Source organism: Triticum aestivum, chromosome 5D (genome assembly GCF_018294505.1).
Source record: "Triticum aestivum cultivar Chinese Spring chromosome 5D, IWGSC CS RefSeq v2.1, whole genome shotgun sequence".
Lineage (NCBI taxonomy): Eukaryota > Viridiplantae > Streptophyta > Magnoliopsida > Poales > Poaceae > Triticum > Triticum aestivum.
This window is the reverse complement of record NC_057808.1, coordinates 36190150-36262238: the sequence shown is the minus strand read 5'-3', so window position 1 is coordinate 36262238 and position 72089 is coordinate 36190150. Positions and strand designations below refer to the sequence as shown.

Here is a 72089-nt window from a genome sequence, read left to right as displayed (position 1 = left end):
AACCCATCATCTACTTATTACTTCCCAATGCCTTCCTCTAGGCCCAAACAATGGTGAAGTGTCATGTAGTCGACGTTCACATAACACCACTAGAGGAAAGACAACATACATCTCATCAAAATATCGAACGAATACCAAATTCACATGACTACTTATAGCAAGACAAACGTAACTACTCACAAATCATATTCATGTTCATAATCAGAGGAGTATTAATATGCATAAAGGATTTGAACATATGATCTTCCACCAAGTAAACCAACTAGCATCAACTACAAGGAGTAATCAACACTACTAGCAACCCACAGGTATCAATCTGAGGCTTTGGGACAAAGATTGGATACAAGAGATGAACTACGGTTTTAGAAGAGATGGTGCTGGTGAAGATGTTGATGGAGATTGACCCCCTCCCGATGAGAGGATCGTTGGTGATGACGATGGCGACGATTTCCCCCTCCCGGAGGGAAGTTTCCCCGGCAGAACAGCTCCGCCGGAGCTCTAGATTGGTTCCGCCAAGGTTCCGCCTCGTGGCGGCGGAGTTTCTTGCCAAAAGCTTGATTATGATTTTTTCCAAGGTAAAAGACCTCATATAGCAGAAGATGGGCACCGGAGGCCTACCAGGGGGCCCACGAGGCAGGGGGCGCGCCCCCCACCCTCGTGGCCAGGGTGTGGGCCCCCTCTGGTAATTTCTTCGCTCAGTATTTTTTATTAATTCCAAAAACTGCTTCTGTGAAGTTTCAGGACTTTTGGAGTTGTGCAGAATAGGTCTCTAATATTTGCTCCTTTTCCAGCCCAGAATTCCAGCTGCCGGCATTCTCCCTCTTCATGTAAACCTTGTAAAATAAGAGAGAATAGGCATAAGTATTGTGACATAACGTGTAATAACAACCCATAATGCAATAAATACCGATATAAAAGCATGATGCAAAATGGACGTATCGAGCTCCCAGGTCTTGTTCTCACGGATTGCGACCAGCTCGGCGTCCATGGCGCGCATCCAGCACGCCTCCTCCAGCGCTTCATCGACGCCAGCGGGCTCTTCAGCAGCGATGAGACAGAGACCAACTTGGTCTTCTCTCGCCGCTTCCACCTCAGCCAGTACATGTGTCATCTTGCGGTAGCGCGTTGGCGCATGGTCGAGGTCATGCCGCTCCCAGTCGTCACTGGGCGGCGTAGCCCATCCGTCGTCATCAGGGGCTGGAGAGCGCGCTGGCGTTGTCGGCGTAGCTGGACAGCCCCTCGGTGTGGAGGAGCTCGATGAAGAGGATGCCGAGGACGACCCGTCTGAGCTCGACGAGGAAGACTGCACGTCGACGCTCTATTCGTCGCTGTAGACGACCACAAAGTGTTCGTCCGTGGGGGTCGCCGCAGCACCTGGGGCCGGCGTCCAGTCCCACTTCCTCCGTTCTTCAAAAACGACATCGCGCGTGACGTGCACCTGTTGGGGAACGTAGCAGAAATTCAAAATTTTCTACGCATCACCAAGATCAATCTATGGAGTCATCTAGCAACGACAGAGAGGAGGGGAGTGCATCTACATACCCTTGTAGATCGCGAGCGGAAGCGTTCAAGAGAACGGGGTTGATGGAGTCGTACTCGTCGTGATCCAAATCACCGATGATCCTAGCGCCGAACGGACGGCACCTCCGCGTTCAACACACGTACGGAGCAGCGACGTCTCCTTTTTCTTGATCCAGCAAGGGGGGAGGAGAGGTTGATGGAGATCCAGCAGCACGACGGCGTGGTGGTGGAAGTAGCGGGATCCCGGCAGGGCTTCGCCAAGCACTAACGGGAGGGAGAGGTGTCACGGGAGGGAGAGGGAGGCGCCAGGGGCTTGGATATTGCTGCCCTCCCTTCCCCCCACTATATATAGGGCCAAGGGAGAGGGGGGCGCAGCCTTGGCCCTTCCTCCAAGGAAGGGTGCGGCCAGGGAGGAGTCCTTCCCCCCCCCTCCCCCCAAGGCACCTCGGAGGTGCCTTCCCCCTTTAGGACTCTCCTTTTTTTTCTTATCTCTTGGCGCATGGGCCTCTTGGGGCTGGTGCCCTTGGCCCATATAGGCCAAGGCGCACCCCCTACAGCCCATGTGCCCCCCCGGGGCTGGTGGACCCCCTTGGTGGACCCCCGGACCCCTTTCGGCACTCCCGGTACAATACCGATAAAGTGCGAAACTTTTCCGGCGACCAAAATAAGACTTCCCATATATAAATCTTTACCTCCGGACCATTCCGGAACTCCTCGTGACGTCCAGGATCTCATCCGGGACTCCGAACAACTTTTGGGTTACCGCATACTAATATCTCTATAACCCTAGCGTCACCGAACCTTAAGTGTGTAGACCCTACGGGTTCGGGAACCATGCAGACATGACCGAGATGTTCTCCCACATGCTCCTCGATGATCTCATTGGATGAACCACGATGTCGAGGTTTCAATCAATCCCGTATACAATTCTCTTCGTCTATCGGTATGTTACTTGCCCGAGATTTGATCGTCGGTATCCCTATACCTTGTTCAATCTCGTTACCGGCAAGTCTCTTTACTCGTTCCATAACACATCATTCCGTGATCAACTCCTTGGTCACATTGTGCACATTATGATGATGTCCTACCGAGTGGGCCCAGAGATACCTCTCTGTTTACACGGAGTGACAAATCCCAGTCTCGATTCGTGCCAACCCAACAGACACTTTCGGAGATACCTGTAGTGCACCTTTATAGCCATCCAGTTACGTTGTGACGTTTGGTACACCCAAAGCATTCTTACGGTATCCGGGAGTTGCACAATCTCATGGTCTAAGGAAATGATACTTGACATTAGAAAAGCTCTGAGCAAACGAACTACACGATCTTGTGCTAGGCTTAGGATTGGGTCTTGTCCATCACATCATTCTCCTAATGATGTGATCCCGTTATCAACGACATCCAATGTCCATGGTCAGGAAACCATAACCATCTATTGATCAACGAGCTAGTCAACTAGAGGCTTACTAGGGACATGGTGTTGTCTATGTATCCACACATGTATCTGAGTTTCCTATCAATACAATTCTAGCATGGACAATAAACGATTATCATGAACAAGGAAATATAATAATAACCTATTTATTATTGCCTCTAGGGCATATTTCCAACAGCACCTTGTTCGTGGCCGGATCAAACACCCTGTACGCCTTGGCTCCTTCAGCATACCCGATGAAAATCATCGGCGTCGAGCGGTCGGCCACTTTATCGATGCCGGGGCCGATCCGCTTGACGTGAGCGACGCACCCAAAAGTGCGCAGGTGATGGACCGCCGGCTTCTTCTTGTGTCACGCTTCGTACGGCGTCTTCCCGTTGATGCTGCGCGTGGGGGATCGATTGAGCAGGTACACCGCGGTCATGACCGCGTCGCCCCAGAAAATGGCGGGCACGGCCATGCTCTTGAGCAGGCACCGCGCCATCTCCACCACAGTCTGGTTGCATGGGCCTCGGAGGTGCCTTCCCCCTTTAGGACTCTCCTTTTTTTTCTTATCTCTTGGCGCATGGGCCTCTTGGGGCTGGTGCCCTTGGCCCATATAGGCCAAGGCGCACCCCCTACAGCCCATGTGGCCCCCCGGGGCTGGTGGACCCCCTTGGTGGACCCCCGGACCCCTTTCGGCACTCCCGGTACAATACCGATAAAGTGCGAAACTTTTCCGGCGACCAAAATAAGACTTCCCATATATAAATCTTTACCTCCGGACCATTCCGGAACTCCTCGTGACATCCGGGATCTCATCCGGGACTCCGAACAACTTTCGGGTTACCGCATACTAATATCTCTATAACCCTAGCGTCACCGAACCTTAAGTGTGTAGACCCTACGGGTTCGGGAGACATGCAGACATGACCGAGACGATTCTCCGGTCAATAACCAACAACGGGATCTGGATACCCATGTTGGCTCCCACATGCTCCTCGATGATCTCATCGGATGAACCACGATGTCGAGGTTTCAATCAATCCCGTATACAATTCCCTTTGTCTATCGGTATGTTACTTGCCCGAGATTCGATCGTCGGTATCCCTATACCTTGTTCAATCTCGTTACCGGCAAGTCTCTTTACTCGTTCCGTAACACATCATCCCGTGATCAACTCCTTGGTCACATTGTGCACATTATGATGATGTCCTACCGAGTGGGCCCAGAGATACCTCTCCGTTTACACGGAGTGACAAATCCCAGTCTCGATTCGTGCCAACCCAACAGACACTTTCGGAGATACCTGTAGTGCACCTTTATAGCCATCCAGTTACGTTGTGACGTTTGGTACACCCAAAGCATTCTTACGGTATCCGGGAGTTGCACCATCTCATGGTCTAAGGAAATGATACTTGACATTAGAAAAGCTCTGAGCAAACGAACTACACGATCTTGTGCTAGGCTTAGGATTGGGTCTTGTCCATCACATCATTCTCCTAATGATGTGATCCCGTTATCAACGACATCCAATGTCCATGGTCAGGAAACCATAACCATCTATTGATCAACGAGCTAGTCAACTAGAGGCTTACTAGGGACATGGTGTTGTCTATGTATCCACACATGTATCTGAGTTTCCTATCAATACAATTCTAGCATGGACAATAAACGATTATCATGAACAAGGAAATATAATAATAACCTATTTATTATTGCCTCTAGGGCATATTTCCAACTGTCTCCCACTTGCACTAGAGTCAATAATCTAGTCCACATCTCCATGTGATTAACATTCATAGGTCGCATCACCATGTGACCAACACCCAAGAGTTTACTAGAGTCAACAATCTAGTTCACATCACCATGTGATTAACAGTCAATGAGTTCTGGTTTGATCATGTTATGCTTGTGAGAGAGGTTATTAGTCAACGGGTCTGAACCTTTCAGATCCGTGTGTGCTTTACGAATATCTATGTCATCTTGTGGATGCTACCACACGCTACTTGGAGCCATTTCAAGTATCTGCTCTACTATACGAATCCGGTTTACTACTCAGAGTCATCCAGATTAGTGTCAAAGTTCGCATCGACGTAACCCTTTACGACGAACTCCTTTTCACCTCCATAATCGAGAAAATTCCTTAGTCCACTAGATACTAAGGATAAGTTCGACCGCTGGCATGTGATCCATTCCCGGATCACTATTGTACCCCTTGACCAACTCATGGCAAGGCACACTTCATGTGCGGTACACAGCATAGCATACTGTAGAGCCTACGTCTAAAGCATAGGGGAGGACCTTCGTCCTTTCTCTCTCTTCTGCCGTGGTCAGGTCTTGAGTCTTACTCAATACTCACACCTTGTAACACAACCAAGAACTCCTTCTTTGCTGATCTATTTTGAACTCTTTCAAAATCATGTCAAGGTGTGCGTTCTTTGAAAGTATCATCAGGCGTCTTGATCTATCTCTATAGATCTTGATGCCCAATATGTAAGCAGCTTTATCCAGGTCTTCCTTTGAAAAACTCCTTTCAAACAACTCTTTATGCTTTCCAGAAATTTTACATCATTTCGGATCAACAATATGTCATTCACATATACTTATCAGAAATGTTGTAGCGCTCCCACTCACTTTATTGTAAATACAAGTTTCTAACAAACTTTGTATAAACCCAAAAACTTTGATCACTCCATCAAAGTGTATATTCTGACTCCGAGATGCTTGCTCTAGTCCATGGAAGGATCGCTGGAGCTAGCATACCTTTTAGCATCCTTAGGATCGACAAAACCTTTCTGATTGTATCACATACAACCTTTCCTTACGAAAACTGGTAAGGAAACTTGTTTTTGACATCCATCTGCCAGATTTCATAAATGCAGCTAATGCTAACATGATTCCGACGGACTTAAGCATCGCTACGGATGAGAAAATCTCATCGTATTCAACTCCTTGAACTTGTGAAAATACTCTTTGCCACAAGTCGAGCTTCATAGACGGTAACATTAGCGTCCACGTCCGTCTTCTTCTTAAATATCCATTTATCTCAATGGCTTGCCGATCATCGGGCAAGTTCACCAAAGTCCATGCTTTGTTCTGATATATGGATTCTATATCGGATTTCATGGCCTCGAGCCATTCGTCGGAATCCGAGCCCACCATCGCTTCTCCACAGCTCGTAGGTTCATTGTTGTCTAGCAACATGACTTCCAAGACAGGATCACGTACCACTCTGAAGTAGCACGCATCCTCGTCGTCCTACGAGGTTTGGTAGTGACTTGATTCGAAGTTTCATGATCACTATCATAAGCTTCCACTTCAATTGGTGTAGGTGCCACAGGAACAACTTCCTGTGCCCTGCTACACACTAGTTGAAGTGACGGTTCAATAACCTTATCAAGTCTCCACCATCCTCCCAGTCAATTCTTTCGAGAGAAACTTTTCCTCGAGAAAGGACGTATTTCTAGAAGCAATTACTTTTGCTTCCAGATCTGAAATAGGAGGTATACCCAACTGTTTTGGGTATTCTTATGAAGATGCATTTATCCGCTTTGGGTTCGAGCTTATCAGCCTGAAACTTTTTCACATAAGCATCGCAGCCCCAAACTTTTAAGAAACGACAACTTAGGTTTCTCTAAACGGTGTCGTCTCAACGGAATTGCGTGGTGCCCCTTTTAAAGTGAATGCGGTTGTCTCTAATGCCTAACCCATAAACGATAGTGGTAATTCGATAAGAGACATCATGGTATGCACCATATCCAATAGGGTGCAGTTATGATGTTCGGACACACCATCACACTATGGTGTTCCAGGCGGTATTAATTGTGAAACACTTTCCACAATGTCTTAATTGTGTGCCAAACTCGTAACTCAGATACTCATCTCTATGATCATATCACAGACATTTTATCCTCTTGTCACGACGATCTTCAACTTCACTCTGAAATTACTTGAACCTTTCAATAATCCAGACTTGTGTTTCATCAAGTAAATACACTCAGCATCTACTCAAATCATCTGTGAAGTAAGAACTTAACGATATCCACTGCATGCCTCAGCACTCATTGGACTGCACACATCAAAATGTATTACATCCAACAAGTTGCTCTCTTGTTCCATCTTACTGAAAACGAGGCCTTTCAGTCATCTTGCCCATGTGGTATGATTTGCATGTCTCAAGTGATTCAAAATCAAGTGAGTCCAAACGATCCATCTGCATGGAGTTTCTTCATGCATATATACCAATAGACATGGTTCGCATGTCTCAATCTTTTCAAAAATGAGTGAGTCCAAAGATCCTTCTACATGGAGCTTCTTCATGCGTTCTATACCAATATGACTCAAATGGCAGTGCCACAAGTATGTGGTACTATCATTACTATTTTATATCTTTTGGCACGAACATGTGTATCACTGCGATCGAGATTCATTTTAGGTGCAAGACCATTGACGGTATTATTCAAATTAACAGAGTAACCATTATTCTCCTTAAATGAATAACCGTATTGCGATAAACATAATCCAATCATGCTCAACGCAAACACCAAATCTCGATGGTAGTGGGAGCATGCGATGCTTGATCACATCAACCTTGGAAACACTTCCAACACATATCGTCATCTCACCTTTAGCTAGTCTCCGTTTATTCCGCAGCTTTTATTTTGAGTTACTAACACTTAGCAACCGAACCGGTATCTAATACCCTGGTGCTGCTAGGAGTACTAGTAAAGTACACATTCATATAATGTATATCCAATATACTTCTGTCGACCTTGCCTGCCTTCTCATCTACCACGTATCTAGGGTAGTACTGCTTCAGTGACCGTTCCTCTCATTACAGAAGCACTTAGTCTCGGGTTTGGGTTCAACCTTGGGATTCTTCACTAGAGCAGCAAACGACTTGCTGTTTCATGAAGTATCCCTTTCACCCTTGCCCTTCTTAAACTAGTGGTTTTACTAACCATCAACAATTGATGCTCCTTCTTGATTTCTACTCTCGCGGTGTCAAACATCGCGAATAGCTCAAGGATCATCATAACTATCCCTGATATGTTATAGTTCATCACGAAGCTCTACTAGCTTGGTGGCAGTGACTATGGAGAACTATCACTATCTCATTTGGGAGATTAACTCCCACTCGATTCAAGCGATTGTAGTACTCAGACAATCTGAGCACATGCTCAACGATTGAGCTTTTTCTCCCTTAGTATGCAGGCTTAAGAAACTTGTCAGAGGTCTCATACCTCTTGACGTGGGCACTAGTCTGAAATCCCAATTTCAGTCTTCGGAACATCTCATATGTTCTACGACGTTTCAAAAAAACCATCTTTGGTGCCACAATTCTAAACCGTTAGCATTACACACTGAACTATCACGTAGTTATCAAAACGTGTATGTCAGATGTTCCGCAACATCTACAGACGACGCTGAGGTTCAGCACACCGAGCGGTGCATTAAGGACATAAGCCTTCTGTGCAGCAATGAGGACAGTCCTCAGTTTACGGACCCAGTCCGCATAATTGCTACTACCAACTTTCAACTAAATTTTCTCTAGGAACATATCTTAAATAGTAGAACTAAAGCGTATGACATAATTTGCAAAGACCTTTTGACTATGTTCATGATCATGAAGTTCATCTGATTATTGAATGAACTCCCACTCAGATAGACATCCCTCTAGTCATCTAAGTGATACATGATCCGAGTCCAACTAGGCCGTGTCCGATCATCACGTGAGACGGACTAGTCATCATCGGTGAACATCTCCATGTTGATCGTATCTACTATACGACTCATGTTCGACCTTTCGGTCTCTTGTGTTCCGAGGCCATGTCTGTACATGCTAGGCTCGTCAAGTCAACCTAAGTGTTTCGCATGTGTTCCGAGGCCATGTCTGTACATGCTAGGCTCGTCAACACCCGTTGTATTCGAACGTTAGAATCTATCACACCCGATCATCACGTGGTGCTTCGAAACAACGAACCTTTGCAACGGTGCACAGTTAGGGGGAACACGTCTCTTGAAATTTTAGTGAGGGATCATCTTACTTACTACCGTCGTTCTAAGCAAATAAGATGTATAACATGATAAACATCACATGCAATCAAATAGTGACATGATATGGCCAATATCATTTTGCTCCTTTGATCTCCATCTTCGGGGCACCATGATCATCTTTGTCACCGGCATGACACCATGATCTCCATCATCATGATCTCCATCATTGTGTCTTCATGAAGTTGTCACGCCAACGATTACTTCTACTTCTATGGCTAACGCGCTTAGCAATAAAGTAAAGTAATTTACATGGCGTTATTCAATGACACGCAGGTCATACAAAAAATAAAGACAACTCCTATGGCTCCTGCCGGTTGTCATACTCATCGACATGCAAGTCGTGATTCCTATTACAAGAATATGATCAATCTCATACATCACATATATCATTCATCACATCTTCTGGCCATATCACATCACATAGCACATGCTGCAAAAACAAGTTAGACGTCCTCTAATTGTTGTTGCAAGTTTTTACGTGGCTTGTATAGGTTTCTAGCAAGAACGTTTCTTACCTACGTAAAACCACAAAGTGATATGCCAATTTCTATTTATCCTTCATAAGGACCCTTTTCATCGAATCCGTTCCGACTAAAGTGGGAGAGACAGACACCCGCTAGCCACCTTATGCAACTAGTGCATGTCAGTCGGTGGAACCTGTCTCACGTAAGTGTACGTGTAAGGTCGGTCCGGGCCGCTTCATCCCACAATGCCGCCGAAACAAGATAAGACTAGTAGCGGCAAGAAGAATTGACAATATCGACGCCCACAACTACTTTGTGTTCTACTCGTGCATAGAAACTACGCATAGACCTAGCTCTTGATGCCACTGTTGGGGAACGTAGCAGAAATTCAAAATTTTCTACGCATCACCAAGATCAATCTATGGAGTCATCTAGCAACGAGAGAGAGGAGGGGAGTGCATCTACATACCCTTGTAGATCGCGAGCGGAAGCGTTCAAGAGAATGGGGTTGATGGAGTCGTACTCGTCGTGATCCAAATCACCGATGATCCTAGCGCCGAACGGACGGCACCTCCGCGTTCAACACACGTACGGAGCAGCGACGTCTCCTTTTTCTTGATCCAGCAAGGGGGGAGGAGAGGTTGATGGAGATCCAGCAGCACGACGGCGTGGTGGTGGAAGTAGCGGGATCCCGGCAGGGCTTCGCCAAGCACTAACGGGAGGGAGAGGTGTCACGGGAGGGAGAGGGAGGCGCCAGGGGCTTGGATATTGCTGCCCTCCCTTCCCCCCACTATATATAGGGCCAAGGGAGAGGGGGGCGCAGCCTTGGCCCTTCCTCCAAGGAAGGGTGCGGCCAGGGAGGAGTCCTTCCCCCCCTCCCCCCAAGGCACCTCGGAGGTGCCTTCCCCCTTTAGGACTCTCCTTTTTTTTCTTATCTCTTGGCGCATGGGCCTCTTGGGGCTGGTGCCCTTGGCCCATATAGGCCAAGGCGCACCCCCTACAGCCCATGTGCCCCCCGGGGCTGGTGGACCCCCTTGGTGGACCCCCGGACCCTTTTCGGCACTCCCGGTACAATACCGATAAAGTGCGAAACTTTTCCGGCGACCAAAATAAGACTTCCCATATATAAATCTTTACCTCCGGACCATTCCGGAACTCCTCGTGACGTCCAGGATCTCATCCGGGACTCCGAACAACTTTTGGGTTACCGCATACTAATATCTCTATAACCCTAGCGTCACCGAACCTTAAGTGTGTAGACCCTACGGGTTCGGGAACCATGCAGACATGACCGAGATGTTCTCCCACATGCTCCTCGATGATCTCATCGGATGAACCACGATGTCGAGGTTTCAATCAATCCCGTATACAATTCTCTTCGTCTATCGGTATGTTACTTGCCCGAGATTTGATCGTCGGTATCCCTATACCTTGTTCAATCTCGTTACCGGCAAGTCTCTTTACTCGTTCCGTAACACATCATCCCGTGATCAACTCCTTGGTCACATTGTGCACATTATGATGATGTCCTACCGAGTGGGCCCAGAGATACCTCTCTGTTTACACGGAGTGACAAATCCCAGTCTCGATTCGTGCCAACCCAACAGACACTTTCGGAGATACCTGTAGTGCACCTTTATAGCCATCCAGTTACGTTGTGACGTTTGGTACACCCAAAGCATTCTTACGGTATCCGGGAGTTGCACAATCTCATGGTCTAAGGAAATGATACTTGACATTAGAAAAGCTCTGAGCAAACGAACTACACGATCTTGTGCTAGGCTTAGGATTGGGTCTTGTCCATCACATCATTCTCCTAATGATGTGATCCCGTTATCAACGACATCCAATGTCCATGGTCAGGAAACCATAACCATCTATTGATCAACGAGCTAGTCAACTAGAGGCTTACTAGGGACATGGTGTTGTCTATGTATCCACACATGTATCTGAGTTTCCTATCAATACAATTCTAGCATGGACAATAAACGATTATCATGAACAAGGAAATATAATAATAACCTATTTATTATTGCCTCTAGGGCATATTTCCAACAGCACCTTGTTCGTGGCCGGATCAAACACCCTGTACGCCTTGGCTCCTTCAGCATACCCGATGAAAATCATCGGCGTCGAGCGGTCGGCCAGTTTATCGATGCCGGGGCCGATCCGCTTGACGTGAGCGACGCACCCAAAAGTGCGCAGGTGATGGACCGCCGGCTTCTTCTTGTGTCACGCTTCGTACGGCGTCTTCCCGTTGATGCTGCGCGTGGGGGATCGATTGAGCAGGTACACCGCGGTCATGACCGCGTCGCCCCAGAAAATGGCGGGCACGGCCATGCTCTTGAGCAGGCACCGCGCCATCTCCACCACAGTCTGGTTGCGCCTCTCGACCATGCCGTTTTGTTGCGGCGTGTATGGCGCGGTGGTGCAGTGCTTGATCCCTCCATCCTCGCAGTACAGACGGAATTCTATGGAATTGAACTCGCCGCCCCAATCAGAGCGGAACGCCATGAGCTGGCGTCCAGATTCAGCCTCTGCAAGAGCCTTGATCTTCTTGAAACGTTGAAACGCCTCGTCTTTGGATTTGATCACCTCCAGCCACATGTAACGTGAGTGATCATCAACAACCAGTAGGAAATACCGATTACCTCCGGTCGTCGCCGGCTTGATCGGACCACAGAGGTCCGCGTGGACGAGCTCGAGCGCGTGCTGCGCGCGGTACGCCGAGGCCTGCGGGAACGGGAGCCGATGCTGCTTGCCCAGTGCGCATCCATCGCAGTACTGGTCGACGCGGTTGACGAGGGGGCGCCGTTCGCCATCTCCAAGCGCGCGAGATCGCATAGCGCCCTGAAGTTCAGATGACCATAGCGCGAGTGCCACAACCACGCCGTGTCGTCGCCACTCGCTAGCAGGCACACCGGCTTGGTCAGCGCCAGAGGAAGGACGTAGAGCCGCCCGGCGTTCCACGCCACGAGAGCGAGCATCCGCCCGTCCGGATTGCGGAGGCGAAGGACCCCGTCGTGGATCACCGTCTCGTAGCTGAGCTCATCCATCTGACTGATGCTCAAGATATTGCTGCACAAACGTGGTATGTAGTATACCTCAGAGAGCGTCAGATGTTCACCACATCGGCACTCGAAGAGGATCGTCCCTCTCCCCTCGATCTGCACACTGGACCCGTCACCGAGCTTCACAGTTCCCCGCACTCCCACGTCGAGCTCAGAGAAGATCTCACGGCGGCTGGACATGTGGTTGCTGGCCCCGGTGTCCAGGTACCAGGAGGTGTCGCAGGTGTCGCCCTCCTGGGCAGCGCACGCCTGGGAGCGTTCCTCATTGAGACGAACTCGCTCGACTGGGCGCTCGGTGGTGACAGTGAGCGCGGTGACCGTGGCGAGCAGAAGTGTCGCCTCATCGTCTTGGTTGCCCGCTACCGCAAGGTTCGCCTGGTCCTTGCGTTCACGGCGTGGCTCGGTGCAGTGCTTTGAAAAATGCCCAGGTTTATTGCAATTGTAGCACTTCACCTGAGACGTGTCGCATTCCCCGTTCGGCGCGCCGTCACGACCGCCGTTTCCGCCACCACCTTGGCCGCCGCCTCGACGTGGCTTGCCGCGGCGACGATTGGAGCCGCCGCCTTGTCTGCCGGACCCCCCTGGCACGCCGGAGGTAACCTGGCCATCGCCCTGGCCGCTGGCCTGGCCTTGGGCGCGCTGGTTCTTGCGCGCGTACCACTGCGCCTCCGTCATCAGCAGCTGGGCCCCGCCGCCTCCACCTTGTTCGTTGGTGAGGTAGCGCTCCTCCACGGAGCGCAGTCGGTCGACAGGCTCCTCAACTGAGAGCGTGTTGAGATCGAGCATCGTCTCGATGGCGAGGGCAATCTGCATGTAGCGAGGCGGGATGACGCGCAGAAATTTCTGAACCACTCTCACCTCATCGACGGTGTCGCCGAGCGAGCGGAGATGGTTGACGAGCGAGGTGATCCGCATCCCGAACGCGTCGAGGGTCTCGCCGTCGCGGAACGTGATCGCCTCGAACTCGGAGCGCAGTCGCTGTGCCGTGGCCTCGCGCACGCGCGCGACTCCCATGCGCATGGTCTTGATCGTATCCCATGCCTCCTTCGCGGTCTTCTTCACCACGATCGCACCCACCATCTCCGACGGTATGGATTGCAGAATCGCCGCCAGCGCTGACTTGTCGTTGGGGACGCTGGAAGGGTTTCCTTCCACCGCGTCCCACATCAAGTTTGCCTCCATGTTGATCTGCATCAGCATAGACCACTCGAAGTAGTTCGTCGGCGTGAGCATCGGCCACACCGTGGTGCCGCTCGGGACGAGACGCTCCTGGACCGTGCGCTCGTGGATGACGACCTCCTTGCCGTACCTGCGGGTGCGGCTGCGACCACGGCTACGACCGCGGTCGGGGGTCGGTGAGCACGCGCCACCACTGCCACTGTCGTCGCCCTGGTGGGCTGCAGTGCGCGCCGCTGCCGCGTTCGCCGGAGAGGTCGAGCCGGCCATGGTCACCGAGGAACAACGCGGCTCTGATACCACTTCTTGGAACCGAGGATACCTGCGAGGCCTAGATCGCTATCACGCGGAGGAAGAGAGGTAGACGAAGACACAAGAGATTTTTGTGCTGCGCACAGTTCTACAGCTTTTCTCATTGATCTTCAGCTTATTTGTACATCGACTAAGAAACGAAAAACCCTCCACGCCGCCGAGCCTACCGGACGTGCCATCCCACGTCGCCCGTCGTGCGCGAGGTGAGTGCGGGCCGAGTCCTACGCTGCATGCCATCCCATGAGCTTACAACGGCCGCACTAATCTAGCTAGTTACTAACTGAAAATGAAAACAGCTTCTGCGTGTACATGCACACGAGGCAGAGCCGGTTATTCAGCTAACTGAAAAAGCAAACTATCCTAACAGACAAAGGATTACAAGCTCAACAATGATCAGATACCAATCAGCAGCTGCAGAATAGCACTATATATAACAAGCCTTTAGATACCAATCGGCTAAATATATCCCGCTTGAGTTCTACGCTAGGTCGCAAAGGAAGATGCAGTGCGAGACAGGTGAACCCTCGAACAGAAAACAGAAATTTCCCGCAGATGATGGAGGTGAGAACCATTGTTTTCCAAATTTTTGCCACTCCTTCCTTTTTCTTTCCCTGCACAGCTTTATGTATAACCGCACTCGCCTTTGTGTTGTACAATGCTCCCTGAGCTGGACCAGGGGATTTGCATCTGGATCAACTCCATATTTCCGACCCCGATGAAGAGGGTGAACCTGGCAGCCCAAGTGAAGGGGTCTGGACCGTGCTCAGTGAGAGTCACCGCAATCTGGGACCAGAGTCTCGTGTCGATCACTTCGTTCGATGAGGGTGAGGGTGATTTGCTTACTTAACTTTGCTTGCTTAGTTGCTTTTACATACATCATGATTGCAAATTTTAAGGATTACCTACTTGTGTTTGTGCAGGTGGTTCCACACATTTTGAATGCACAGGCATAGTCATTGGCCACACCAAAACGACAGCAAATCTTCTGGCTTCATTAAACTTGTTTAGGTCTAGTGATGGTGGCAGAGAGACCACTGAAAAAATGGAGGTCGGTACCGCTAGATTTTCCATACAACCCCTTGCTTGCTCATTTCAGATTAAGGGCAATAATCATTCTGCTAACCGTGTTATGTATATATGTTTGTTGATGGCTCGCTGCTTCATCGTCATATTGCAGACTAAAGTGCGCCTTCCAAATAATAATGTTGTCAATGGATATTTGCTATTCCATGATTTAAGACACAATCTTGCTGTTGTCCGTGCCTGGCCAAAAGGTGGTGGCCTTCGTACACCGTGTCTAGATCATCAGCAGCAGCTTGAGTCTCACAGTCAAGTAATTGCTGTCCGGCGCTGCTTCAGCTGAGGAAAGTTATTGATGGCCACGACTGCGATGTCGGCTGGCGATCCAATGGGTGCTTATCCCGAACAGGTTGCCATCTCGATCAACATGTGAACCTTACTATGTTGATTTCTCTTTTACTTCTCATGGTCAACATAAATAATTGTGCCATGAGATGAGTGACTTAATAATTTACTACAATATGCACCAAATAATATATATTTTTGGCAGGAAAGGTTACTCTCCTTCAGTAATGGGAACCTTAGTCAACATCACTAGCTAATTTTTCTGCTTGACTGAGCACAACTTTATTTATTTTCTAGGCTGCTTCTGGAGGACTCCTCATCGATTTTCTTGGGAATTTTGTTGGGTTGAACTATTGTGACAAAGAAGGGAGTGCTCTCATATCAAGGAGTACAATTCTGGAAGTCGTGGCTGGGTTTCCGAAAACATATGCTACAAAGTATGCCCTCAGTACTCCCTGCACTTATATGAGCTACATATATAGTCTCTAAGTGTGCTTACACATGCTTAGAAAATTTTGTGATGATGGGAATTTCCATATAATCGTGCATTTGTATGACGTCATGCTGCGATTTGCATTTCCTCGTTTTCATTATCGGCATAGTACACATCACAACACATTTAGCATCTGACTCCAATCCCTCTTTCTTGCCTGCTTAGTCCATGTTTATCATTTCAGTATGTATAGTTTCATACTTGTGCGCACATATTATATATGATCTACTTTCCTGGACTTACTCTTATGTATAAGCTTACCAAATTCTGCAGCAAGCCTAGGATTCGGAAAAGAACAGCTGACCGTCGGAAAACTGTCCCATGGTGGGGGGTCCAACGCAGAGCAATCAATATGCCAGCACGGTTCCGGCCTCATATACCAAGTTTAGAAGGTGAGAAGAGCATACTCACTCCTTAAGCGTTTCATGCTAAATTATGAACTATCTGGAAATTCATCACCTTAGTGGTAAATTTGCAACCACATTTGTGTGAGATAGTATGCCACTTGTATTTTTCTTGATGCCAAAGGTCAGTATAAACATAGTACAAAGTATAGGCGGAGATAAACATAAAATCCCTTATTACAACGGAGAATAACACATCTTGTACATGGAACTAGTATATATCTCAAAGAATATGTAATTTCCATGCCAGTGGCCAAGATTTAACTAGTTTTATACTATATGGTTGCATCTTAGTTTATTAATACTAAATACATGGATATGCAATATGAAAATATAACCATGTCGTGTACTACATTGCACTTTTTCAGTGATTTTGAGTTCAGCTCAATCCTGTTTGTCTCATCTTTTCAACTTTAGGCAGCTCAAGGATTTCCGGGTGTCATTACTGTGATCCAGAAGGTCAAACAGGTGTACTTCCAATGTTAGTTATCTATCAACGGTAATATATACATAGTTATTAATTGCTTCACCTGGTGGCACCAGCACTCGGAGGCCGTTTCAAACGTTTTTCCTGTTATCATCCTCGTTGGCCGGATATTGGTGATAGCGGTAAGTCTCTGCTCTCAGTTTTCGTGATCGCTGTTAGTAACACATACATATGGATATGGGTGATGAGTCAGTCCACCATGTTGCACCAGTACACAAGGAGGCTGCTAAAAATGGGCTTAGGTCCAGAGGTTATCCCTTCCCAGCTTTCGAAGATCGTGAGTTATTTCTTTCTCTTTAGCTGATTACTTTATTTTGCCGCACTTGCTATCCACTGCTCCGTATATCCAGCACTTCCTCAACTGCTGTACCTTGTTTCTGCACCAGTTGGCATGCGTTTGCTTTGTACGTAATTTTGAAGAGGAATTAGGTGAAGCTATCTGGAGTAAACGCGGCAAAGAAGTTGCTTCGGAGATGTCTCAAAGTGTCGTCGCACTGGCTTCATTCAGTGGTACTGACCACATATATATAATAACCTCATCACCTTTTTGCCTGTATTCTTTCTCCTGTTCCATGGCTAACTATAATGATCTCAATTATCCTTTTGTAGGAAATACAAGGTTTTTTGCTTGCACAGGTGTATGTATAGGCTGCAATGAGTTCAGCACAAGAATTCTGACTTCAGCAACTTTGATTAGAAATCCTGATGATGAAGCTAAGATAGCTGATGACTTAAAGGTCGGCAATGCTAATGATAGTTTAACACAGTAATTTACAGGTTTTCAGCACAGCTGGTTAATCTTACTAGCTTTATCGTAGCAGATTGAAGTGTGCCTTCCAGATAATCAACATGCCACAGGCACGTTGCAGCATTACGATTTACATTACAATATTGCTGTCATCAGCATCGCGGGTTCTCGCTGCACTAGGACAGTGAAAATCTATGATGAGGCACAAACTGAACCTCATGGGGAAGTAGTAGCCATAGGGCGCGTCTACGAATTGGGCAAATTAATGGCCGCAGGTGGGACTTTGATTGACAAGCCAAGTGAACTCGACTGCAAAGAGCTTATGATGTCCACTTGTAAAATCACAAAGGTACACTACATGCGTTTGTTTTCTACGTTTTGAGATCCATTAAGGCTTACAATTATCATCTTTTTTTCTCTTACTTGCTATTTTGCTTTTGTGCTAGGCTGGGATTGGAGGGCCTCTTGTTGATTGTGCTGGGAATTTTATTGGCATGGACTTCTACAGCTTGAAAGAAACTCCGTACCTGCCCAGAAGTATAATCCTGGAAGTGTTGAAGAATTTTGATGCAAAGTATGTTAGTTCTATCTATACCCATGTAGATATGGTTTGCAGTTTCCTTTTGTGCACTAGAGTCATTTTCGTATGGATGAATTTGCCTTGGCAAGACTGACAACTTTTCTAGTGTTCCTAACTGAACTTTGGGTCATTACAACCTGAATTCAGAATGAAAAGAAAACCTGGGCAGTTTATCTTGGTTGTTCAGGTTACCTTCAAGTTCAAACTCATGCCGGTTCCTAAAGTCTTAACTCGTATTTACTTGAACCATTTGTCCCCTCTTGCCTAGACATATGACCGTTTTGTTGCATGATTATGATCTTGTCATTGTGTTTTTTTGGTAAATCCATTTGAAACATTATTGTATTTTAATGAAATTTATTTATGTTCCGTGTGTAGGCCTGTTGCTACTAATCTTTTCGACGGCCATAAGCCAAACAGGTATTACACCTCCGGTGACACAACTTTCATATATGTTTATATACAGTACTGTTATTGAACATCTTGTTTCAATTGTAATTCTTAACAGATGGCCTGTCCCTATGCCATGTTGGTGCTATCCGTCGTGGCACGAGTATCCCGACGAGTACCTGGGCAAAGTTCCAGATATGATTCCGTGCGGACCCCAGCCTATGTAACCCTGACAACATATCAAGTGCATGGATTCTCTTATATATAGGCAGCGGATGAGAATTGGCATCATGTACCATGTTTTAAGTTTCTTGTAGATGAGAATTAGCATTCTGTACTATATTTACATAACGCAACCAGTGTGCAATATGATTTTTTCAAGTTGTAGAAATAATAACAATACATGACTACCGCCATGTTTTTCAAGTTGTATCGCCATGTTTTTCAAGTTGTATCACTTTACACATGTCAAGCTGTGCCCGAGCACTGAAACTCCGCGTCCATGCATACGAAAATTGGTTTCTGAGCTCAGGCTCAGCTGCTCCCGCACTCATCATCGTCCGATCTCATGGGGATTTGTGCCACCCGATGTAATACTGCAGGGTATATTGGCTGTATTTCTACGTAAATGTGGGGTGCACGTGGCTCCATTAATTGCGACGGCAGCCAGCCCGATCGAGCGGAACACCTGGTTCCGCACGGCTCAGTTCTCTTTCCGTGCCTGGCTGAGCCGTTTCAAACTTGTTAGCAGTCGTCTTGGTCCTAACTGGTCCACGTCACCATGTGCTTACCTACACTCCAAGCTACCTAGTACTCCCTCCGGTCCTGAATATAAGTCTTTTTAGACATTTCAAATGGACTACAACATACGGATGTATGTAGACATATCTTACACTAGTAGAAAATATGCCTTTAGTCCCGGTTCGCAAAGGCCATTAATCCCGGCTGTGCAACCGGGACTAAATATGCGCGACTAAAGGCCCCCCCTTTAGTCGCGCCTCTTACGAACCGCGACTAAAGGCCCGTCCACGTGGGCGCCAGGAGTCCGTCGGGGCGGAGGACCTTTAGTCCCGGTTCTCGTGGCTAACCGGGACTAAAGGCCTCCTCCGCAGGTTTAGGGTTTTAGCCCCCCTAAACCTGGTTTCTTTTTAATTTGTAGTGTTTTATTTTTTTTATATTTTATTTTGTGTTTTATTTTAATTTTGATGAAGTTTCAGTACACATATTCTACGCTACTATATAAATGCATATGAAATTTCAAACAAGAAGAATTCAAGAGGAATATATAATATATATTCAATCTCGGGTGACCATATACAACTTCGAACAAGTTTCCATACACAATTAGGATGGATGACCATATACAACTTCGAACAAGTTTCAATCTCGGGTATGCATATAAATGTCTTCGTCCTCGGTATAGTGTTCTCCTTTAGGATTGATGACTTCCCTCATGAAAAATCCTGCTAATTCATCTTGAATTGGTCGGAAGCGAGCTTCTGGACTAAGCCTCCTCCGCAAGTTATCCGTCGCCTTCCGCACGCTATCCGATGCCTTCCGCTCAGAGGTTTGTCTCCGGATGTTCTCACAAACATAGTATCCACATAGATTGGTCCCCGGTGGCTGCTTATCCACATTAACTAACCTTCTAAAATCTAGCTCATGTTTGAATTCACCGACAATTTCTTCTGAGAACCGTCTCCAAACCCTACAGGGCAAAGAAAATTAAATGAACAAGGGAGTTATTAGTTACTTGATATTAGGAAATGAACAAAAGAGACCGATCGATATAGAGCTCAAATGATTGAAAATAATTACTTTTGCAGCATTTTTCTCATGTCGGCCCAACGCTTTGGATCCGAATCCATAGAGTCCATGATTAGAACTCTGGAGGTGTGAAGTTCAATATTTAGCAGAATCCAGTGGAACCTGCGGACACGTTACATGCACAGTCATGCATAACTCATCGATTAGACATACCATGCGTGGAGTAAACAAAAGAGAATGGGCACAAGAGAGAAACACTCACCCAAAATGGTAAGGAAATAGAATATGACTTTTGAGTTGATGCTTTCTAAGAAACTTGTACAAGTCTTTCTCCACGTCTTCGGGGTGATATTGTAACACATGTCCATTAACGATATGTGGGTCAATGAACCCAACATCATGGATGTTTCTTATTTTGCATTCCCAAATCTTCAATCTGCATAATAGCGTACGCAACAATATAGTTAGGACAATATATATATATATAGTGCAGGCAATGAAGAACGAGATGAGGTAGAAATAAATCACTTACAGAACGTAGCAACTCATGATAGATTTGTCGAGCTCGCGCAGATTGAACAGCTGGAACAATTCACTCATATGAACTTGTACAGAGTACCGTTTGGTGTGATGCTCCTCTGTAACATCCGCATAAACATATTCTTTGTCGGCCCATGTTATGAATTGCTTGTACCAACGTAGCAGATTTCGCATTTGTGGTGGTAGACTCTTTTCCCGCGCAGGCTCGACGAGAGGCCCATTCCGCACATATTGTAATGCTATCTCACATACTGGCGCATCCTCAAGGCCTAAGAAGGCACGAAGAGTCAAACCCATCTCGGACGCTTGTTTCATGGCACTCGCTACAGTCAATCCAAGTGCTGCCGCAGCTGCTATGATCTCGGGGTCCTCTTCCGGACCGGCTTTCACTATGAGCGGGGGGATCGATTGTTTATTCTGCATCCCGAGCTGGTCAACTTGTTTCCTGCTTTTTTTACTTTCTTCTTTCTCCTCCTTCAATATTTTTGCTTGCCTACGAAGTTCATGTCCATAGTCGTCAGGCATATTCAGCTCGGCTTGGGACGGTGTCGTCAAAAAATCCTTAGCCCACTTCTTTTGCTTCTCAGTGAATACTTGCTTGGGCTCAGGCTCTTTTATCGCCTTCATATCCGCCTTCCATTTCTCATAATGAGCAGACGCGGCCAATTTGGTTTCAGCTTCACTAAGTTCCCAAGGCCTTGGGAGGAGAGGCTTCAGTGATGGCTCCGGTACCCTTGTGGTCTTAGGTACATAAGGGTCCGGGTTAATAGTCCAGGAGCGGGTTTCCTTGCTGTCCGCCTGCTTCTACTTCTTCGTCGGAGGTGGATTGGGGGGCGTCGTACCCGCCGGAGGAGGATTGGGGGGCGGCGGCTGCTTACCCGCCGGAGGTTGTGGATCGGGGGACGGCGTCGAATGGCGTGAAGGAGGTGTAGGTGAACCACCACGACCACAACCACCGCCACCACCACCACCACCACCATCGGAGGGGGTGGACTTGTTAGCCTTGGCGCCTCGCCTGGAAACACTATGTAATTCTTTTTCCATAGAATGATCTGGCGCTTGACATCTCCAAGTCTTCTCTCCCCTTCGGGTGTAGCTTTGTCAATCTCCAGGTCCTCAAACTCTTGGACTATGTCTTCCACCGTGACACGAGCATAGCCATATGCAATGGGGTTGTTGTGGTGGAGTGCTCCAGGTGTACAGGGTAAAGCACTGCCGGTAGCTACCTTCGTGGAAACGTTCCCCACGGGATAATGCAGATCACATTCTTTCATCTCCTTTACATCATCCACTGGGTAGTGAGGCTCCGGTGCACGAATCTCGATCATCGGTGCATTAGCACCAGGCGGGGCATCCGTGGAAGCCACGCTGCTTCTCCGTGTTGGAAATATGCCCTAGAGGCAATAATAAATAGGTTATTATTATATTTCCTTGTTCATGATAATCGTTTATTATCCATGCTAGAATTGTATTGATAGGAAACTCATATACATGTGTGGATACATAGACAACACCATGTCCCTAGTAAGCCTCTAGTTGACTAGCTCGTTGATCAATAGATGGTTACGGTTTCCTGACCATGGACATTGGATGTCGTTAATAACGGGATCACATCATTAGGAGAATGATGTGATGGACAAGACCCAATCCTAAGCCTAGCACAAGATCGTGTAGTTCGTTTGCTCAGAGCTTTTCTAATGTCAAGTATCATTTCCTTAGACCATGAGATTGTGCAACTCCCGGATACCGTAGGAATGCTTTGGGTGTACCAAACGTCACAACGTAACTGGGTGGCTATAAAGGTGCACTATAGGTATCTCCGAAAGTGTCTGTTGGGTTGGCACGAATCGAGACTGGGATTTGTCACTCCGTGTAAACGGAGAGGTATCTCTGGGCCCACTCGGTAGGACATCATCATAATGTGCACAGTGTGACCAAGGAGTTGATCACGGGATGATGTGAGTTACGGAACGAGTAAAGGGACTTGCCGGTAACGAGATTGAACAAGGTATCGGGATACCGACGATCGAATCTCGGGCAAGTAACATACCGATGGACAAAGGGAATTGTATACGGGATTGATTGAATCCTCAACATCGTGGTTCATCTGATGCGATCATCATGGAACATGTGGGAGCCAATATGGGTATCCAGATCCCGCTATTGGTTATTGACCGGAGAGTCGTCTCGGTCATGTCTGCGTGTCTCCCGAACCCGTAGGGTCTACACACTTAAGGTTCGGTGACGCTAGGGTTATAGAGATATTAGTATGCGGTAACCCGAAAGTTGTTCGGAGTCCCGGATGAGATCCCGGACGTCACGAGGAGTTCCGGAATGGTCCGGAGGTAAAGATTTATATATGGGAAGTCTTATTTTGGTCGCCGGAAAAGTTTCGCACTTTATCGGTATTGTACCGGGAGTGCCGAAAGGGGTCCGGGGGTCCACCAAGGGGGTCCACCAGCCCCAGGGGGCCACATGGGCTGTAGGGGGTGCGCCTTGGCCTATATGGGCCAAGGGCACCAGCCCCAAGAGGCCCATGCGCCAAGAGATAAGAAAAAAGGAGAGTCCTAAAGGGGGAAGGCACCTCCGAGGTGCCTTGGGGAGGAAGGACTCCTCCCTGGCCGCACCCTTCCTTGGAGGAAGGGCCAAGGCTGCGCCCCCCCTCTCCCTTGGCCCTATATATAGTGGGGGGAAGGGAGGGCAGCAACACCTAAGCCCTGGCGCCTCCCTCTCCCTCCCGTGACACATCTCCCTCCTCCCGCAGCGCTTGGCGAAGCCCTGTTGGAATCCCGCTACTTCCACCACCACGCCGTCGTGCTGCTGGATATCCATCAACCTCTCCTCCCCCCTTGCTGGATCAAGAAGGAGGAGACATCGCTGCTCCGTACGTGTGTTGAACGCGGAGGTGCCGTCCGTTCGGCGCTAGGATCATCGGTGATTTGGATCACGACGAGTACGACTCCATCAACCCTGTTCTCTTGAACGCTTCCGCTCGCGATCTACAAGGGTATGTAGATGCACTCCTCTCTCGTTGCTAGATGACTCCATAGATTGATCTTGGTGATGCGTAGAAAATTTTTGAATTTCTGCTACGTTCCCCAACAGTGGCATCATGAGCTAGGTCTATGCGTAGTTTCTATGCACGAGTAGAACACAAAGTAGTTGTGGGCGTAGATGTTGCCAATTCTTCTTGCCGTTACTAGTCTTATCTTGTTTCGGCGGCATTGTGGGATGAAGCGGCCCGGACCGACCTTACACGTACGCTTACGTGAGACAGGTTCCACCGACTAACATGCACTAGTTGCATAAGGTGGCTAGCGGGTGTCCGTCTCTCCCACTTTAGTCGGAACGGATTCGATGAAAAGGGTCCTTATGAAGGGTAAATAGAAATTGGCATATCACGTTGTGGTTTTACGTAGGTAAGAAACGTTCTTGCTAGAAACCTATACAAGCCACGTAAAAACTTGCAACAACAATTAGAGGACGTCTAACTTGTTTTTGCAGCATGTGCTATGTGATGTGATATGGCCAGAAGATGTGATGAATGATATATGTGATGTATGAGATTGATCATATTCTTGTAATAGGAATCACGACTTGCATGTCGATGAGTATGACAACCGGCAGGAGCCATAGGAGTTGTCTTTATTTTTTGTATGACCTGCGTGTCATTGAATAACGCCATGTAAATTACTTTACTTTATTACTAAGCGAGTTAACCATAGAAGTAGAAGTAATCGTTGGCGTGACAACTTCATGAAGACACAATGATGGAGATCATGATGATGGAGATCATGGTGTCATGCCGGTGACAAAGATGATCATGGTGCCCCGAAGATGGAGATCAAAGGAGCAAAATGATATTGGCCATATCATGTCACTATTTGATTGCATGTGATGTTTATCATGTTATGCATCTTATTTGCTTAGAACGACGGTAGCTTAAATAAGATGATCCCTCACTAAAATTTCAAGAGAAGTGTTCCCCCTAACTGTGCACCGTTGCGAAGGTTCATTGTTTCGAAGCACCACGTGATGATCGGGTGTGATAGATTCTAACGTTCGAATACAACGGGTGTTGACGAGCCTAGCATGTACAGACATGGCCTCGGAACACATGCGAAACACTTAGGTTGACTTGACGAGCCTAGCATGTACAGACATGGCCTCGGAACACAAGAGACCGAAAGGTCGAGCATGAGTCGTATAGAAGATACGATCAACATGGAGATGTTCACCGATGATGACTAGTCCGTCTCACGTGATGATCGGACACGGCCTAGTTTGCCTCGGATCATGTATCACTTAGATGACTAGAGGGATGTCTATCTGAGTGGGAGTTCATTAATCAGATGAACTTAATTATCATGAACATAGTCAAAAGGTCTTTGCAAATTATGTCATACGCTTTAGTTCTACTGTTTAAGATATGTTCCTAGAGAAAATTTAGTTGAAAGTTGGTAGTAGCAATTATGCGGACTGGGTCCGTAAACTGAGGATTGTCCTCATTGCTGCACGGAAGGCTTATGTCCTTAATGCACCGCTCGGTGTGCTGAACCTCAGCGTCGTCTGTAGATGTTGCGAAACATCTGACATACACGTTTTGATGGCTACGTGATAGTTCTAATGGTTTAGAATTGTGGCACCAAAGACGTTTGTGAAACGTCGCAGAACATATGAGATGTTCCGAAGACTGAAATTGGGATTTCAGACTAGTGCCCACGTCAAGAGGTATGAGACCTCTGACAAGTTTCTTAAGCCTGCAAACTAAGGGAGAAAAGCTTAATCGTTGGCATGTGCTCAGATTGTCTGAGTACCACAATCGCTTGAATCGAGTGGGAGTTAATCTCCCAGATGAGATAGTGATAGTTCTCCATAGTCACTGCCACCAAGCTAGTAGAGCTTCGTGATGAACTATAACATATCAGGGATAGTTATGATGATCCTTGAGCTATTCGCGATGTTTGACACCGCGAGAGTAGAAATCAAGAAGGAGCATCAATTGTTGATGGTTAGTAAAACCACTAGTTTAAGAAGGGCAAGGGCAAAAGGGATACTTCATGAAACAGCAAGTCATTTGCTGCTCTAGTGAAGAATCCCAAGGTTGAACCCAAACCCAAGACTAAGTGCTTCTGCAATGAGAGGAACGGTCACTGAAGCAGTACTACCCTAGATACTTGGTAGATGAGAAGGCAGGCAAGGTCGACAGAAGTATATTGGATATACATTATATGAATGTGTACTTTACTAGTACTCCTAGTGGCACCAGGGTATTAGATACCAGTTCGGTTGCTAAGTGTTAGTAACTCGAAATAAAAGCTACGGAATAAACGGAGACTAGCTAAAGGTGAGATGACGATATGCGTTGGAAGTGTTTCCAAGGTTGATGTGATCAAGCATCGCATGCTCTCTCTACCATCGATATTTGGTGTTTGCGTTGAGCATGATTGGATTATGTTTATCGCAATACGGTTATTCATTTAAGGAGAATAATGGTTACTCTGTTTATTTGAATAATACCTTCAATGGTCTTGCACCTAAAATGAATCTCGATCGTAGTGATACACATGTTCATGCCAAAAGATATAAGATAGTAATGATAGTACCACATACTTGTGGCACTGCCACTTGAGTCATATTGGTATAGAACGCATGAAGAAGCTCCATGTAGATGGATCTTTGGACTCACTCATTTTTGAAAAGAATGAGACATGCGAACCATGTCTATTGGTATATATGCATGAAGAAACTCCATGCAGATGGATCGTTTGGACTCACTTGATTTTGAATCACTTGAGACATGCAAATCATACCACATGGGCAAGATGACTGAAAGGCCTCGTTTTCAGTAAGATGGAACAAGAGAGCAATTTATTGGAAGTAATACATTTTGATGTATGCAGTCCAATGAGTGCTGAGGCATGCAGTGGATATCGTTATGTTCTTACTTCACAGATGATTTGAGTAGATGCTGAGTGTATTTACTTGATGAAACACAAGTCTGAATTATTGAAAGGTTCAAGTAATTTCAGAGTGAAGTTGAAGATCGTCGTGACAAGAGGATAAAATGTCTGTGATATGATCATAGAGATGAGTATCTGAGTTACGATTTTGGCACACAATTAAGACATTGTGGAAAGTGTTTCACAATTAATACCGCCTGGAACACCATAGTGTGATGGTGTGGCCGAACATCATAACTGCACCCTATTGGATATGGTGCATACCATGATGTTTCTTATCGAATTACCACTATCGTTTATGGGTTAGGCATTAGAGACAACCGCATTCACTTTAAAAGGGGCACCACGCAATTCCGTTGAGACGACACCGTTTAGAGAAACCTAAGTTGTCGTTTCTTAAAAAGTTTGGGCCTGCTTATGTGAAAAAGTTTTAGGCTGATAAGCTCGAACCCAAAGCGGATAAATGCGTCTTCATAGAATACCCAAAACAGTTGGGTATACCTCCTATTTCAGATCTGGAAGCAAAAGTAATTGCTTCTAGAAACAGGTCCTTTCTCGAGGAAAAGTTTCTCTCGAAAGAATTGAGTGGGAGGATGGTGGAAACTTGATAAGGTTATTGAACCATAACTTCAACTAGTGTGTAGCAGGGCACAGGAAGTTGTTCCTGTGGCACCTACACCAATTGAAGTGGAAGCTTATGATAGTGATCATGAAACTTCGGATCAAGTCACTAACAAACCTCGTAGGACGACGAGGATGCGTACTACTTCAGAATAATGCGTAATCCTGTCTTGGAAGTCATGTTGTTGGACAACGATGAACCTATGAGCTGTGGAGAAGCGATGGTGGGCCCATATTCCGACAAATGGTTAGAAGCCATGAAATCCGAGATAAATGGATCTTTAAGAAGAAGACGAACGTGGACGGTAAGGTTACCGTCTATGAAGCTCGACTTGTGGCAAAGAGTATTTTCACAACTTCAAGGAGTTGACTACGATGAGATTTTCCCATCCGTAGCGATGCTTAAAGTCCGTCGGAATCATGTTAGCATTAGCTGCATTTATGAAATCTGGCGGATGGATGTCAAAACAAGTTTCCTTACCAGTTTTCGTAAGGAAAGGTTGTATGTGATACAATCAGAAAGGTTTTGTCGATCCTAAGGATGCTAAAAGGTATGCTAGCTCCAGCGATCCTTCCATGGACTAGAGCAAGCATCTCGGAGTCAGAATATACGCTTTGATGGAGTGACCAAAGTTTTTGGGTTTATACAAAGTTTGTTAGAAACTTGTATTTACAATAAAGTGAGTGGGAGCGCTACAACATTTCTGATAAGTATATGTGAATGACATATTGTGGATCCGAAATGATGTAGAATTTCTGGAAAGCATAAAGGGTTGTTTGAAAGGAGTTTTTCAAAGGAAGAACTGGATAAAGCTGCTTACATATTGGGCATCAAGATCTATAGAGATAGATCTAAGACGCCTGATGATACTTTCAAAGAACGCACACCTTGACATGATTTTGAAAGAGTTCAAAATAGATCAGCAAAGAAGGAGTTCTTGGCTGTGTTACAAGGTGTGAGTATTGAGTAAGACTCAAGACCTGACCACAGCAGAAGAGAGAGAAAGGACGAAGGTCGTCCCCTATGCTTTAGACGTAGGCTCTACAGTATGCTATGCTGTGTACCGCACATGAAGTGTGCCTTGCCATGAGTTGGTCAAGGGGTACAATGGTGATCCGGGAATGGATCACATGACAGCAGTCGAATTTATCCTTAGTATCTAGTGGACTAAGGAATTTTCTCGATTATGGAGGTGAAAAGGGGTTCGTCGTAAAGGGTTACGTCGATGCGAACTTTGACACTAATCCGGATGACTCTGAGTAGTAAACCGGATTCGTATAGTAGAGCAATTATTTGAAATGGCTCCAAATAGCGCGTGGTAGCATCCACAAGATGACATAGATATTCGTAAAGCACACACAGATCTGAAAGGTTCAGACCCGTTGACTAAATAAACCTCTCTCACAAGAATAACATGATCAAACCAGAACTCATTGAGTGTTAATCACATAGAGATGTGAACTAGATTGATGACTCTAGTAAACTCTTTAGATGTTGGTCACATGGTGATGTGACCTATGAGTGTTAATCACATGGTGATGTGAACTAGATTATTGACTCTAGTGCAAGTGGGAGACTGTTGGAAATATGCCCTAGAGGCAATAATAAATAGGTTATTATTATATTTCCTTGTTCATGATAATCGTTTATTATCAATGCTAGAATTGTATTGATAGGAAACTCAGATACATGTGTGGATACATAGGCAACACCATGTCCCTAGTAAGCCTCTAGTTAACTAGCTCGTTGATCAATAGATGGTTACGGTTTCCTGACCATGGACATTGGATGTCGTTGATAACGGGATCACATCATTAGGAGAATGATGTGATGGACAAGACCCAATCCTAAGCCTAGCACAAGATCGTGTAGTTCGTTTGCTCAGAGCTTTTCTAATGTCAAGTATCATTTCCTTAGACCATGAGATTGTGCAACTCCCGGATACCGTAGGAATGCTTGGGGTGTACCAAACGTCACAATGTAACTGGGTGGCTATAAAGGTGCACTACAGGTATCTCCGAAAGTGTCTGTTGGGTTGGCACGAATCGAGACTGGGATTTGTCACCCCGTGTAAACGGAGAGGTATCTCTGGGCCCACTCGGTAGGACATCATCATAATGTGCACAGTGTGACCAAGGAGTTGATCACGGGATGATGTGAGTTACGGAACGAGTAAAGAGACTTGCCGGTAACGAGATTGAACAAGGTATCGGGATACCGACGATCGAATCTCGGGCAAGTAACATACCGATGGACAAAGGGAATTGTATACGGGATTGATTGAATCCTCGACATCGTGGTTCATCTGATGAGATCATCGTGGAACCTGTGGGAGCCAATATGGGTATCCAGATCCCGCTATTGGTTATTGACCGGAGAGTCGTCTCGGTCATGTCTGCGTGTCTCCCGAACCCGTAGGGTCTACACACTTAAGGTTCGGTGATGCTAGGGTTATAGAGATATTAGTATGCGGTAACCCGAAAGTTGTTCGGAGTCCCGGATGAGATCCCGGACGTCACGAGGAGTTCTGGAATGGTCCGGAGGTAAAGATTTATATATGGGAAGTCTTATTTTGGTCGCCGGAAAAGTTTCGCACTTTATCGGTATTGTACCGGGAGTGCCGAAAGGGGTCCGGGGGTCCACCAAGGGGGTCCACCAGCCCCGGGGGGCCACATGGGCTGTAGGGGGTGCGCCTTGGCCTATATGGGCCAAGGGCACCAGCCCCAAGAGGCCCATGCGCCAAGAGATAAGAAAAAAGGAGAGTCCTAAAGGGGGAAGGCACCTCCGAGGTGCCTTGGGGAGGATGGACTCCTCCCTGGCCGCACCCTTCCTTGGAGGAAGGGCCAAGGCTGCGCCCCCCCCCCCTCTTCCTTGGCCCTATATATAGTGGGGGGAAGGGAGGGCAGCAACACCTAAGCCCTGGCGCCTCCCTCTCCCTCCCGTGACACATCTCCCTCCTCCCGCAGCGCTTGGCGAAGCCCTGTTGGAATCCCGCTACTTCCACCACCACGCCGTCGTGCTGCTGGATCTCCATAAACCTCTCCTCCCCCCTTGCTGGATCAAGAAGGAGGAGACGTCGCTGCTCCGTACGTGTGTTGAACGCGGAGGTGCCGTCCGTTCGGCGCTAGGTTCATCGGTGATTTGGATCACGACGAGTACGACTCCATCAACCCCGTTCTCTTGAACGCTTCCGCTCGTGATCTACAAGGGTATGTAGATGCACTCCTCTCTCTCGTTGCTAGATGACTCCATAGATTGATCTTGGTGATGCGTAGAAATTTTTTGAATTTCTGCTACGTTCCCCAACACTCCGCTGCTGGCTTCCGCGATCCGCTTCATGATCTTCATGCGGCCCTGCAGCCGATTTTTCTTTTACTAGTTCATGCACGGTCTGCTTCAACACATGGAGTTCCGATGCAAACTTCGCCAAAAGGTCTGCATCCCGTTCCGTCTTTCTCTTACGGCTTCTGTAACAGTACGGGCCATTGTCCTGGGAAAACCCTACTTTCCACGGAATTCTGCCTTTGCCTCGTACACGTCCTCCGTGTTCATCATTCCCGAGGGCTGTTGTCAGTGCGTCTTTCTCTCTGTTGAACTTGATCAAGCCCTCTTGAGCTTGGGTCATTGCGTCAATAAGGGCTTCGGTGGGAGCAAACTTTTTCTTCCGGTGAACACACACCCCTGTCTCCGGGTCTAGCGATCCCCCATGCCCGTACCACCAGCTTTTGGCCCTTGGGTCCCATCCCTCTGTACCTAGAGGGATTCCTCGCACCCTCAGGTCCTCCTCCATCTTCTGCCACTTAGGCTCCGAAAGGCGGTATCCTCCTGGCCCCATAATATGATGGAACTTTTTCTTACTCGCATTATCCTTATTTTTTTCGATATTTCCTTGAAATGCTCCGATTTCTTTTGCCTCACAAATTCTGGCCAATCATCTTTCAGTTTCTCATGTTGTCCATTGAAATCCGGAGTCTTGCCCTTGTTGACATAGTCACGGGTTAAATTTTTCTTGAAGTTCCGGAATGCTTCGCCCATCTTCTGAAGAGCGAACTCTTTAACTAGCCTCCTCCTCTCACGTCCACCCGGAACCTCGTTACCGAATTCATCGACTTTGTTGTATTCCGGAGGTAGAATGAAATGTTCCATAAGCTTTCTCCAGCAATCCTTTTTCGTTCTCTTGTCGACAAAACTGAAACCAAGACGTGCCTTCTTTGGCTCCTTCCATTCCTGGACGGTGATCGGGACGTTGTCTCTAACAACGACTCCGCATTGGTTGATAAACTTTGAGGTGTGCTGTAGGGGCTTGCCGGTTTCACTGACAAAATCAATGGCACATGTTTCTCCTGTTTTCATCGCCTTGGATTTGCCACGCTTTGTCGTACTCGATCCGGCCGAGGGCTAAAAAAAGAAAGAGAGTCGCGCGCGTTAATACATATGTATTCACATTTCAGTAAGTTTGTATCACGAGAGGCTCAATGTATATATATACCTCGCCGGAGGTGGTTGCTACTTGCAATTCGAGATCGTCGTTTGTTGACAGTTGACCTCCGTCGACAATGTCCGTTCCTTCACCTTCTTGATCATCGACAATGTCTGTTCCACCGTCAAGGTTCAGAAAAGAAGAGACTACATCCTCTTCTTGCTCATATTCTGAGCCCGGCACATAAGGAATCTCGTTGTTTATGATGCCCATTAAATAACGTTCAGCCTCCGGATCCCTAAGCGGCTCGGCTCTATCGTCCGCCATATGTCACTCCTGCATGTAGTAAAAATTAATTAAGTATAATGGAATTAAAAAATAAGATTAAGGGGACATAGAGGAGGAGGAATTAATTTCTTTTTCCTTTTCTTATTTTGTTTTGCCTTTTCTTCTTCCTTTTCTTTTTCCTTTTCTTCTTCCTTTTCTTTTTCCTTTTCTTATTTTCTTTTTCCTTTTCTTCTTCCTTTTCTTTTTCCTTTTCTTATTTTGTTTTGCCTTTTCTTCTTCCTTTTCTTTTTCTTATTTTCTTCTTCCTTTTCTTTTTCCTTTTCTTATTTTCTTTTTCCTTTTCTTCTTCCTTTTCTTTTTCCTTTTCTTATTTTGTTTTGCCTTTTCTTCTTCCTTTTCTTTTTCTTATTTTCTTCTTCCTTTTCTTTTTCCTTTTCTTCTTCCTTTTCTTTTTCCTTTTCTTCTTCCTTTTCTTTTTCCTTTTCTCATTTTGTTTTTCCTTTTCTTCTTCCTTTTCTTTTTCCTTTTCTTTTTCCTTTTCTTATTTTCTTTTTCCTTTTCTTCTTCCTTTTCTTATTCCTTTTCTTTTTCCTTTTCTTATTTTGTTTTTCCTTTTCTTCTTCCTTTTCTTTTTCCTTTTCTTTTTCCTTTTCTTATTTTCTTTTTCCTTTTCTTATTCCTTTTCTTTTTCTTTTTCTTATTTTATTTTTCCTTTTCTTCTTCCTTTTCTTTTTCCTTTTCTTCTTCCTTTTCTTTTTCCTTTTCTTATTTTCTTTTTCCTTTTCTTCTTCCTTTTCTTTTTCCTTTTCTTATTTTCTTATTTTGTTGCCGCCACGGCCACAGCCACGGTCACCGCGCGCAGGGGCAGGGGCAGCAGTGGCGGCGGCGCGCAGGGCAGGGGCGGCGGCGGCAGTGCAGGGCAAGGGCGGCGGCGGCGGCGGCGCGCAGGGGCAGGGGCAGCGGTGGCGGCGGCGCGCAGGGGCAGGGGCAGCGGTGGCGGCGGCGCGCAGGGGCAGGGGCAGCGGTGGCGGCGGCGCGCAGGGCAGGGCAGGGGCGGCGGCGGCAGTGCAGGGCGTCGGAGCTCACTGGGGGCAGGGCGTCGGCGTCGGGGCAGGGCGTCGATCGGCGTCGGGGCAGTAGCCTGGCGGCGTCGGCGTCGATCGGCGTCGGGGTAGGGCGTCGGCGTCGAGAGGAGAATGGGAGGTGGGGGAAAATTTACTAAGTGCTGTATATATAGACAGAGCATTAGTCCCGGTTGGGGACACCAACCACGACTAAAGGTTCTTTCGCGCCGCTTTCGTTCCCGCGCGGAAAGAGCCTTTAGTCGCGGTTCGTGTCACGAACCGCGACTAAAGGTCCTTTTTCATATAAAATAAAACTAATTCATTTTAAAATCTTAAAAATACAAATAATATATCAAAAAATCAGAAAAATAAAACTAATTCATTTTAAAATCTTAAAAATACAAATAATATATCAAAAAATCAGAAAAATAAAACTAATTCATTTTAAAATCTTAAAAATACAAATAATATATCAAAAAAATCAGAAAAATAAAACTAATTCATTTTAAAATCTTAAAAATACAAATAATATATCAAAAAATCAGAAAAATAAAATTAATTCATTTTAAAATCTTAAAAATACAAATAATATATCAAAAAATTCAATAAAATAAAACTAATTCAATTTAAAATCTTAAAAATACAATTATATATCAAAAAATTCAGAAAAATAAAACTAATTCATTTTAAAATCTTAAAAATACAAATAATATATCGAAAGAATCAGAAAAATAAAACTAATTCATTTTCAAATCTTAAAAATACAAATAATATATCAAAAAATTCAGAAAAAGAAAACTAATTCATTTTAAAATCTTAAAAATACAAATAATATATCAAAAAATTCAGTTCATCGATCCCTTGAAGGTTTGACAAAAGGTTTGATACATCATTCAGTTCATCGACCAAATACAAATCATCCGGATTCGTCATCGTACGTTTTAATTCACATGATCCATTCAACAAAGTTTGGTACAATAAATTATTACACATCAATTCTTCCCTTGTGTCCCTGCTTGCTTACGATTGTGCCGTATCAATGGAGCATCCTCATCATTTAACTTAATGCTTGGGTCAGTGTTCACTTTGAAGGACGGAATTTCACCAAACATATTATAATCTTCTGACATGTCTGTCTTGTCCTCCACTCCCACGATGTTTCTTTTCCCTGAAAGAACAATGTGGCGCTTTGGATTATCGCATGATGTACTGATCGTTTTCTTATCTTTCCGTTTCCTCGGTTTGCTACTGATGTCCTTCAAATAAAAAACCTGAGCGACATCTTTGGCAAGGACGAATGGTTCGTCAAGGTAACCAAGATTGTTGAATTGTTGAAATCCACCATTGTCATTCCGTATTGCTCGTCCACTTTTACCCCACCTCCTGTTAGCTTGAACCATTTGCACCGGAACAAAGGGACCTTAAAGGAGGGTCCATAGTCAAGTTCCCATATCTCCTCTATGTAACCATAATATGTGACCTTTTGCCCATTCTCGGTTGCTGCATCAAAGCGGACACCACTGTTTTGGTTGGTGCTCTTTTTATCTTGGGCGATGGTGTAAAATGTATTCCCATTTATCTCGTACCCTTGGAAAATCGTTATAGTTGAAGATGGTTTCTTGGCCAACATGTACAGCTGATCTCCAACATCATTGTCATTCATTAAATGTTTTCGCAACCAACTGCCGAAAGTCTCCATGTGGGCCTTTCTAATCCAGGATTCAGGCTTCCCCGGGTTGTCCGAGCGTAAAATATTCTTGTGTTGCTCGAAGTACGGAGCCACCAAGCTGGAATTTTGCAGAACTGTGTGGTGTGCTTCAGTCATAGAATGACCGTCCATACATATCGTTGATTTCCTTCCGATCGTGCCTTTTCCACTTAGTCTCCCCTCGTGCCGCGATTGAGGAATACCAATCGGCTTAAGGTCAGGAACATAGTCAATACAGAACTCAATTACCTCCTCATTTCCATAGCCCTTGACGATGCTTCCTTCTGGCCTAGCACGGTTACGAACATATTTCTTTAATACTCCCATGAACCTCTCAAAGGGGAACATATTGTGTAGAAATACAGGACCGAGAATGGAAATCTCTTCGACTAGGTGGAGCAGGAGGTGCGTCATAATATCGAAGAAGGATGGTGGGAACACCAACTCGAAACTGACAAGGCATTGGACCACATCGTTCTGTAACCGTGGTAGATCTTCTGGATTGATTACCTTCTGAGAGATTGCATTGAGGAATGCACATAGCTTCACAATGGCTACTCGAACATTTTCCGGTAGGAGCCCCCTCAAAGCAATCGGAAGCAATTGCGTCATAATCACGTGGCAGTCGTGAGACTTCAGGTTTTGGAACTTTTTGTCCGCCATGTTTATTATTCCCTTTATATTCGACGAGAAGTCAGACGGGACCTTCATACTGCTCAGGCATTCAAAAAATGACCTTCTCTTCTTTGGTAAGAGCGTAGCTGGCACGACCTTGAAACCATTCCGGATGCTGGTCATCTGGGTCTTTCAAAAGTTGCTGGTCCTGCCGTGCTTCCTTTGTATCATTTGTCTTCCCATACACGCCCAAGAAGCTTAGCAGGTTCACGCAAATATTCTTCGTAACATGCATCACGTCGATTGCAGAGCGGACATCTAGGACTTTCCAATATTCTAGCTCCCAAAATATAGATTTCTTCTTCCACATGGATGCGTGCCCGTCAACTCCCCGCGGAACTGATTGTCCGCCAGGACCCTTTCCAAAGATGACTTTCAAATCCTTGACCATATCAAATATCTCAGCACCAGTACGTTCCGCAGGCTTCGGCCGGTGATCTGCCTTGCCGTTGAAATGCTTGCCTTTCTTTCTTACGTTATGATTTCGGGGAAGAAATCGACGATGACCCAGGTACACGTTCTTCTTACAATTACCCAAACGTACACTTTCAGTCTCATGTAAGTAGTGCGTGCATGCATTGTATCCCTTATTTGTCTGTCCTGAAAGGTTACTGAGAGCAGGCCAATCGTTGATGGTTACAAAAAGCAACGCTCGTAGGTCAAATTCCTCTCCTTTGTGCTCATCCCAGACACGTACACCAGGTCTGCCCCACAACTGTAAAAGTTCATCAACTAATGGCCTTAGGTACACATCGATGTCGTTCCCGGGTTGCTTCGGACCTTGGATGAGCACTGGCATCATAATGAACTTCCGCTTCATGCACAACCAAGGAGGAAGGTTGTAGATGCATAGAGTCACGGGCCAGGTGCTATGGCTGGAGCTCTGCTCGCCAAAAGGATTCATGCCATCAGTACTTAGACCAAATCTTATGTTCCTTGCGTCAGCTGCAAAATCTTTGAACACTCTGTCGATCTTTCTCCATTGCGTTCCATCAGCGGTGTGTCTCAACTCCTCGTCGGACTTACGGTCCTCCTTGTGCCATCGCAATGACTTGGCATGCTTTTTGTTCCTGAACAGACGTTTCAACCGTGGTATTATAGGAGCATACCACATCACCTTGGCGGGAACCCTCTTCCTGGGTTTCTCGCCCTCAACATCGTCACCAGGGTCATCGCCTCTGATCTTATAACGCAATGCAGTGCATACAGGGCATTCATTCAAATTCTCGTATTCACCGCGGTAGAGGATGCAGTCGTTAATGCATGCATGTATCTTCAGAACCTCTAAACCTAGAGGGCAGACAACCTTCTTTGCTTCGTACGTACTGGCGGGCAACTCGTTATTCTTCGGAAACATATTCTTCAACATTTTCAGCAAATTTTCAAATGATGAGTCAGCTACACCTTCCTGTGCCTTCCATTTTAGCAAATCCAGTGTGCAGCCCAGCTTTTTCAGACTATTATCGCATCCTGGGTACAACGACTTTTTGTGATCCTCTAACATGCGATCCAAATTCTCCCTCTCCTTGTCAGTTTCGCAGCGTCTCCGTGCATCAGCAATGGTCCGACCAAGATCATCAGCGGGCTCATCATGTGCCTCTTCTTCACCTTCACCTAACCCTTCCCCACCTTCAGCATCATCCTCCATGAAAGTATCACCGAAATGATCATGATAGTTGTCATCGATATCATCCCCTTCTTCATCTTCCTCCATTCTAACCCCTCTTTCTCCATGCTTGGTCCAACAATTATAGCTTCGCATGAAACCGTGCCGAAGCAGGTGCATGTGAACGTCTCTTGAGGAGGAGTAACCCTTCTGATTCTTACAGACAGCACATGGACAGATAATAAAACCTCGCTGCTTGTTCGCATTTGCCACTACGAGGAAATCTTTCAAACCCGTAGTGAACTCGCCGGAGAGTCGGGGACCGTACATCCATTGCCGATTCATCTGCATTATTATTATATAAAGTATATAATTAACCATCATGCATTTGTTAAACTAACTAGCTAGAAATAATACAAATTAAACAATGAACTACACACATGCATATTTTATCAATGACACATGAAAGGTTCAAGTTGCTAACCGCGATCGCGGAGGAAAAATAAATGAGAAAGCTCAAGTGTGGCTCGGACACTTCATATCATGTTTGTTTCATGCTCTCGGGCATTTCATCGAACACCTTGTGTGCATAGGAGGAACCAAAAGCAAACCCACCACCCCCCTTCTGAATTGTGGCTAAGTGAAGTGAGCTGAGTCCTATATATAGGGATGGGCCTTTAGTCCCGGTTGGCCTGGCCAACCGCAAGTAAAGGCCTTCGGGCACCTTTAGTCCCGGTTGGCTGTCGACCGAGCGCGCTGGGCCCAGATAGTTGGTCGCGGGTCTCCTCCCGAACCGCGACTAAAGACCCCTTTGGTCGCGGTTCGATTATTTTAGGGACTAATGGGGGCGTATCGAAGCCTCTTTTTCTACTAGTGTTAGAGTATACATTCATTTATTTTTCTCCGTATGTAGTCACTTGTTGAAATCTTTTAAAAGACTTATATTTAGGAACGGAGGGAGTACTGACAAACAGGTTGTTCCCCTGCTCACCTCGCCGACATCGTCCGCAGCTCCATCACCCAGGTCGGTGCAGCTCCATGCAGTTGACGCCACCGTCCTAATTGCTTCAGGCAGCTGCAGAAGATACAGACGCCGAAGAATCATGCAGACGTTACCAAGCAAAACAAAAACTTAACCACACCTCGTACCTGTGCTTCCTTACATGCTCCCTCGCCACCGCCGGCAGACCTCCCCGTCGTCCCGCCTGCAGGTGTAGGCGCCATTCAACACAGGTCACCGTGCTGGTTTTTCAAACCTTGCCTGCTGCCTGCTAATGATTGAGCTGCTCGCCATGTCTTCGTGGAGGTGGGGCGGGCGTTGGAGGACACCCCTGAACCCCTCCCTCATGATTCTGCATTTACTCAGATAGATGATTCAAATTTTGATTCCCTTGGAGTTGGAGCATAAACACACATAACGCATCAGTCCCAGACACGCATGGTGAGCACAAAAGAAATAGCATTGCAATCCTGATGAGAACACACACAGCAACGTAAAATGTGCATCCACCACAGATATTCAAAAACGCCGAACCAACTTCTTCTCCTTTACACAAGTTAGTTGCATGTCTAGAACTGGAGGAACAAGCTAGCGTTGGAGCACATCTCACTGAAATACACCGGAAAATCCTCATGCTACAAGTACAGAATTTAAAACTAATTAGTTGAACAATTTTGATTCTGCACCCCACCAAGTGGTCGATCGCGTGCACGTGTTCCGGCGATGTCCTTTCATGCCACATTTTTTGCACTTCCCTGGTCTGCGCCGTTTCTCCGTGGCATCTCCCCGGTCCGGCCGGGCAGGTTGTCCTCTTGTGTCCTTCGCGCATACAAATACTGCAGAACCGTGTCCTCTTGTGTCCTCATATGGTGCTTTATCTCAGCTATTCGTTGGTCTTTGCTTATCTGGTGCAGCTAATCCTACTAGGGCATTCACATTGACCGACTGAGTTGGGCCCATTTCGCAGTCAGCACCACCGTTTCCTCCCTCGCACAGCCGCCGCCACCCTCCATCACCACGTCTCCAAGCCAGCGCCGCTGTCGCCAGAGGAAAAGAGCAGGGGAACGCGCAGCCATCTATCCCGTGCATCGTCTCTCCCTCTACTTGAGGACTTGCGGCGAAGAAGTCGCCGGAGGCGGAGCTCGACCCGGACGACGGCAGCCAGAGGACGTCAAGGCCCCGCCGGAGGAGGAGCCTGGCTGGAGGACAGTGTGGTGCAGCGTGCAGGGTGCCTAGCCACCATCTTCGTCCTTGCCACCGCGGGCGCCACTGAGGCCAGCCTCTCCTTCACACACAGGTACTACCTTCCTCCTCTCCCTGCCCTCTCTCTCTTCCCATGCCCGCATCTAGATGTAGATGAGACCCTGGCTTGAGGCGACGTGTGGCAGATTCTTTGATCGTTTTATGTTAAGATCTTGCCCCCATCCCTGAACTTATTGATTTTGTAAGGTTCTTGCAGATCGTAGGGCGTGATGTGTGCTGCAATTTATTTGGCATTATGAACTAGCATGACGAATGGATCTGGGGGGATGGATTTAACAATCACTGGAGATGGACGCTGCCTTTGTGCAGTACCCCTACTAGCAATCAAATGGATTTGGGATAAGGGATTTGGAATTGTGAATGTGAGCGACCAAGCAATCAGGTGAGAATAGCTTCGTGTGGCTCTTTATTTTTTGAACTCTGCAGCTCACAGGAATGTGTGGAAGTTTTCTCTGTTACTCAGTGTTATTTATTTCTTCAGTTTATCAATTTATCTTCAGTCATATCCAGTGTTATTTCTTCAGTTTATCAATTTATCTTCAGTCATATCCAGTGTTATTTCTTCAGTTTATCAATTTTTCTTCAGTCATATTCAGTGTTATTTGTTCAGTCATATGTCATATTCAGTGTAAATTATTTAGTCATACTCGGTGTTATTTCTTCAGCCATATTCAGTGTTCCTCTCAGTCCCCTTCTTAGTCTTTTGGCCTATCGGTTTGTTCTTTCATTTCCGAAGGCTATCCTCTCTGCATCCCTGTGTTGGCCTCACGAACGCTTCTTTGTACACAGGCTTTTCATCCGCCTGATTTTGTGAAGGAGGTTTGCAGAAACAACAATATTGCAAAGCTTCACCGTCTCTGCAACACCAATATCCCTAAGGTACTTCTGCACTATCTTGACTGAACCTCAAGTTTTTTACAGTCCATAGCCTGCGTTCCTCGTCATTTGGTGGAGATGATAATTTCTGAGATTTTACTACTACTTGTGTGATTACGAGATTGATGTCGATCTATTAGAGCTACATGTTGAATGGGGTGAAGAGGTCTACAAGGCTGCAGTGAATTGTTTGGTGGAAATCGAAGAATGTGGCATGCTGGCGGACAGAACCATCATACCCGAGATTTGAAATTACAAGGAGGACAGGAAGGCCACTTCCAGTGGAAGTGTTGAGTACATGTGCAGCCAAGTGAAGCGTCTGAGAGGTGTGAAAACCAGGGCGATCGGTATGACCTTACGAGCTTAACATGCGCTTACAAGAAAGACTCTTCTGCTTCTTATAGATTGTCCTATGATTTTTTGCTAGAATCTTTTTGTGGATAATTTAGAACTGAAACATTAGTACCTATTGGAACGCCATAATGGTATTCATAGATTTTGATACTTGTGAGAAATGGCAATGCATACTATTTAACGATGTGGCTAGGGTTTAAAATTTAGTTGGCTTGCTACAAGCACTGTGTTAAATAATGCACAGTTGTGTGATGTCGATTATTGTGATGATAATTTCCTGTCTGTTATAACTGCAGGTTGATGGTTATGGTATAAACTCAATTGCTGATATATTTTTTACTGGTTTTGGTTACAAGTCTCGTGAAGAACTAAGGTTTCCAGCAGAAAAAACTAAGAGCATTATGGTTTTCCCTTCCCAACAATGATGGATACACCAGAACTCGTATATATGGACCTTTGCCAAGGATATTGATTTCTGAACTTATTGTAGATTAGCTGAGTGCTCCGAGCCAGGTGATGCTCGACGATTTACTTAATTCCTTCAATTTGTTTGTTTAAGATATTAGTAGGATGGACAAATATTCATTCATAGTATGCGTGTAGGGCCGAAGGCATTTTAGACATACCTCATAACACTTATGTATGGCTGCAGAAGATTGCTGAAACATATCACTATAGAAAAAAATGCTTTCTGAAAATCATTTCTCTTTAGGTTACTTCCGTAGTTCTGTTAGAGTAAATACTCAGGTTACTTCTGTAGTTCCGTTGAAGTAAATAGTCAGAGATATTTACTTCTGTAGTTCTCGTTAGGTTACTTCTGTAGTTCTGTCAAGAGTAGGTTCTATTAACACATCGATTTAACAGCAATCATCAGTTCAATGTGTGATGTTGGGCCATAGTTTTCCTGCAACGGCATACACAGCCGGCGAGACTTTTTCTGCTAGGGATTTACAAGGTATGACATGTGGAGAGGGTGCTTCCAATTAGTAATTCAAACTCTGGAAAACAAAAACTTCTAATATTGGTACTGGGTTCTTCTTAAGGATTATTTTCTTCTCATACTACCGCTGGAATGATCAAAATATGTGCCCTAAAAGCCATTGTTCTTCATGATTATATCGTTGTAATCGGATATTATATAGAGATTAAGACTGCATATCGAAGTCATTTTATAAGATTTTGAGTTCCATCTATAAGGAAAAATTGCAATATCATGTTTTATAGGTCTATAGTTTTCTTACTCCTGTACTGGGTGTTGAATAATGAACTAACTGATATTTGATGTAATGTAGAATCTTAATTATCATAGTTGCAGTATCAGATTATCTTTCTCTGTTAATACATTGTTTTCGCCATTAGTACATTGATTGTGAAGAACATATGCCTTCTCTGCAGAAGCACTAGTAGGAAAAGGGGCTTTTACCCCGGTTCATAAGGGCCTTTAGTCCCGGTTCTGGAACCGGGACTAAAGGGTCGTTACTAATGCCCTAGCCCTTTAGTCCCGGTTCTTACACGAACCGAGACTAAAGGCCGTCCACGTGGCCGGTGCGGGGAGCCCAGGCAGGAGGGCCTTTGGTCCCGGTTGGTGCCACCAACCGGGACCAATAGGCATCCACGCATCAGCAGCTGGCAGGAGCTGAGGTTTTTGTTTTTTTTAAAGGGGGTGGTTTAGGGGTTTTGGGGGGTTAATTTAGGTGTTTCATATATTGTGTTAGCTAGCTAATTAATAGAGAGAAGTGTCCTCTCTTATCTCCGTGCTTGGTCGACGCTACGTACTATATACGTATGGAGAGGAGTAGACACGCTAGCTAGTAATCAAATGAAGGAAACAGAAAATCGTCATGGACATATGCATACAGAGAGAAGTGATATCGACCACCTCTCCTTCTCTGAGATATTGGTCGAACAACAAGTTCTCGTATATCTATCCGACACTACCGGCTACATATATACAATAATTATCTCTTACAATACAATCTCCTAATTAAATTGTAGGAACACAGGGTTCACATAGTATTCTCCATTTTCAGCGATCACGTGGTCAAGGAAGAATGCCGCCAATTCCTCTTGAATTCCTCGCATACGATCTTCTGCTAGGAGTTCATCCCGCTTCCGAAACATCTAATTTGAAGAAGGGGGTCAATACATATATATATGAATAAATGAAACTCAACACAAATGATGGTAATAAAATAAAATTGTGAATATTATTGCTTACGCACTTCATATTGTTCTTCAGTGTAGCCCCGCTCACAGGTCGTGTAGCGGATGGACTCGCAAACGTAGTATCCACAGTAATTATTCCCGGGGTTCCTGCCACAACCACTTTACAAGAAATAGAGGTCAATCAAACTGATAAGCAAGCATGCTAAATGGTATTGATGAAACTAGCGCTTGAATCACTAGGAGATGCGCGGAACATGCTACTATAGTACTTACTTTCGGGTGATTAAATTGCAGCTTCTTCGGCAGTCCCGAAGCTTTTGAGGTGAATTTTCTCCAAACCCTGCCAGACAAAGAAAACAGGAAATGAACAAAGTTGCTGATATGGTGGATAATGATCGATTTAACTTACTTCTCGAGCATTTGAGTCATGTTCGCATAGTCCTGGGGATCTTTTCTTCTCGAGTCTAAGACGGTTACTACTCCCTGCTCAAGCTTAATCTCTAGGAGAATATAGTGGAAGCTGCGCATGCATGCATAAGTCATCAATTACATTATCATAACCTGGACTAATAAGGGAAACCGAATATGCACAAGACAGTAACACTCACTTGAAGTTGTAAGGAAAGAGTATTATATCTTTGTTTTGATTTAATACCAACGATTGTAGCAAGTTGGCCTCGGCTTCTTTGGGATGTTTTTCAACCGTATATGCATCTATGAGATTTGTGTTAATGAACCCAATATCACCGATTTGTTTTTTCTTCAATTCGGCGATCTTCAATCTGCATAATATAGTGAGGATAAGTATAAATACATGCAATGAAAGAGCTGACCTATATAGAGAGACTTAATGACAGAAGTAGTACTACTTACAGACAGTAGCAAGTGATCGTTGTTTTATCGAGGGTCTTTTGATTGTAAAACTGGAAGAAATCCTCAAATGGAACACTCAACAGATCAATTCCAACGAGGTCATGCTCCGGTTTAACTCTCAGCGTCAAAGTATCCATCCCATCAGACTCTCTGCAGGTTTTCATGTACCAATCATGTAGTCTTCGCATCATCGTGCTTAGAGATCTTTCATCTTTGACGAGAGGCTTCCCGTAATGGTATTTGTGTTCGTCCACCTCCATGATTTCATAATGTACATCGTCGGGCAGGTAATCTCCAAGATTGCTATAACCGGGCACCATACTCGGATCATTAGCGACGATGTCTTTTGACACCTTGAGCGGGGGGCACGATTGGTTCGCTTGTTCGCCGAACTGGGCAATTTTTTTCCCAGCTCGTCATTCTTTCATCCTTTTATCACTGACAGTACTTCCCGACCGCTCCGCTTCGGCATATGTCTTTGCAAGAACGCGCTCATAGTTGCCTCTCGGCGGAGACTTTGGTGGTTTTGTCAGGGCAGCCAGAGTGCGTTTTGCTTTCACCGGATCTACCTTCTCCTCCGGAGGTGGATGTTTCTTTGCTTTCACCCCTTCAAAGAAGTTCTTCACTCCGGCTCGCACGATCTTCGCGTTCTCCTCCTCGGTCCTCTCGTATGGTAACTTCTCTGGAGTCTTCAGAGAAGGACCGAATCTGTATTGCCTCCCGCCTCTGGCAGCTGTACTGCTAGACGCCGGCAGAGAAGACAGAGCGGCTCCGGCTGTCTTCTTTCCTTGCTTACGAGGCGGAGGAGAAGGACTACGACGCGCCGGAGCAGCCGCAGCGGCGGCGGGTCTCTTCCTCCCTTGCTGACGAGGCGGAGAAGGAGGAGGCTGGCTGCTCTGGCGCGCCGGCGCTGGCGGAGAAGGAGGCGGAGTGCCGCCACGCGCCGGAGAAGGAGGCTGAGTGCCCTGATCACTCGGCGGAGGAGGAGGCGGAGTGCCCTTACTCGCCGGAGCCGTCCAGTTCGGAAGCTTGATGAGCTCCTTCCGCCATAGGCACGGAGTCTTCAGAGCTAAACCCAGCCGAGTCTCCCCTTCACCGGTAGGGTGGTCAAGCTGGAGGTCCTCAAATCCCTCCGTTATTTCATCCACCATCACCCTAGCATATCCTTCTGGAATCGGCCGGTAGTGGTAGGTTGCGTCGGGTTCTGGAGGTAAAACAGAGCCAACAGCCGCCTTGACTTTGAAGTTCTGCCATTCCGCCATAAGGTGGCAATGTTGAGACTCCGTGATAGCATCCACGGGGTAGCTAGCAGGAGCCGCATGCTCCAGCTGAAGCTGCTCGGTGGAAGCCACGCTGCTTCTCCGCTGAGATGGTGGTGTAGCTTCGGGGGTAGTTTCGGCATCTCGATTGCCGTCTCGTTCCTCTAGCGCTTGAACCCTTTCGTGCAGCTTCTGAATTTGGATCTGCTCCACTTTTTTCCTCCTCTCCTGGGTTTTGTAACCGCCCGCGTCCGGAAAACCAGCCTTCCACGGAACGGAGCCTGGCGTGCCTCGTGTCCGTCCAGGGTGCTCAGGATTCCCGAGGGCCATTGTGAGCTCGTCGTTCTCTCTGTCTGGAACGAACGTCCCTTGTTGCGCTGCATCGATATAGTGCTTAAGCTTCTTGACGGGTATGCAAGTTGCTCGTCCGTCCAACGACACCTCCCTGATACAGGGTCCAAGGTTCCGCCAGCCCCGAAGAACCAAGTCCGGCAACGGTCTGGCCAGTTCATTGTCTCTGGTTCAATCCCTTTATCAAGCAGATCCCTCTCGGACTTGGCCCACTTAGGTCGGGCTTTGAGGTAGCCACCTGACCCCGTGCGATGGTGAAGCTTCTTCTTCGCAGCATTCTTCTTGTTTGTCGCTGACATCTTCTTACTCTTTTCCGATGTCTTGTGGGCCACAAATGCGGGCCAGTGATCTCTGATCTTCTCATACCGGCCGACGAATTCTGGTGTCTCTTCTTTGTCGACAAACGTTTTCAGCTCATTCTTCCACCTCCTGAATAGGTCTGCCATCTTCTTAAGAGCATGAGACTTGATTAATTGCTCTATAACTGGCTTCTCTGGATCCTCCTCTGGCGGTAGGGTGAAATTTGCCTTCAGCTCAGTCCAAAGATCATCTTTCTGCATATCATTGACATAATACACCTCAGAGTCTTCCTTCTTAGGCTTATACCATTGGTGGATGCTGATCGGGATCTTGTCCCTAACTAGAACCCCGCACTGAGCAGCAAAAGCATCCTTTGTCCGGAGGGGTTCAATCGGTTGGCCGTCGCGCGCGATTGCTGTGATCTCAAACCTTTCATCGGAGCGCAACTTTCTCTTCGGGCCTCGTCTCTTTATCGAAGTTGTGCTCGATCCGGAGAGCTAGAAAAAAGAAGAAAGACGAGTGTTAATTAATATGTGTATATACCAAAACAATGAATGCATCAATTAGCTAGTCAGCACAGGCTTAACTAATATATTTACCTGGCCGGACTCTGTTCGGTCATCGGAGCCGTCACCACGGGCTCCTTCTTGCACCAGCATTGGGTCACCGGAGCCATCATAATCATGTCTTTCCTCCTCCACTCTTCGATCACCGTAGCCTGCTTCTTCACCCTGTTCTTCCAGACCATCATTGTCGTTAAGATACGACAAGATATCACCTCCGGCTAAGATTATGTCCCCCAACACCTCTTCTGCTTGCTCATCTTGTCCGTGCTCCATTGTTTCTGCAAATATTACAACATGGCAATTATTACACAAACATGACAGCAGGTGGATATATTAGTGCAAACTTAGACCTAGCTTATTCCGGGTTTGGGGTGGCCTAGGCAACGCTTCAAGGGTAGGGGCGCGGCGAAGGGGGTAGGAGACCGGCGTCGTTTTTTTCTAGGGTTTGGGTGTCCTCGAGAGTTTTGGTCGAGCGAGAGGGCCGGGGGGTGCTCCCGTGGTATAAGTTATCACGGTCGAGAGGGGGTATACATATCGACCGTCCATCATGTCGAAGTTATCTGGGAGGGAGTTATATATATCGACAACGACGACATACATACACGGGAAAATAATGTTATCGGGGAGGGGGTATATCGACCCCCCCCCCCACGTGTTGAAGTTATCGGGAGGGGGTTATATCGACAACGACGACATACATACACGGGAAAATAATGTTATCGAGGAGGGGGTATATCGACCCCCCCCCTCGTGTTGAAGTTATCGGGAGGGGGTAATATCGACAACGACGACATACATACACGGGAAAATAATGTTATCGGGGAGGGGGTATATCGACCCCCCCCCACGTGTTGAAGTTATCAGGAGGGGGTTATATCGACAACGACGACATATATACACGGGAAAATAATGTTATCGGGGAGGGGGTATATCGACCCCCCCTCGTGTTGAAGTTATCGGGAGGGGTATATATCGACGACGACAGACCCGATAAAACATAAGAAAACGAAGAAGAAATAAAAAGAGGAGAAGAAGAAAGGAATAGAGGAGAGGATTGAATATTCTATTTTTTTTTCTTCTCCTCTATTCCTTTCTTCTTCTCCTCTTCTTTTTCTTCTTTTTTCCTCTTCTTATTTATTTCTCCTCTTCTTCCTCTCCTCTTCTTCTTTCTTTCCTCTTCTTATTTTCTTCTTTCCTATCCTTCTTTTTCTTCTTCTTCCCTTCCTAGCTAGATATATAAAACTTTTCTAAAATTGTAACTTTTGCATATATAAAACTTTTTCATGGATCATCATTTCTCATATATATCGAATATATATATCCATTGTCATATATAAAAACTTTCTATATATGAACAAAAAACTTTCTATGAACAAAAGAACATTTTTGACATATATATTCATACATTTTGAACATCTACATACATACAATTTTTTTGTTCACATATACATTATAGCCACATACACATATACATCACATATGAACAAAAAAATTAAACTAATAAAAATAAAAAAACATATAGCCACATATGAACAAAAACATATAGCCACATACATACACATATACATTATATATATATGATCAAAAAACAATTAAACTAATAAAAAAACAGAGCCGGGGCGGCGGCTCTCACAGCGGGGGCGGCTAGGACGATGGCGACGGCGGGGGAGGCGAGGGCGCCGGCGCGCGGGGGCGGCGAGGGCGCCGGCAAGCACGCGCGGGCCGGGCAGGGGCTCGGGGCGCCGAGGCGGCGCGCGCGAGCAGGGGAGCACGAGGCGGGGCGACGCGTGGGGGCAGGGTGACGGCGACGAGCACCGGGCGACGACCCGTCGAGGCAAGGGCGCGGGGCGACGGCGACGAGGAGCGGGCGGCGACGGCGAGCACGGGCAGCCTGGCGGCGTCGGGGGCAACTGGCGAGGGATCTAAAAATTTCCCAAGTGTTGGCTTATATAGGCACACCTTTGGTCCCGGTTGGTGGCACCAACCGGGACCAATGCCACCCTTTAGTCCCGGTTGGTGCCACCAACCGGGACCAAAGGTCCCTTTTCAGTTGGTCCCGGTTGGTGCCATCAACCGGGACCAAAGGCCTTGCGCTGCCCGCGGCCAAAAGTTTAGTCCCACCTCGCTAGTTGAGAGGGGCTCGGAGTGGTTTATAAGCCCCACTGTGGCTGCCGTCTCGAGCTCCTCTCAAATGCAGGCTTACGGGCCTAATGTCACACTGTGCTATCTGTGGGCCTATTGGGCCTTCTGCGGGCCTGAATCCTGGCCCAGGTTGGGTTTCTAGTCGTATTCAGGCCGTGGTGGCCCAATAGGTGGCAGTTTTTTTAAAAAAATTCCAGTTTTTTGGTTCTGTTTTTTGCATTATTTATTTTCTTTTGTTTTTTGCTTTATTTTTTAATTCTTTTTGCTTTTAGGTCAGCAAAATTATAAACTATCTGTTAGTGCCATTAGTTTTAGAAAAAATATAAACTTTCTATTAGTGCCATTAGTTCTTTATGAAAATTCTTTTTGCTGTATTTAGTTTTTTTGTTTTCTTTTTTGCTATATTTATTTTGTTTTGTTTCTACTTACAACAAAAAACTTATTTATTTTATTTTATTTTGTTTCTAATTACTTATTTATTTTACTTTATGATAATTCTTTTTGCTATTAAAGTTTCTATCAAAAAAAGTTCTTTATGAAAATTCTTTTTGCTTTTAATGATTAAAAATAAAAAAGAGGCGCAATGCTCGTTGATTTGCTTCAAACCTTTCGGAATAGTGTAGACTGCACTGCACATAGCTCGATGCAGTCTACCTTATTCCTCAAGGCTTGAAGCTAAGCAACGTGAGCATTGCGCCTCTTCTTCATCGTCTCTGCACTCAGGGCTTATAAACCGCTCCTAGTGCCTCTCAGCTAGTGAGGTGGGACTAAAAAACTGCTTAGTAAGAAACTCTATTACCGGTTCGTGCCACGAACAGGTACTAAAGGTGCTCGTGGGGCCACAGGCTCATTAGTACCGGTTCGTGGCACCAACAGGGACCAAAGGGTGGAATTGGTCCCGGTTCGTGCCACCAACCGGGACCATTGGCCTTGTACAGCGGCGTGGTGGTGAGTTTAGTCCCACCTTGCTAGCTAAGAGAGAGCCGCACCTGTTTATAAGGTGCGGTGCGCCTGAGCTGTCGAGCTCCTCTCTAAAGCAGGCTTACGGGCCTAACCTCTCTGTACATGCCTGTGGGCCTACTGGGCCTTCTGCGGGCCTGAATCCTGGCCCATGGATGGGTTTCTAATCGTATTTAGGCCGTGGTGGCCCAGTAGGTGGCATAATTTTTAATTTTTGGCCTGTTATTTTTCATGCATTTACTAATTATTTTGAGCTATAAGACCCTAAAATTGAAAAGCATTTCAAATGAACTCTGAAAAGGTTGAAAGTTGGCATGGTATCATCATTTCATCCACATAGCATGTGCAAGAAAGTTGAGAGGGTTACGGCAAAAACTAGATACACTTCTTGTACAAAACGGACAATGGTATCATACTCGTCTATTACAAAGTTGGCATGGTATCATCATAATAGTTGCGGGAGAAAGTCTTCACTTTTTCTTCGCTTGTGTCATTTGCTTATTGCGCCGTAACCATGGATAATCTTCATCGTTTGTCAGGATGCTTGGGTCAGCCTTGACTCTGAAGGGAGGAATTTCATGAAACTTTTCATAATCTTCAGACATGTCTGTCTTGCCCTCCACTCCCACAATGTCCCTTTTTCCTGAAAGAACTATGTGGCGCTTTGGCTCATCGTATGATGTATTCGCTTCCTTATCTTTTCTTTTCCTCGGTTTGGTAGACATGTCCTTCACATAGATAACCTGTGCCACATCATTGGCTAGGACGAACGGTTCGTCAGTGTACCCAAGATTGTTCAGATTCACTGTTGTCATTCCGTACTGTGGGTCTACCTGTACCCCGCCTCCTGACAGATTGACCCATTTGCACTTAAACAAAGGGACCTTAAAATCATGTCCGTAGTCAAGTTCCCATATGTCCATTATGTAACCATAATATGTGTCCTTTCCCCTCTCGGTTGCTGCATCAAAGCGGACACCGCTGTTTTGGTTGGTGCTCTTTTGATCTTGGGTGATCGTGTAAAATGTATTCCCATTTATCTCGTATCCTTTGTAAGTCAATACAGTCGAAGATGGTCCCCTGGACAACGAGTACAACTCATCACAAACAGTGGTGTCACCTCTGAGACGTGTTTCCAACCAACTGCTGAAAGTCCTGATGTGTTCACATGTAATCCAGTCGTCACACTGCTCCGGGTGTTTGGAGCGCAGACTGTTCTTGTGTTCATCGACATACGGGGTCACCAAGGTAGAGTTCTGTAGAACTGTGTAGTGTGCTTGAGACCAAGAATATCCGTCCCTGCATATTATTGAGTCCCCCCCTCCAAGCGTGCCTTTTCTAGTAAGTCTCCCCTCATACCGTGATTTAGGGAGACCTATCTTCTTAAGGCCAGGAATGAAGTCAACACAAAACCCAATGGCATCCTCTGTTTGATGGCCCATGGAGATGCTTCCTTCTGGCCTAGCGCGGTTACGGACATATTTCTTTAGGACTCCCATGAACCTCTCAAAGGGGAACATATTGTGTAGAAATACGGGCCCCAGAATGACAATCTCGTCGACTAGATGAACTAGGACGTGCGTCATGATATTGAAGAAGGATGGTGGGAACACCAGCTCGAAACTGACAAGACATTGCGCCACATCACTCCTTAGCCTTGGTATGATTTCTGGATCGATCACCTTCTGAGAGATTGCATTGAGGAATGCACATAGCTTCACAATGGCTAATCGGACGTTTTCCGGTAGAAGCCCCCTCAATGCAACCGGAAGCAGTTGCGTCATAATCACGTGGCAGTCATGAGACTTTAGGTTCTGGAACTTTTTCTCTGGCATATTTATTATTCCCTTTATATTCGACGAGAAGCCAGTCGGGACCTTCATACTGAGCAGGCATTCAAAGAAGATTTCTTTCTCTTCTTTCGTAAGAGCATAGCTGGCAGGACCTTCATACTGCTTCGGAGGCATGCCGTCTTTTTCGTGCAAACGTTGCAGGTCCTCCCGTGCCTCAGGTGTATCTTTTGTCTTCCCATACACGCCCAAGAAGCCTAGCAGGTTCACGCAAAGGTTCTTCGTCACGTGCATCACGTCGATTGAAGAGCGGACCTCTAGCTCTTTCCAGTAGGGTAGGTCCCAAAATATAGATTTCTTCTTCCACATGGGTGCGTGTCCCTCAGCGTCATTCAGAACAGCTAGTCCGCCGGGACCCTTTCCAAAGATTACGTGTAAATCATTGACCATAGCAAGTACGTGATCACCGGTACGCATGGCGGGCTTCTTCCGGTGATCTGCCTCGCCTTTGAAATGCTTGCCTTTCTTTCGACATTGATGGTTGGTCGGAAGAAATCGACGATGGCCCAGGTACACATTCTTCCTGCTTTTGTCCAGGTATATACTTTCAATGTCATCTAAACAGTGCGTGCATGCGTGGTATCCCTTGTTTGTCTGTCCTGAAAGGTTACTAAGAGCGGGCCAATCGTTGATGGTTACAAACAGCAACGCGTGCAGGTTAAATTCCTCCTGTTTGTGCTCATCCCACGTACGTACACCGTTTCCATTCCACAGCTGTAAAAATTCTTCAACTAATGGCCTTAGGTACACATCAATGTCGTTGCCGGGTTGCTTAGGGCCTTGGATGAGAACTGGCATCATAATGAACTTCCGCTTCATGCACATCCAAGGAGGAAGGTTATACATACATAGAGTCACGGGCCAGGTGCTGTGATTGCTGCTCTGCTCCCCGAAAGGATTAATGCCATCCGCGCTTAAACCAAACCATACGTTCCTTGGGTCAGCTGCAAACTCAGCCCAGTACTTTCTCTCGATTTTTCTCCACTGCGACCCGTCAGCGGGTGCTCTCAACTTCCCGTCTTTCTTACGGTCCTCACTGTGCCATCGCATCAACTTGACATGCTCTTCGTTTCTGAACAGACGTTTCAATCGTGGTATTATAGGAGCATACCACATCACCTTCGCAGGAACCCTCTTCCTGGGGGGCTCGCCATCAACATCACCAGGGTCATCTCGTCTGATCTTATACTGCAATGCACCGCATACGGGCATGCGTTCAGATCCTTGTACGCACCGCGGTAGAGGATGCAGTCATTAGGGCATGCATGTATCTTCTGCACCTCCAATCCTAGAGGGCATACGACCTTCTTTGCTGCGTATGTACTGTCGGGCAATTCGTTATCCTTTGGAAGCTTCTTCTTCAATATTTTCAATAGCTTCTCAAATCCTTTGTCAGGCACAGCATTCTCTGCCTTCCACTGCAGCAATTCCAGTACGGTACCGAGCTTTGTGTTGCCATCTTCGCAATTGGGGTACAACCCTTTTTTGTGATCCTCTAACATGCGATCGAACTTCAGCTTCTCCTTTTGACTTTCGCATTGCGTCCTTGCATCGACTATGACCCGGCGGAGATCATCATCATCGGGCACTGGTTCCTCTTGATCTTCAGCAGCTTCCCCCCTTGCAGCATCATTGGGCACATCGTCTGGTTCCTCTTGATCTTCAGCAGCTTCCCCCGTTGCAGCATCACCGTATTCAGGGGGCACATAGTTGTCATCGTCCTCTTCTTCTTCGCCGTCTTCCATCATAACCCCTATTTCTCCGTGCCTCGTCCAAACATTATAGTGTGGCATGAAACCCTTGTAAAGCAGGTGGGTGTGAAGGATTTTCCGGTCAGAGTAAGACTTCGTATTCCCACATATAGGGCATGGACAACACATAAAACCATTCTGCTTGTTTGCCTCAGCCACTTCGAGAAAATCATGCAAGCCCTTAATGTACTCGGAGGTGTGTCTGTCACCGTACATCCATTGCCGGTTCATCTGCGTGCATTATATATAATTAAGTGTGTCAAAAACCATTACAGAACATCATGAATAGATAATTAAGTGACCAAATTAATAGAAGTTCATCATCACATTAGAACCAAAGTACATACATAGTTCTCATCTAACAACATATATATAGCTCTCCAGAGCATCTAATTAATTAAACCATACATTGAAACTATGTAAAACATTTCAATGCGAAAACAAATGCGATCATAATTGCAACCAAGGTAACAATTGGTCCAACAGCATAATGATACCAAGCCTCGGTATGAATGGCATATTTTCTAATCTTTCTAATCTTCAAGCGCATTGCATCCATCTTGATCTTGTGATCATCGACGACATCCGCAACATGCAACTCCAATATCATCTTCTCCTCCTCAATTTTTTTTATTTTTTCCTTCAAGTAATTGTTTTCTTCTTCAACTAAATTTAACCTCTCGACAATAGGGTCGGTTAGAATTTCCGGTTCAACCACCTCCTAGATAAATAAAATCTATGTCACGTTGGTCGGTATATTTGTCATAAATAATAAATGAACCAACTAGTTATAAAAAGATAATATATACCACATCCGAATCATAGACAGGACGAGGGCCGGCGGGGGCGGATACCAAAACCATCGCACTATGTAATAAGAAGGAATAATAAAAGTAACAAAATTAGACAAGTAACTATCTAAAGTAAGAATTTTTTCCTTTCAGAAAGAAGATAAGAACAAGAGGCTCACCACGGTGGTGCTGGCGACGAGATCGGCGCGGGTGATCGACGGCGGTGAAGACGGGGACGGGACGGGACGGACCGCTAAACCTAGACAAATCTTGGGGAAAATGGAGCTCGGAGGTCGAGTTTCGAGAGGACAAAGATTAACTAGTGTGGCTCAGACATTTCATCGAACACCTCATGTGCATAGGAGGTGAGCTAGAGCACCCAAATGCCCTCCCCTCACCGGCCAGAAAAAACAGAGCACTCTGGAGTGCTCTGCTGTGGCGATGGGGTATATATAGGGAACTCATTGGTCCCGGTTGGTGGCACCAACCGGGACTAAAGGCCTTTGGTCCCGGTTGGTGCCACGAACCGGGACCAATGCCCCCTTTAGTCCCGGTTGGTGGCACCAACCGGGACCAAAGGCCTTGTGGTGGCCCAATAGGTGGCATAATTTTTTTCCTCTGTTTTTTTTCTCTTTTGCTTTATTTGTTTTGTTTTGTTTCTACTTACAACAAAAAACTTATTTATTTTATTTCTAATTACTTATGTATTTTACTTCAGTAGTTTTATTTTTATTTATTTTACTGCTGCTATTTTTATTTATTTTACTGCTGCTATTTTTACTTAATTTATTAAGGTTTATTTATTGTAGTTACTATAGTTTATTTTATTTTATTTTATTAAGGTTTATGAGCTGTGGGAGGGACGAGGGGTGGCGACGTGCTGTGGGACACGATGCAGGGGCCGAGGAGGGAATTTAGGGTTAAGTTTTTATACGGGAACGGTTAGACGGGCTTTAGCGGGCTTTCACCGGGCTTGTGGGGTTTTACCAGGTCATCGATGAGAGTTTCCAAAAATGTCATTAGAAATCCATCATGGATTAACAGGTTTCTTGTAGTGATATGTCGAGCACAATGAGTGGTGATCCTCCGGCCTCCCACTCGCACGCAGCCGCCGCCACCCTCCCGCTCGCTCGCCGCCGCGTCGTCACCAGTCCCGGCCATGGCGCCGCCGCTGCCGTCGTGCCCCTGAAGACCTATTCATCTTGCCTGAAGGTGATCCTGTGTCAGATCCTCCACTTAACCTGCGTGGACCGGCTCGTGGGTCACTGACAGTGGGTCCCTTGGGCCCACTGGTCAGGTTTGACCAGTCACCCCCGCCTCCTTCCTCCTCTGGCCGAACAGAGGCGGGGCTCCGGCGAACAACGCCGGCGAACGGCGGCTCCTCGCGGGGTCCTGAGGGCGGGGATGGATCCGCCAGGCCGGGGCGGTCCTCCCGGTGGTCGAGGAGGTGGCGGGGATGGAGGGAGTCACCGGCGGCGAGCTCCGCGGCGGACGACAGCTTCGGGAGGTTTGGGGCTTTGGCCTACGGTGGTTCCCTGACGCAGCTGAGGGTTTGGGCGGCTCCGCACGGTCGAGGGGAGGAGGATGGTGGTGCTATACGGACGGGGGGGCTCTGGTTGCGACTGAATGGACCGGAGGGCGGCGGCGGCTGTACTGGCCGGAGATGGGGAAGAAGACCCTCCCTGGTCGATTGCCTGCTATGGGGGTGCTAGGTGGGGTGACTTGAGGTCGCCTGAGGGACTGGACGGACTCGGGGGCTCCTTATATAGGCGGCCGGAGTCGGTTCCAACGGCGGCCGTGGATAAGAACGGCGAACCGCCGTTCTCTAGCCTGCAGGACGTCGTGGCGGCGACGGGCACTAGTGGACGAGCTCACGGATAAGCTTGGACTGCTCCAGAGGCGAGCTGGCGAGCGGCTGTGGCTCGGGCGGCGCCGTCCATGGCAGGGGCCTGCTGTGGCCGGCCGTCGTGCCCCTGAAGACCTATTCATCTTGCCTGAAGGTGATCCTGTGTCAGATCCTGCACGATACCTCATCACTACAACACGTCGGCGGCGGTGTATGAGGCGTCCATGGCCCTGGTGGCGCCTTCAAGGGAGGACGCATGATCTTCAAGGGAGGACAGGCCATCAGATTCATCCACTTGGTAGCGTCTTTGTTCATCCAGGTTTGACGTTTCATCTTTTCATTATCTAGTCTCTCAAGGATGTCAAACGTACCCTCAACAACTAACGTCAGCATTTATTTTGTTCTGTAGTGAACCCCCTCGATGAATGCATGTCTGTTGCCGTGGCTAGAGAAAATTCTACATATCCACATCCTGATAACCAACAAGATAAGTAGCAGCTTTGATATGGAGTTATTTTCCTTCACTGCGTGCTTTTTCTTTGTGCCCTTTACTGTACTGTAGTAGCATTTGCTAAATTGCATTGAGAGAATAGGACGGCACAACAAGCTAGGGCTTCAAGAAAACCAACCAAATTCCTTTTTTTTGGATCAACCAACCAAATTGCTGTAATAGCACGATCCGCAAGACCTAGAAGGGATCTACACATGACATCGGTGGCTTCTCCTCCGCCTGCTATTTGCCGCTTTGACACTGTTGACAGATCCGAGTTCCACCTGCTAGGCTCGAATGGTAGATGTTACGGGCAACTGTATGTGAATCCCACTCCAAGGGATCGCCCTTCTCTATCCCAGATATGGCGGTTATGGAGTTGATGGCTCGTGTTTTTTTTCTCTTTTGCTTTATTTTTTTTGTTTTGTTTCTACTTACAACAAAAAAACTTATTTATTTTATTTCTAATTACTTATGTATTTTACTTTAATTATTTTATTTTTATTTATTTTACTGCTGCTATTTTTATTTATTTTACTGCTGCTATTTTTACTTAATTTATTAAGGTTTATTTATTGTAGTTACTATAGTTTATTTTATTTTATTAAGGTTTATTTAGTTTTATTTATTTTATTAAGGTTTATTTATTTTATAAATATAAAAAAATGAACATAGATGCGTTTATAGAGAAAATTAAACCTAAATTCACAGTAAATTGAACTGTGAATTTAGGTGAAATTCCCTGTATAAGGGCATCTATTTTCACTTTAAGAGAAGCTCAACAAGGCATAGAGGGACGGGCTTATAAACTGGTGTGAGCACCCTTCGGTTGGCGAGGTGGGACTAAACACTGGCCGCAACTAGGACCAGCCCTTTAGTCCCGGTTTGTGGTATGAACCGGGACTAAAGGGTGGTGGGCCAGGAGCGTGGCCCATTGGTCCCGGTTTGTCCCACCAACCGGGACCAAAGGGTCCGGACGAACCGGGACCAATGCCCCCACGAGGCCCGGCAGGCCCCTGGCCGCACGAACCGGGACCAATGCTTACATTAGTCCCGATTCGTGACTGAACCCGGGCTAATGTGAAAAATGCCCTGTGACCTAAGCCCTGTTTTCTACTAGTGAAGATCATTCTTTCTACCACCTTATAACTAGATCACTGATGTATCTAATCTAGATGGATCATTCAAATAGGTGCACGATCCATACAATGGTTTTCATGGTCATTCAAGTCGAGCGCCGAGACACTCGAGGTGATGAGGTAGAGTTCGGTGCTTCTGCTGGTCCATACGTAGGTTTTGGTACAATAGCTATTTAGCTAATTATTTGTTCTATCTCGTAAGTGGAATGATCAATTGGCTTTGACTGTAAATTAATAAACAGACACAGCGAACTAGCTGAGTACCTACGTAGCTAATCCTTGATCTTGTCTTGAGTGAAAGGGTGTCGTTTGTTAATTCAGAGACTGACTAAAAGGTAACCCATACGGCTTTATTTGTTTACTTCCCTTCTGAACCCTTATTTGGCTTATGTTGATGATATTTCTAATCTTTGCAGGTATACTCAACTGCATCTTAGTTTTGTGCTCCTGCATATTGTTATTGTGTTTATTCCTATCAGCTAATATAAATATCATAACTCTCAAAGTTTTCATTATTAGTTTTTTTTTACAGATTCTTGAAGCTTTACGTGCTGGATTCTCCAATGTAATTGAAGTAGCTCAACATAGTTACATTGTCATGGTAGTAATCTTTGCCTGTTGTTGACTTAAGAGAGCTAGCTGTTTGCTAGAATATATTAAACTGCTAATTTTACACCTATTTATGTACATGTCATCATAGTAATTTCAGAACCAGTTTTGTTTTATGAAAATGCTAGCTCTTTCATAGTATAGAAATATTTTCACGAATTATAATGGCAAATTATTTTTCTTGTTTTCATGAGTAATAATGCCAAATGCTTTCCTTATGGTATTCATTAGTTAAGGCACTGCGTTTCGGATCGACGACACTTTATGCATGGGTGGGGTTGGTTGTTTTGAGCCACTTAATTTACGGGTGGCGATTGCTGTCACCGTTGTTTAATACCAAATATATTATCCGTCTGGCTAGATTTTTGTTTGTGTTTGTGTCACAGGCTGCTAAGAATGTTCTAGCTGCTGCGGCGGTGACACCGTCAGTTCCTGCTTTCAGGGCACCCTACTGCAAATACACCTTCTGGATCAGGTATGTATCATATGGCCGTTTGTCTCTCCAGCACGCACATGAACTACAACCTTAATCGTGCTCAGTAACATATTTTGTGATTGGAGTCCTCCCATCGGGGCGCCGCCATCGTCCTCGCACCGTGGCGCGCTGCGCCGGAGACACGGACGAGGTCGAGCAGTATGTGCCTTCGTCCTCTTCCCTCGGAGTGTGGGGCCGAGGAGAAGAAATATGTGGCATCTTCATCGTTGTCCTCTTGGCGCGCGGTGCTGGAGAGACAGAAAAGGAGGCGCGCGGTGCTGGAGAGACAGAAAAGGAGGCCGAGAGCTGGAAGTGCGCCATATTGTAGTGTTTTGTTTGATGGGGAAATATCTTTGTATGCCAGCATATTTTGTAGTGGTTTGTTTGATGGGAAGTACCTTTGTATGCCTGCATATTTTGCTTAGGTATTAACGATTCCATGCTAAATTTGTACAAGATACCCAAAAAAAATTTGTGAGTGCGACAACTATTAGTTAGTTGCACTAAGTTAAATTCATACAACTGTGTTACACAAATCTGAAAATGCAAATAAAAATGTGTGTGTACATTAGTACAGATAAGAAAGGGAAAGGGGCGCACCCCACCTGGTACCGCCCCAATTCCCTCTCAGGCGGCGCACCAGGGTGCGCCCCAACCACTAGTACTGCAACAAAGCTGCTTGAACATCTTACCGAGCAGCCGCAAACAATCTCCTGCATTGATTTCGTCATCTCTGCGTTCAACATGCTTTTCCCATATCTTATCCTGAAACCGATCTCCCTTGAGTACAAATTGTAGAAGTTATACGCCTCACCAAGTGAATCAAAATTTAATCCTAATTCAGGACGAACCACACTTTTCGTTGGTTCCTCGGCAAACTTGCGAAACGACGTCTCTAGAGCACTCATCCTTGATGCACGCGGGGTTCTGTCTGGTGGCGCACTGTCAAGACGCAACCTGATTTTACATCAAAATGCAAGCTTGGTCAGTTGTGCACAACAGGAGACAGGGCCTGGAAGGCGAACAAGACATAATTATAAGTCTCAACAACCGGAAATGCGCCAAAAGCAGTTCAGGATATCAGATGCAAAATATGTTTTCTAATGATATGACGGGGATGCTCACACTAACCATGGAAACAAACTTTCAACTTATTCAAAAAACTTGACACCTGAACCAAAGCAAACACAGTTTGAACAGGAAATACATTTTTCATATGTACTATTGATGGTCTGCCGTGAAATAGGAAATCATGCCTCCTGCTTATTTTGTCAACTAGAGTTCCACTTATCATGGGTTTCTAGATTTTTGAATCTACGAACTCTGAATAACATTTCCTCGTGTGTACCTATACATGCACCTTTGTTGACATGCCTAAAATCGAGTGACTAGTCCCCTGCCGGAGACAACATTCAGCATGCCTGGTATCTGCCGACCGTTCATCAAAAAACAATTACTGTCAGTCTGTCACAGTTCGTTACACTCCGTACTAGGACAAATGGAGTTGCACTCGAGGAAAAAATTCAGAGCAGACGGAATGCAATGGTTACAGAACCTTTTTGTCCACCCCTGCGCCTCCGGGTTCACCCTTGCAGGACTGTGCGGACCTCGCCGGAGATGTCTCGCGGCGACGGCGCCCATCGCCTGCTTGCCTCTCCTGGCTGCCCGCACTGTCAGGCCAGCTAAATACATCTCTGAAGAATTGCTCTGTTCTAGCGTGTTGGAAGCAGCATGGACCGTCGATCTGCCATCCAGTGGCTCCCGTAAGAAGATAACGGTTCGCTACTGGAATGTCATCTCCACCCTGGATCTCCCATCCAACGGCTGTCATCGCTCCGAGGGTCGTTGTTGATCATCCGACAACGCATGTGCTCTGCTTTTGCTCTCTGCTTTGCTTTTCACCTGTAATGGCTATAAAGCCACCGCTCCTTCTCCATTTTGGACACGATTATTGTAACTGGGTATAAACCCTAGCCGCCGGTGGCGTGCTTGCTACTTTCCCCTTTTGCTGCAATACAAACCCTAGCGCAAATTCCCTCCAATTCACCTCTGAATTCGCATCGTTGAGTGTTTAGTTCAACTGATTCCTTGTCAGGTTCCTGACACGCACCCGGAACCAGCGTTCGATTCAGACTGCTGAACGCTCGGCGCATCAATCCGCGCCAGAGGAACCGGATCTGGGTGCTCCAAGCAATCCACCAAGTCTTTACAGAGGGGAAATCTGCAAATACATGTCCAAGACGCTAAGGAGCACCAAATATTCAGGCGTCGATCAGTATCCTCCTCGCCGCCAAAAAAACGATAGATCTCTCTCGAATTTGGGCACACTTCTCTTACCTGTCGACCGCGTCCAGCAGGAAGTCCAGGCCAGCGTCCTCCATCGTCGCTTACCGCAACAGCCTTCGATGGCAATGGGGATGGATTATAGCTGCCCCGCGGCGGTGGCTGGTTTCGAGAACCGCCGAGAGGAAGGGTTTGCGGGGTTCAGTTGTCGGCAGCTGCCTCTCTCTCCATAACTGCGGCCCCACAATCGTCTGTCACACACGCCGTCAAGACACGCGATCCTGAGCCAAACCCATGCTCCAGACGAAGTCTTTTTTTCCGTAAACCCTACCGCTCTGGCGATTAGGGTTTGGCGGACCTGACGGCGCCCGTAGATTGGATCGGTGGGGCGCACCGGAATTATAAGCTCCACGGCTCCACGGCTCAGCCTACAGGTAAACTATCTGGTCAACGGACCAGAATTATAAGCACACGGGACGTTCGCCCACACCTACGATTCGGGCCCGCGCCCAGGCACTGTACCATACGCTGCCACGCCGCCGTATACCGAATTACTAACGACAACCAACGAGCGGGATTTCGGGTACAGCTGTGCCCGAGCACCGAAACTCCGCGTCCTGTATGCATGTGTATGTGTATTATTTCATTGGTTTCAAGATGAACATGTCCCCTTGAAGAAGCACATCTGCGACACACTTTTTTACAGAATGCACACAGGCATGGTATCACATTTTTTTTTAGGGAAAACTTTGTTTTTGCTACTTTAGCTTTTAAAGGTGCAGAACCCATCCAGGCTACATCACAACATTATGCACGCCACCACCACACACCCACATGACTTAAACAACAACGCCTCAGAGAAGCCGTGCAAATCGCCGCATAGCACCCCGGCCATTGCCAAAACCTTGCGTTTCTCAACAAGTCTTGCAACAACATAAGCTTCCGAGTTAAAAGACATAGGTGACGAGAAGCACGTCTGCACAATCTAATTCTTAAGGACCATGCTTGAAAATTGGACGCAAGGTTTTAAGCCTTTTCCAGAGCAAAGCAACCAACATGAACAACAAAAACTGTTTAGCATGTGACCACACTCAAACAGGTCCAGTTGCCAGAAGTCTACAAAGCAGCTGACTTTGCCGATGCTTTGTAAACTAATTGACCAGAGTACGAGGAGATGGGATATGAATACTGTCCAGGAACACCGATCTCCTCGACATGGACGAAGAGCTATTCATGAACTGGGGAAGTAAACCCTCACATGCATGGAGAGCTATTCATGAAGGCAAAGGATTCTTGATAATCAGTTGCCATGACATTTTCAGACGAGACCAAGTTGTATGATCAAGGGCAGCAAATCCTCTGATGAAAGTCAGTATGATTAGGCCACAGTGAACTGCTGGCACAAATAAACTCAATGAACTGCTGGCGCAAATAAACTCATAAACTCTACCACCAACACATTGACTGTCCAGTTCTCCTGAATCTCTAACTTACTTACCTAGGCTGAACAAGCTAGCTGGTAGTAATAATCTCCATACAGTTGTCATTGTCGCGAGGATTTTCTCCGTCTGTTGCTAGCAGTTTCTCTTGAATACTGTCGAACTCAAGCATGAATGCGTTGCATTTCGTGCCATCGCTGCATATCTTCTTGCTGAGGTCGGCCATTTTGCTCATCAACATTTCGTATCTCGCTGTGCTGTCTGCCTTCTCTAGGCATTTCTCTGTGTACTGCTTCGCCTTCTCTTCCTTGAATTTGTCGGTCCATCTGGGGACGATGTATTGCGCGGGTATTTCGTTGATTCCAAGCTGCGTGAAAAGCCTGAATATGTGGCAGCACAGTAATCTATCTCTGGCAAACTTTGCGCATTGGCATATGAATGTGTTGCTGACAGGATCAACAAACACTTCAAAGGCATTTCTATCAAACTCTGGGTTCTCGTAGTTGAAGACCCTCTCCAGTCGGTACACAGACCCTTTCTTTACCACGTGCACGTCGAACGCCGTAGAATGGAGTAGTTCTCTCTGCACTTTCAGGAATATCTGCCTGGTGTAAATAGTAGATGAATGCTTTTCTATTGGCTGCAATGAGAAGCATGAAGGTACAGTTCCTGCTTGCCGTCTATCTTCGTCATCCGTTTTTAGTGTCGTCTTCTGTATCTCCTCGTATCTTTCGATGAACTTCTCTATTCTATCCTTTGGAAGCACATAGTTTCGGAATAATACGATGTTCATACCTTCACCACGTCCAAGTGATTCGGCAAATGGATAGAAATCTTGTCTGAAATAAACAGGCGCCCAGATTTTCCTTATCCGCCACATGAATTGTAAGTACTCATTTTTACTTGCATCATATCTCTCAATAAGCGAACTCCATCCTTCTTCAAATTCCATTTCCGTCAGTGAGTTGTCAACTAAGCTATCCAGCTCTAATTTTATGTTGCCTCTTGCTGCCATGAAGGCTGCTATCCTTTCATGTGCTTTACCCATTACATCACATTTCCAAAACCTGAGCCTTACCTGTGGCAGGACCTCTGCAATTGCTCTTCCTAGGGGTTCATCCTGGTTTGTAATGATTGATCCTGGTATTTTTCCTCCCAGCACTTGCAAAAGTGTTTGGAACATCCATTTGAAGGTTTCAGCTCTCCCATCGCGTAGCAGGGCACATCCTAACAAGAGAGTTCTCCCATGGTTATTTATCCCAGTAATGGTAGCAACAGGCAAATTATGCCTATTTGTGGTGTAAGTTGTATCAACCGAGATGAAATCTCCAAAAATATTATAATCCATCCTTGACCTCGCATCAGTCCAGAAAATACTGCGGACTATGTTGTCTTCATCTATTTGCTTGATGTAGAAAAAACTTGGGTTCCGCAGCTCCAATTCTTTTAAGTGCTTCAACGCACTTTCAACATCTGAGTTTTCTGTTTTCCGTTGTTCTGTACACTGTAAACTGATTGGATCTTTTTTCTTGGATGGTATGTTTTCAGAACTGCTTCTCACAGAACTGACTGGATCTTGTTTCTTGAATGATATATTTCCAAAACTACTTCTCATTCTCCTAAAAATCCTCAGAATTTTATTGGGAGGTATCTTACTTTGCTGCAGAACTTTTAGAAATGACTTTTCCTCACTTGACATGTGTTTCTGGCTCAGGAAAAATCTTGCGAGGGAAGGGTTTGGAGATAGCGGATGGTTGTGCTCATTCCGAACAGTTGCGAACTCCCATTGTCCCTTAGTGAGCTTCACTATCACCTTCGCTTGGCAATTTGTCCTCTCAAAGGAATTTATTTTCCTCTTCCTGTTTGGGTTCCGAGCTGGTGTTGGTTTGCCACTCCTGTTGCACTCTATGTGATACTTCTGTCTCCTGTAATTTGAATTTCGCTTTGCCACAAAACCAGTCAGGAGAGCATAAGTACTATAGAATCCGTTTGCATCTTCGAGGGTTTGAAACTTCATTCCAGGTTCTGGTTTTCTTGCAGCCTCCAATTCCTCAAATTTAGGATAAAAGTATTTCCCTAGTTCACTGTCTGAGTCGCTCCCTGAGCTGCTGTCTGAATCACTTTCACTGGGGTTCCTGTTTACCATTTCATTGTTTTCCACATTATCGTGTAGTTGGTTCTGTTCTTCGGCTTGCTGCAGTGAATGGTCGACTGAGTTGGTTTCTTTATCCGCTTCATCTGCTAATATTCCATCTGTATTCTTTTCAATACTATCTGAAGATAGTTCCTGCATGACAATGAATACTTTATGCTAAGGTACTGCAGAATATCATATTGACATGTCCATATGTAAGTGACATAATTATGTTCTATTTGATCTGCATACCTCGTAACTATCACCAGTTGGTTGTGGTCTTTCTTCTGTCATTGATTGTTTCCCAACAGGTTCCTGCATTAGATATTATTTGTTTCTGATTAATACCAGGCATGAAGTCATTCTAAGAAATGGTAAAAGCTGTTGACTTAAGAGTACCTTGCTCAATTCACTTGCAGATGACATTGTTTCCACAGCATTTTTACTGGCCTGCAAAACAGTGTGAAATACAGTCACCGTGTAGTTGTGATAACCTTCGTTACCAATTTCTCCATATTCTATATATATACTAATTACAGCCTCCCAAGAAATACACGTACTAATTGGAGAAAAAGGAAAATATCTGACATTATATCTGTGAGATGGGACCAGTCAGAAGAGCATCTGCAGCCAGGCTCCTGAAAGGCCCCCTATACTGGACATCAGCATGCTGATGCCAAGTCCGAGGGAGAGGATGGTGAGGAGACAGGACACGAGCACGCTGATGTGCGCCCCAAAGCTTTTGGTCACTGGTCACGGGGACGTATTCGGGCGGGTGCGTCGGCCAAAGGGCGTGGTCCGCAGCCAGAGCCGGGATCGCGCAGCTCATCGACGAGGCCCGCCAGGATGCCATGGCTGGCCACGTGCATGATGCTCCAGTCGGCCGCGTCGCGCGGACGGCGGCCACGTAGGCGGCGCTAGCGAAGGAGTCTGGATCGGACATTGCAGGCGTCGAAACCGGCCACGTCGACTCCGGGAATCTATGGAGAGCCGGAGGACTATCTTGCACCACCTAGTCGTAGGCATCACCCAGGCCTTGGCGCAGCTGGCACTCCTCCGGCCGCACGTACTCCGCGGGGATCGCTGCCAGGCTTAAACGCGTGCCGTTGTAGTTCTTCTTGGTCCACAGAGCGAGCTTGATGAATGGAATGGATTAATAAGCTGCATATGTATGTGTATTCATACATGTGGAGCCCAACGAACTCCATGGAAGCTGGCCGTCGCGTACACTTTGGTCGAGAGACTGGATACTGTCCACAGATTGAAACGGTTTGAGACCGATTTGTTTGTGTCCAGACCAAACCAGTCCGATCCAGTAGTTTATAAATCCAAACCACACCAGATTGCTTTACATTCTCAGCCCATTTAAACCAACCAAACACAATCCAATAGGAAAACCAACCTGAAACTAAAGCTTCAACCCAAACTATTCCCAGGTTTAATACCCGCACACACTGAAGACTAACTAGGTGCCTACTGGAAACTAGGGTAGCAGTGAGATTACAAAGATGCTCTATGCACATCGCTGTGAAATGTGAGTGTGTTGCTGCTACCAGAAGAAAAACCTTGTGAATAGGTAAACCAACTACTTAAAATATCTACTTAACGCATTAAAATTTCTGCAAAACAAAAACTTTTTGGGTTCAAATAAACCAGGATATTTATCATTGGATTAATTAGATAAACTAGGCTGTGCGCTTATGGGTTGGCCACTAGTGTCGTTAACCAACTGACCCACAGAAACACTAAACAGATATGTTCAAGTGGTACCTTTTTCCTATGCAACTCTGGTACAGGGGAACCTTCATCGTCAGCTACCCTGCATGTCCTTCTCTTTTTTGTGGAGTTGTCTGCGATTTCTGCTCCTGGCTTGTCCAATTCTGTAACCATTCCTGTCATGATAAACTGTAATAATTCCATTAATTGTACTGTACTAGCAAAACACCCATGGGTTGTTATGTAATAATATAGATATTTCTACTGTCGTTGACCCACTAATACTAGTTCCTTTTACAAACACAGATGCCAAAAGCTTCATGTGCGTTTTAGGAATTAGGACTACATCGTGGCAAACATAAATGTCTTTCTCCCTAGCTCCCCTTTCCACAACAACTGTGCATCCTACCCCTTCCTACCTGCCATACATTTCCTCCTCCGCCCTCATCTTGCCAGAAGACAAGTACTGCCATACATGTGCGATGTATTAAGAAGATGCAACTTTCTCATTTCCACACCGCTACAAACTTTTGGCGTGTTGTCTGTCGAAATTCATCTCTGCCTTCTTGGTCATGCCATACATGAGCTAAAAACACATAAACAGCTCCCAGCAAATGAACGTGCGGCTCTGATTTCAGAAACAAAAGAACAAGGAATAGCTGCTACAAGAGTCCACCTTCTTTATCCAACAAACAAGGGAGAAACGTTGCATCGGAGCATCGTTTGATTTCGTAGTCAGGATAAGCAACAAACAGGGCACGTTCAGTGAGTAGAATAGAAATCCCCGTTCTTGAAATGACATCTAATACGTTCTTGCTGAACTTCAGCCAGCGAGTTATTTCGCAAATCTAGTAATGTTAGAATGGCATTTTCATGAAATTCAGAAAGTCACCAGACAAAAATCTGGATATAAAATCACATATTCACATGTCAATTTAAGGGTTCAAACCAGCACATACAAAAGGAGAATTACCTGTGAGGCGGGCTCGACCAGCTCCTCCGCGGCGGAGGGGCCGGAGGGGGCAGCGCGGTCGCGCGGAGGCCGGAGACAACGGCCCGAGGGAGCAGCCACCGGAGGCGGAGGGAGGGGGGCGACGCGGCAGAAGAGGCGAAGGGTAGCGCCGCGCCGGCGCCGGCGGCGTGGATGCAGATGGGAGGCGGCACGGTGTGTTTTTGGCACAATGTCTGGTCGAGGCGACGCCTCTCTCAGTCTAGCTTTTTTTTCAGATAGGTAGCCGCTCTGCCGAGTAGTGGGCCTTCGGTGGGTTTTTGTAGCTGATTTGGTGGATTTCTACTGGGCTGGACTACGATTGATAATTTGTCCTAGAGTATCGGCTAGAAAAAAAGTCGCGAGTAAAATGCATTGGTAGCCACCGAACTTGTCGGAACAGCGCAGATCAGTCCTCGGGATACAAAAGTGTGGACCAAGGTCCTCATATCTTTGTAAAGGGGTCTGAGTACGGTCCTAATCCCCTCTCCCGCATGCATTGCGCCGATTTTCTTCACACTTTGTCTTTCCCTTCCTTTTTGTTCTTTCCGTTCTCATCCTTCCTCCTCCTCCTCCTCAACATCTCTTCCAGAGGTTTGGGTTTTTTGAGGTGATAGGCGGGGGCATTTTATTTATACGTATGCTTGTTCATTACAAATAATAGTCCTGATAACATCAGGAGTTTCAATAACCCAACAAGATCTAACATCATATACACTGTGGACCTAGCAAGTGTGAGATGCCAAATTACATGACTGACTAACATGGATAAAATTGCAAGATATAAACTTTGTAGCCTAGTTCTTGATATCATGGACTATTGCTCCTCTAGGGGATATGTCCATTTTTCGTTCTTTGATCTGTCTCTCCTGAGCAACAAATAAAGCTTGATAAAGTGCCATGGCTTCTACAACTTTCAAGATTTTGAATTCGAGCAAAGTAGCCTCAGCTTGCCGCCTGCACCATCCCTCGATGATCATGAATCACCACACGAAAACCAGCTCTTGTAGACTGAGAAAAGATTGTTGCATCCGTGTTGACAAGCATCGACCCTTCCGGTGGCCATTTTTGGTTGAGAAAAGTATGTTTTTCGTCCCTCAAGTTCCCAAAAAGTGCAGACTTCGTCCTTCAACTTTTTTTGGTCTACTTTTGGTCCCTCAAGTTTCAAAACCGGTCAAGTTTCGTCCGAATTCCGGTTTCGCTAGAAAACAGGACACGTGGCGTGGTATTCTCTCTCCCCTCACTTGCCACGACGGACCCGCCGTTGGGTCAAACAGACCGCCCGCGCGACGCCGTCAGCTCACTCCCCCCCTCGCGCTCTTCTCTTCCTCTTCTTTCTCTCCGTCCCGACCTCGCCATCGCCTTGCCCGGCATCGTCGCCTTGCTCGCCGCCAGCGCCTTGTTCCCCTTCCTTCCCCGCCGGCGCCATGCGAACTCACGAGGAGATCCTTGGGTGGATGAGTGAGGACAGAAGCAGTTGTGCTCCTACACAGGTAAGTGCCAATTTGTGATCTAGGGTTAGGGATTTGGGGATTTAGGGTTCTTCCTTGGTGATTGAGGGACTAAGGGGAGGTGCTGTTGGGTGTTGTTTGTCGTTGAATAGGTCTATATGCCTGAGGAACTGATATCTGGCAAAGTGCCACTCGCAATTGAAGATCCAGAGTTTTGCGGCATTGAAACCGAGAGCAATTTTAGTTGTTTTTTGTGGATTTTTGCCGGTGAGAAAGGTTGCTTATGAAGGTGTGAACACTGGCAGAAGGTTCATTTGTTGCATGCGGGAGGTGAATTTAGCTGTCACATTCATTTCTTTCTACCAAATCTGCATTGTAATGTTCGGATGAACTGATGCAATTTATATGAATTTTAGGATGAACAAGCATGTGATTTTTTGATGTGGTATGATCCTGAATGGCCTGCACCAACGCAGAGATCTATCAATGCACTTTATGCAGAAAAGTTGAAGGCTGAAGATTGTAAGATGGAATTGGAGCTCATGTTGGCTGATAAGATATCTGACATGGAAGAAAAAGAGAAGAAAATGCAGCAGAAGATGATATCCAAGACGAAGGCAATGAAGATGGAGCTAAACAAGAAGGATCTGTTTATCTGGGTGTTAGTTGGTAGCAATATAGCTTTATTTGCAGTGCTAGTTGTGCTTATTGGACTGAAAATGTAATGTTTTTGTAAGTTGCACTGCTAGTTGTTGCCAAGAACTGAATGTAATAGGCTAAGATGCTATGTATGTTAGTTTGTTGTGCTTATAAGCACTGACCAATTGTACCTATTTCAGTTGACATTATAAGCACTGAGGAAATGAGAGCAAGCACACAATTGTAAGTACAGAAACAACAGGCCTCACAGGTTTTCTGAAGGAAACAAACAACAGTGTTCATCTTGTTCAGTACACAAACAACAGTGTTCAAATTTAACTGGAGACATGAGATAAGAAGGAAACAAACACACAGGTTTTCTGAACATACACACTGGCCTCACTCAAGCAGCTTGCTGGGCACTTTTTTTGCTCTTTTATTTGCTCCAGTGAAGTTGGTGTTAGCAGCTCCAGAACTGAAATTCATAGTAACTCCAGAGCTGCTGCTAACATTGACATGAACATTCTTCACAGTGGCCTTTGAGGTAGCAGTGACCTTGCTCTGAGGTGGTTTGAAAGGCTTGAATCTGCTAACATTTGAAGGTGGCCTTCTTGAAGTAGATGGAATGTCTGATGGAGCTTTTCTCTTGCTACTCACATTTGTGCTTTCCTGTGAGGGTTGCACAGGACCCTGCAAGCATTTTCATTAGAGAGCTATGTTTGACATATTGCACAGAAATAAGGTAGGAACATAGCTAAACACTCACCTTTGTAGTTGGCCTAGAACTAGCCTTTGTAGCTGGCCTAGAACTGCCCTTTGTAGTTGGCTTTGCACTAGAATTCCTAGCAGTTGGGGCACTGCTAGCAGATGGTTTAGGAGCAGTACACTTTGTTTTGTTGTGACCTGTGCATTTGCAAACAGAGCATATACTGATTGTGCCAACTTTACCCATCCTGTGCTTAGGTGCAGTGGGTTTCTCTCCCTTCCCTTTCTTCCTCTCAGTTCTTGGCCTTCCTGGCATTTTTACATATCCTGGAGCTGCTGGCCTAGGTCTGTTGGATTCAGGCCAAGTTGCCATACCATCTACTGGCTGGAGGAAGTGTGAGTATGTTGCCTTGAAATTCTCCACTGAAAAGCAACTAGCAACATAGCCAGAAATGTCATTTGTGACCATGTGTATAGCACACACAGCATGTGCACATGGTAAACCAGAGAGCTGCCAGTACCTACAGCTACATGTCCAGTTGGTCAAATCAACTTTGAATCTATACTGCACTCTTTGTGTCACTTCAAAGCAGTTGTTGCCATTAGATATGGCAGTGCAATGAGCTGACTCATTGATCATCTTTTCAAGTTTTTTCATAATGTTTGGACAGATAGTACCACTCCACTTTGGCCACTTGTCATTGTTCTCTTGTATCCTTACCATGATTTTCCTTCTAATGGTCTCTTGCATAGTAATAACAGCAAAGAATCTAGCTTCCACAATCCACTTATTAAAGCTCTCACACATGTTGTTGTCTACACTATCACAGTTGGATCCTAACCTCATCCATGCTCTGCTCCAGTGACATGGGTCTGTTTTAGTGACAGCCCTTGCACCCATAACAGTTTCCTTGGCCAACTTCTCCCTAGCATGATTAAACAGAGCTACATTTGATGCTTTTACACATCTCCAGAACAGTTTCTGCCAGTCCTTGTTTCTGAATTTAAGTCTCCAGTTAGCATATATATGTCTGGCACAATTCCTATGCTCAGCCAATGGTGCCCAGTTCTGAACTGCTATTATAATTCCCTGAAAAAATAAAAAATAAATTGTTAATTAGCATTTCCAATTTGCAAAAAGTAGCAATAAATTATGGAGAGATCTCTAAATTATGTAGCACTCACTTTCTGCTGGTCAGATATGAACACCCAGCCTTGACCATCTTCCACTTCCAAATCTCTAAACAGTAAATCACAGAACCAATCCCATGAGTCATTATTCTCCTTCTCAACTACTGCCCATGCAATTGGGTACATTTGGTTATTTGCATCCCTCCCTATAGCACAGAGCAGCTCTCCATTTGTTGCTCATTTGAAAAAACATCCATCCATTCCTACTACTTTTCTACAACCTGCCTTGAAACCTTCTTTCAGAGCAGCCAAGCACACATACATTCTCAGAAATGCCGGTACTCTTTCCTTTGGATCAAGTTTGACAACAACAGTGCTTCCTGGATTGCTCCTCAGCAATTCCAACTGATAATCAAACACTTTTGAGTATTGGAACTTGGTGGAATCATATACTCTCTGCTTCACAATTTGTTTTGCTCTCTTAATTTGTGATGTGCTCACATTTGCAAACATATCCTCTTGCACAGTGCTTTCAAGCTGTCAATCTTCCATCCTGGGTGGCCTCTAATGAGCTTATCATATTTTTGTGCAATCCTCACTGAAGTGACCAGCTTGTTGTCCTTCCTTTTTGGGCAATAATGTTTATCTATGAAAGATGTCACCTGCCAACTATTGCACCTACTTGTCCTACTTAGTAAACAGAACCAGGGACATGTCCCCCAATCACACTCTGCTCTGCACCTTACAGAATCATTTTTCTTAAACCTAATTAACCTTCTGTGATGCAGTCCATAAGTAATTATTGCTTTTCTGAACTCTTCCTTTGATTCAAATTTCATTCCAAGACAGAACTCTGGTACTTCTCCTCTGTCTTTGTACACAGGATATTTTTTTGGGTTGCTGACAGCCTCTCCATCACTGTTTTCTTCAAAAGAGTCATCAAAATCTGAGCTGTCTGAGTAGCTTTCAGCAGCTGCATCCTCTCCAACATTTTCCCTTGAACCTACTGCTGCATCTATAATGAACATTTCATCTAAAATGTCAATGTTGCCAGCCCTGAGTTTCTTCTTGTACTCTACATAGTCAGCATTGATCTTTCTTGCTTCTTCATCATCCTCAGATGCTGACTCATCATCAGGTATATAATCACTGTCCTCTTCATCAGACTCTCCATCTTGTGCATCAGTATTCCCATCTAATCTGGGCACTTGCTCTTCTGGCATAACTACACTTAAAGGGGTGAACTGTTCCTCTTCCTCTCCAGCAGAGCATGCTGTTGCAACTGTTTCTTCCTCATCAGCAGGAGCATGCTTCTCAACATACACATCTGCAACTCCTCCATCACAAACAAACTCAGCCATCTTAAGAACAGTGTTGTTATCATGCAGAAAAACAAGTCCATCA

The 72089-nt window shown here is 46.0% G+C and overlaps 1 protein-coding gene and 1 long non-coding RNA gene across 4 annotated transcripts; one reads left to right on the top strand and one right to left on the bottom strand.

The window, feature by feature from the left end:
* The first annotated feature begins 39056 nt into the window (after nt 1-39056).
* On the top strand, nt 39057-42025 carry LOC123124199 (uncharacterized). 3 transcript variants are annotated; one of them, XR_006461013.1, is made up of 5 exons: nt 39061-39435; nt 39598-39783; nt 40191-40624; nt 40928-41144; nt 41496-42025. It is a non-coding gene; the product is annotated as an uncharacterized lncRNA (long non-coding RNA). The 3 variants fall into 3 exon arrangements; XR_006461014.1 differs by lacking the exon at nt 41496-42025 and having other exon boundaries at nt 39057-39435; nt 39588-39783; nt 40928-41487; XR_006461012.1 differs by lacking the exon at nt 41496-42025 and having other exon boundaries at nt 39059-39435; nt 40928-41487.
* Nucleotides 42026-61443: 19418 nt separating this feature from the next.
* Nucleotides 61444-67012, bottom strand: LOC123119264 (protein FAR1-RELATED SEQUENCE 9). Its single transcript, XM_044538991.1, has 5 exons — nt 66745-67012; nt 65826-65960; nt 64455-64505; nt 64308-64370; nt 61444-64208 (listed from the first exon to the last, which is right to left on the bottom strand). Exons 2-5 carry the CDS (start codon nt 65952-65954, stop codon nt 61995-61997), a joined length of 2457 nt encoding a protein of 818 aa, XP_044394926.1. The 5' UTR covers nt 65955-65960; nt 66745-67012; the 3' UTR covers nt 61444-61994.
* Nucleotides 67013-72089: the final 5077 nt, after the last annotated feature.

What these genes read in the sequence shown, in the direction of transcription:
- LOC123119264 (XM_044538991.1), bottom strand. Translation starts at nt 65,954, where the DNA reads ATGACAGGAATGGTTACAGAATTGGACAAGCCAGGAGCAGAAATCGCA. An exon ending in CTGCAAGTGAATTGAGCAAG is followed by an intron (nt 64,371 to 64,454) that starts GTACTCTTAAGT and finishes TATCTAATGCAG; the next exon opens with GAACCTGTTGGGAAACAATC. An exon ending in CAACTGGTGATAGTTACGAG is followed by an intron (nt 64,209 to 64,307) that starts GTATGCAGATCA and finishes ATTGTCATGCAG; the next exon opens with GAACTATCTTCAGATAGTAT.